Source organism: Lactuca saligna, chromosome 1 (genome assembly GCF_052625555.1).
Source record: "Lactuca saligna cultivar CGN05327 chromosome 1, ASM5262555v1, whole genome shotgun sequence".
In the NCBI taxonomy this organism is placed as follows: Eukaryota; Viridiplantae; Streptophyta; class Magnoliopsida; order Asterales; family Asteraceae; genus Lactuca; species Lactuca saligna.
The window spans coordinates 76,143,950-76,216,038 of NC_136417.1; the positions used below are offsets into that span (position 1 = coordinate 76,143,950).

The following is a 72,089-nucleotide window of genomic DNA, read 5'->3' on the forward strand; positions in this document are numbered from 1 at the left end:
TATGGACTTAGACATTAATCCAATAGTCTCCCACTTGGATAAGTCTAAAACTATTATTGCGTATGATTTCAGGAACCAACTGGCAATCGTAGCTCTCAAAAGCTTCTGTCGAACTCTGACCTTGTAGATGAGCTCTGACCTTTGTTAATGACTTGTCCATTAGATAAGGGATCATATATTCCTCCATTCTAGATATCATATGGACTGAGACATGGATTATAATCATTCTCTCTGTCCATTTGTTATTTCCCGATTTCCGATTTATGACGACTGACTAATTGAACAAATCAAATCAGTCCTGGCCCGGCCGAGCACTTCCATTTGTCATCATCAGATCATCGAGGGGCCCACAGATATCGCTTTTATCCCGAAGGTAAAAGGAATGGATAAACTTCGACTCATATGGCTTGTTCTACTACTTGTTGAATCATACACAAAGGCACGTTTTATAGCACCGAGTTACCAAATGCAGTTTCGTGCAATCAATGTACAACCAACTCATAGTAACAACTCATATCTCTAGGTTTGAAGAATATAAGATATTATCGTCTCATGATCACTCGTGATAAAATCCATGAAGTGATTCCAATGAGCGCGGGTTGAATCCAATACTCAGAACTTATGAGCACTCATGAGTGTTGTAGCCATTTGTCCAACAACTTAGACCTCTACAAGCCAATCCATGATAGTCTTAATTCATATCTGCTTCCAACATATGACCGACTGTGGATGGTTTGAATAACTTAGTCATTCCGGAAGAATAACCTAGTTTATTCGGGAAGTCAAAACATGCAAAGTGAAACACAATAATAATTGAATCCAATATGGTATCAAAACTTATGAACATAAATAAAACACATTTTATTTATCACCATATGATTACACATTATTCATTGTATACTGTTTCAGCTATCAACTTTATTCTTGAATTTAAAACAATAGTTGTCCCATGCTCCAAGCATGTACACTATGTTTTTCTAAACACTAGTCATGCCATACACCAAGTATGCATACTATGTTTGTCTATGATCTTTACTTTGTGAACTAGATCAATTGAACATAACTTCAATGATTCTCTTTTCACACTCCCAAATCCTTACTGCAAATGCAAGAATTCCAAATTCATGCCATTTACTGAAATCTGTTAGATTCTAAACTTATATGCATTGATCCTCTTGTAACGATTATGCACAAATTCACAAAGACTTGGCAACAATCATTACAGAGTATTCCAAAGGAGATCAACTCCTTGGAAACATCCTTCTTGCATTAAATTTCCTTAATCTTACACAGATTGAAAATTCTAACTTTGAAACATTTCCGGATTCATTTTGACTATCACTTCTGAACAAGAGTTACCTCCTTACAGATTATGTCAATATGGTCCTTCCAGAATTATCACTATACTTCCAATTGTCCTTGAGCAACCAATCTTTGGTAAACCTTAGATTGTCCTTGACAATTGTTTAATCCTTTTAGTCATATCCAGTTCTAAACCTTTTCCCTTCTTAATGCCCCAGGCATTTGGAAAATTTTAGAAAGGATGAATATAGCACATGTAATTGATCCTATATCCGAAGGATATGGGACACGATTCATGATGTCTCACATAAAGACTAAACCAGTCTTTTGCTATAACATTTCCATTTCTATTTGCCAAGTTCTCATAATTCAGATTATGAAAAGGGATGCCGTAATCATAATCGAATTTAAGAATGCAAATAATGGACCCATATACAGAATTTCCTTATGTTGAGCCATTCCAACATGAAATTCATATATATTTCCTTGACTAAATGATTAAAACCTCACGATCTAAGCTTATAGATTTGAGATGAAGTATAATTTCCTCTCCCTTAATTATAGCAAAACAACTTTTTCCTAATTGAAACCTTTTGTTTTTCTATAATTAACATTGCTAACTTGCAATCTTTATCATAATTATCATGCTCCCACTAACATCATGATTATTAGCATAACACTTATGCTCCCACTAGCTTTGACATGTACTCAAAAAACAGATGGACTTCTAGAAATCAATACTTTATTGACTTTCTTACCAAAGTTCAGATTTCTGATACTAGATTGTTTTGATAAGACTTTATCAAAAACATACACCTTCCCTTAGATAGCTCAGGGGTGTGTCAAAAAAATTTTAAGAACTATGAAAAGGGATGCCGTAATCATAGTCTTGATCGTTTTGACCTTTGCCATTTCTCACAAGTCCAAGTTAGTGTGCTGGTAAACCACACATGCTCCACTAACGACTTTGAGAATGTAAATATCACAATTGCTATCTAACTAAAATCTACTTAGTGAAAGTGTTTCCTCACCATCATTTTCATGAATCGGAGAGAAACCTTATGACACTTAGATTTAATGGTGTATGTGTTCTTATCCATGTGAATTGTCATAACCATAGTCACAAGACAAGGATAATGACAAACCCAAACTCATATGGACTGAACTCAATCTTAATTTCTTGCCACCTGGCAGCTCAAGGGCCTGCCATTGCTTCCAAGTTGTTGTGCAACCAATTGAGAACTCTAAGAACTCAACTTTAACTGGAATGGGCATAGACTATGTCAACACGATAGGTTATAAACCTCAAGTCGTGTGCTAGTGAAGAACTTTAGGTTTTATTCTTGATTAGTTCTTGAGACTTTCAAGACCTTTAAGACTCCCACTGTCCTCTTGACCTATAAGACTCCCTTGTCAAACATCCAAGAGATAGTGCGGATTCTAATCAAGACGAACACTTCACACAATTAGCCTAAGTTGGTCTTTGTTTTATCCAAAACATCACAACTTACCAATTTCAAATGTACGAGAGTAGAAAACTTTTACTCTTACATTTTACAAGTGTTTTAAACCTTCTTTTATGTCACTCAATGTCACAATCTTGGAGTATGACTCTAAGAATTGTTTTGGAACGAAGTATGACTCATCTCCTTGATCTGAACCAATCCAACAATTCATGACCTCTCTTCTTAGCCATAACAATGCACTAAGACGTCCTTAGAGTATGAATTTGTGATATGGTTTCTAAATCATTAAGATGATCATAAAACTGATACTAAAGTACTCTCCCATCTTTTCAGATTTGAGAAACTTTTATCCTTCTTCCTAATTTGATTCTTCTTATTCGTTCTGCCTTACATTGGAACCTTTTCCAATGTCTCAGAGTTACACTTAAGCTTGTAAGTATAATCATATTTACTGAGCTTTAGTAAACTATGACGAATAGCCTTATATCTTTTGTGGTGGACTTAATCAGTGCACAAGACTATGTACTCGATCCCTTAGTCCATTACTTGACTCACACATTCACGTGAACAAGTAATCAGTCTTAATTTTCCAATACTTGAAAGTTCTCATTCATCATGCTATAGAACTTGCATGATTCCAAGTCTTGGTCCAATTGAGACTTTGGATGATGAGAGTCTTTCCTTATTTGGTAAATTTAGACATTACCACAAATGAAGGAATCAATTTCATATTTCCACTCTTGCTATTAATGGAATCATATAAGCAACAATTTTTCCTCAAATTCCATTGTAAGGATATTTTAAAATAAATAAAACCAAAATTTTTCTTTTATTTTAAAACTATGCGGAAAAACTTATCCTTACAACCCATATGAAAAACTTGTTGTTATCTATTCCTTAGCAATATCTCATAACTCCTAAGAATTAGCTCAAGAATCCGATTTTTCAAACTACGCGATAGAAATCCATATATGCGATCAGATTCAGCATATTCTTTCTTTAAGTTCCTTTACTTTTCTTTGATTCTTAAAACATTACCATGTGATCCAGTCACATCATGTATCAGGAATCTCAAAATAGAAACTTAACAGAGTTAGATTAGTGGACTTTTACCTGAAGTAGAGCCAATCTTATTGACTTTAACATCCTTAGGTAAATTAGGCAGCTTCGCAACTAATGACCCTTACTTTGGCAATATAAACATATGGACCCTTTGATAATGGTACACGGGACTATCACAGACTTAGCTTTTCTCTTTACCATTTGTTCAACCGAGTTGACTATGGCCGATCCCTTTCCATTGGGAAGAGAATGCTTTTCTGGATTTCCTGTGTCACTATTGTCAATGTCCATCAAGTTTTTGAGGAAGTTGATCTTAACAAATAAATAAGATCATTAAGGGTCTTGTCATAGTCTGTTTCATAGGTGTTCCAAAAGAACTCACTATGTGACTTAGAAAGTGATTGAACCACCAACTTTCTCAAGACTTTGACACCAAACTCCCCCGACTTGTCAATATGTAACTACATCTCCAAGATGTGATCACACCAAGACCTTTACTTGCCAATAGGGCTCAAGTGATCTTAAACTTTTTAAGAACTTGTGGGGTAGGGAGAATAATTGGAGGAGGTGAAAGAAGTATGATTTCCATTGGAACATCATCTTCATTTAGGAAGGCTTGGTTCAAGAGATTTGGGAAGATCATAAATGTCTAAACCAGACATGTTTTGGGAGATATTCAAGATAGTTGATTTTAAAGTCCTTAATATGACACCCAATATGAAATATTAAGGCTAGGACCCAACAGACTATTTTATAACTTAGAAGAGGTATGTCGTAATCCAAGCTATAAAACAATTTGAAGGTAGGTGAATGACGATTCACCAATTTCCACCAAGATAAACGAAATGTATTATTAGGTTTTAATTGGTTTTGAAACTCCTAGATCTTTTGAGATTCATTGGACTGTTCAATGGCATGTTTCAATCTCGAGTGTGCCCTTCAGGTTTTGTGACTGGGATGCCGAGGATCACAAAACAAGGTGTGAAGTAACCATGCAAATTACTTGGTACCCTTAATAAATTACCCCTCAATCAATGTGCCGGTTAACCACACACGCTCCATCGATACTATGATAAATATTAAGTCACCCTTTACCTACCTTGTTAAGTCCAAGTTAGTGTGCCGGTTAACCACACACACTCCACTAACCGACTTAAACAAAGTGCAAAGTGTGATTTCATGGATTCGCACCTTATTCACATTTTCCTAAGTAACTAAGATTGGGAATTATTAAGAGTTTAGTTACTTAGTATTTATCATTAATACTTTTAATGAAGGGAGAATTATAGTCCTGTCAAACCCGTTCGGCTAACGACCCTCCACCAGTCAAGCAAGCGGTGGGTGAGAGTGGACACCCATTAAGTTGCCATTTTATAGGCAACAACCTTATACCCACCTTATAGACCGGCTTCGTGAATGAGGCGTACTAGCGGTAAGACTGACTTTACTCTTATACATATATATATATATATATATATATATATATATATATATATATATATATATATATATATATATATATATATATTATTAACTTATAATATTATAAAGTATAAGGGTTGAATTTTAACTTTTAAAATTCTAAGGGCTAACTTGGAATTAAAGTATTCATAAGAGAAAACTTTACAAATTCCAAAACTTGAGGGCAAGTTTTGAAACTATTCAAAACTAATTAATTCCATAACTTATGTGTTTAAAGTAGTTTTAATCCAAAAACTCTTCAAGTTCCATAACTTATGGAAGACTTTAAACTAATAAAAGAATTATCTTTTCTTTATTTTTATAACTTATGGAATTAATTAAGGTTACATTATTTTTTTTATTATTATATTTTTTTTTATTTAATGAAGAGACTCTTGGTCCTCCATAACCTGAGGACAAATTATGGAGTCATAACTCCAATTAATTAGAACTAGACTCTTCATTTTTGTAACCTTTGCCAACTTTATGAGTTTTATGAGTCTTTAATGTGACTCTTCATGTAACTTGAGGATAAGTTACACAAACACATTTTGTACTCAACTCTTAGATTAAAATGGATTGAAAACAACTATTTCAATTAACTTTTCTATTAATCTAAGCAACTCATAAGAACAAGATAATTCAAATCAAACTTTTTCATGTAATTAGTCTAACCTTTAAACTAATACAAAACATGAATCTATTGACAATTATCTTTGAAAATGGATTAGCATGAACATTACCACAACAAAAACAAGTTTATAAGTTCAAAAACAACTTAGGGTAATGTTCCTAGTCCATTTCTAGCCAAAAACCTCGAAAATATGTTGTCTGAGGTCCAACTCGTCGAGTGCATGAACACAACTCGGCGAGTTGGATGCATTTTGCCTTGGACTCGTCGAGTCCCTTCATGGACTCGGCGAGTCTGCTGGGTTGACAACATCAAAACTCGATTTTTCAGCTCCATTTGCAAGTATAACAAGAAAACAAGCCTAGGCTCTGATACCACTGTTGGGTTATGAGCATTCTAACACTCCTAAGTGTACATGCAACCCTAAATACCTTGGATCTATATTTTCTCTATTATACATGCAAATATGAATATCCAAGGTATTATCCTAAACTAGCATACACAACTATCAATATAACAAGATAGAATACATACCTCTTTGATGGAGCTTGTCTTCATGAAGCTTGAGTGCCTAGTGCCCCAAGTGTGACACCTCAAATGATTCACAATCATCAAAACACTTAGAATAACTTAGAGAGAATTCTACACTTCATGAAATCGGCTAGCCCTTTCTTACTCTCACTAGTGGCCGATTTTTCCTCAAGAATAAGATGTTTATATAGTTATACAATTAGGGTAAACCCTAATTGTCATGACTTTCCATTTCCTTGGATCCATGGGTTCAAATACACCATGGAGCATCCATGGAGCATCATATGGGTTTTGACCCAACTAGATAATCCATGAAGCATTAGCCCACTATACAAGTATAGATGATTTACACAATCAACCCATATATATTTAATTAGTCTTCTTTTGATCACTCAATTAATCCTAGATTAATTCTTGATCAATACTAATTAAATAATCTCATTATTCTTATTATTAATATACTAGAAATTATAATATATTAATAACCATAAGTGTCTTATTTCTCTCATTTAGTCTATCCAAGTGCATGATGGTATGCAACCCAAATGGACCATGCCGGGTCGGGTCAAGTCTTACCAATTATAGTTATGGACTTAGACATTAATCCAACAACAAAAAGCACTATCTTTACAGAGCACAAAAGCCTTCAACACATATTCGACCAGAAGGAGCTTAATATGAGACAACGACGGTGGGTCGAGCTACTCAATGACTACGAATGTGAAATTTGTTATCATCCCAGTAAAGCCAACGTTGTAGCTGGCGCCCTAAGTCAGAAAGAATACTCTAGTCGTAGAATCAAATCATTAAATATGACTATCCATTCACACTTGTCCACACAAATTAAAGAGGCTCACGTTGAAGCCTTGAAACTTGAAAATGTGGCGGGTGAATCTCTGAGAGGGATGGATAAGAACCTAGAAGTCAAGGGTGGCAGAGCCTTATATCTCATGGATTGGATCTGGACACCGAGGCATGCTGGTTTCAGAGACTTGGTCATGACTGAAGCGCATAACATTCAATATTCTGTCCATCTAGGTTTAGATAAGATGTATCTTGACCTCGAAAGGCTATACTGGTGGCCAAACATGAAAGCAAAGATTGCTACATTCGTGAGTAAATGTCTTACTTGCGCCAAGATTAAGGCCGGATACCAGAAACCCTTAGGTTTACTACCACAACGGGAGATACCAGAATGGAAGTGTGAGCGGATCACGATGAACTTCATAACCAAGTTTCCCAAGACAATGGGTGGTCTCGATACCATTTGGGTTATCGTAGACAGGTTAACAAAGTCCGCACACTTCCTGCCTATCAAAGAAACAGAAAAAATGGAGAAACTAATGAGAACCTACATTAGGGAGATCGTATGACTGCATGGTGTTCCCATATCCATTATCTATAATAGGGATAGTAGATTCACTTCAAGGTTCCGACAGTCGCTACAAGGTCCCCTAGGAACTAAGTTGGACACGAGTACATCCTACCATCTACAAACCGACGGACAAAGTGACAGAACTATTAAAACTTTGGAAGACATGTTGCGAGCCTGTGTGATGGACTTTGGGAAGGAATAGGATACTCATTTACCCGTTATCGAGTTTTCCTACAATAACAATTATCACACGAGCATAAAGGCTGATCTAATTGAATCCTTCTATGGATGAAAGTGCAGATCACCTCTGTGCTGGGTTGAGGTGGGTGACACACAGTTAGCTAAAGGACGAGTTCCTTACAGCACTCTCACATGTCCGGAGATCATACGGGAAACGACAGAGAAGATCGTTCAGATTCGTGAACGATTGAAAGCCTCTAGAGACCGACAGAAAAGCTTTGCAAACAAGAGAAGGAAACCTTTGGAATTCCAGGTTGGTGACCATGTTCTTTTGAAGGTCCCACCCTGGAAGGGCTTGATATGCTTCAGAAAGCATGGAAAACTAAATCCAAGATACGTAGGTCCTTTCAACATTATCGCTAAAATCGACCCTGTAGCTTACAAACTCAAACTACCTCACAAACTTAGTAACATACACCCAACTTTCCACGTCCCAAACTTGAAAAAGTGTCTTTCCGATATGACTCTTGTAATCCCACTTGAAGAGATCGAATTGAACGGAAATATTAACTTTGTGGAAAAACCCATTGAAATCATGGATAGGGTAATAAATCAAACAAAGAAAAGTCAAATACCAATAGTGAAGGTTCGCTGGAATGCCAAGTGAGGACCTGAATTCACTTGGGAGCGAGAAAATCAGATGCACCAGAAGTACCCGGATCTTTTCCCTAGTCCATAAACTCTTATCTTGTAAATAATTTCAGGATGAAATTCCCTCTAACCGGGGGATGATGTAACAACCCGATATTTTAAGTCAATATAATGACTTAAAGTCAAGTATTGTAACCTACTTTTGATATAATAAAGAATAGCGTCAAAAATAAAATGTTCAAAAATCTCAATTAGGATATATAAAGTGATAGATGTCATAACAAGGTTTTCAAAAATATATAGAACACTAAAATCCGAGTTATAATGAAGAAGTTATGACCAATCGAAGATCCGCAACACAACCGGTAAAAAGACAGACAAAAACGGACGTCGGATGAAGACGTTATGAATTTTTAACGGACTTTTCCAGTCCCAGCCTGTTAAAAATATAATATTAAAAACAAAGTCAAAATTAACTGACGGAATCTAAATGAAAGTTGTAGAGCATAATCTCACCTACACGTGGATATAAAGAACGTCAAAATCGAAACTCGTATGTGAGAGATATGAATTTATGAAGTTCGAGACACGAAACCCCACATTGTCAGGAAACTCACGACGTGAACCAGAAGCTCACGATGTGAGCTTATGACTGATGGGTGTTAGAGATGGGATATCGGATGTCGAGTGTATGGAAGGGATAAGATCAAAACTCACGACGTGAACCACCCCAAGTTCACGACGTGAACTCCAAAAATGCCCCCTATGGAAACCGAAGGTCTCGGGTTTATGCTGCTCAATTATACTCTCCTTTTTACTTTTACTATGTTTTAAGCATCCCGAGACTACCCTGACACCCCGGTTACGAGTTCGAGCCCCGACGGTAACCCGAAGTCCTGAAGTTCTCGAGAAACTTGCTTATTTCCAGTCGAAGTGTTGCCCAAGTTAAACATCGTCTTCATCAAACCTTCACTCTTACCATGTGAGTTCATACCCCTAAACTTATCTTTTAATGATTTTAAATGCTTAAACTGGGAGGGGGGGGGGGGGAATACAATTAGAAAACATTATAGTTATATAATCAATCACATGTGATTATTAACTATCAAACCAGTGATGTTATTTTATACTTCATGTTGTGTTATCAAACAAACTATTTTAAATATAAACTAACATCAACTCATCGAAACTTAGTCTGCAAAACATCGCACAATACCATTTGCCCTCTCAGGATAAAATATGTTTATATATATATATATATATATCAAAATATGTTTTATTTATATGCTTGTATACAATATCATAACAAGGTAACCATTTCACTGTAACTTGGTTCATTTCGAAAATACAAATCATTATTATGCCTTTATCAACCTAGTAAAAAGGATGATCATTTCGGATACAAACACATTCATTTCAAAAATATGTGACTTAATTGAGAATATGTGAGTTATTCGTCTTCCTCGTACCTATCAAGGTATACAAGAAATCCCTCTTTAATAACCAGTGTCTCCGTCCGATGAACGTGATAAGTGTGTATAGATCTATACGGGTCTGATGATCCTGCACCCTAGCTGTTAGCTACAGCCCGACTGGCAGGTTAAGGGTGACAAGTGTCATAACATTTCAACGCCTGAAGAACATTGCTACAAGCAAATCCATCATAGCACGGTTACGAAAACTCCTAGGATAGACAATTATTATGGTATTATGTGTGAACGGTAAAAGTAACATTTCAATTATTTTTACGTGAAAATACAAGCTTCCTATAGTTTTGTTCCTAATAAAACTATACATCATCATTTTAAGCATGATATATTTGCTTACAAGTAAAGTCTTGGGAATTTAAGATTGCTTCTCACTTTTAGGAAAATATAGGATTTTCCTGGTTCAATACATCCATTTCATACAAACAACGATTCATAACTCATTTGATAAGAAAATATCGGATTTTTTGGAAAACAAACGTGAACATTCGAATGTCATACCAATTTGACGTTTCCGAACGTCGTGTTTTACTAGTCAATCAAGCATGGTTATAATCATATCACATTTGACCTTAATTAAACAACTGGTTTAAGGTAGTTAGTACAATGGTAGTTACTATATACAATGCTACAATACATCTTTATTTTCCCATTACATTCACATTGTGATCTTCTCACATAAACAAAAATGTAAACTATATTTTGGTAATGATAGTCATACTTGGAAAAAACACTCACTTTTAGAAACAAACAACATGCAGAACATTCGGGTCTTGGTAGAAGGCTACATTTCATGATAAGTAGAAAATATAGGATTTTCTAGGAGATACAAACATTTACAACAAACATTTACAAATACTTTCATCAAACATATACCAACATTTGACACTAAAATACTTAGAACTCACCAGCTTAAATGCTAATCCTCTCTTTCAAAATAACTTGTATTCCCAAGTCACCAGTAGACAGGTACACTGGACCAGGTTTTGAGAAGACGAAGCATGTCCAAGACTCATCTTTTAGTTTGATATTCATATTTTTGGTGTCTTACAAATACATTCAGAACACAATTGTATTAACTATATTATTAATACAATGGATGATGTTGTTGCTTGTTTTACTATTATGCATCATTATGATATTGAACATGACGTCCTCCGCCCCTGAACGTTTCCGCCGTTCTGGTTTGGGGGTGTCACACAAAAAGTCATTAAACCTTAACAGAAAATTTAAAATCACGTAATTCGTTTTTCACTTCATGAGTATTAAAACTCACGTCGGGAGTTTGGTTCGAAGATAGTTCGTCGTGGGCTCAAAATCGAACCATTTTTAGGGAAAAGTAACTCCAATTGACACATAGGGTTTTGTCTTATAGTCAATCTAAACATAAATTAGGAACATGCAAGTTGAATTTCACACAAAATCGGGGGTAATTTCAAATATGAACATAAACCCTAACTCCTAAATCTATAAAGTTAGTAAAAAAACAGAGTTAAGAACATGAAGTGCTTACCTTTTGTAAAGATTACGTAAGAGAGAAGATGTTTTGTAAATGAAACACCCGAAATCGAAGTGGGTGGGGGGGGGGGGGACCAAAGTGTGAGTTCACATTGTAGATTAAGAAGTAAAAAATGTTTAAAACGTTCATCTGAATTGTTTAAAGCTGTGGTCCCATATTCTCTAAAGTTCTCGTCATAGACTTTAGGGATCACATCGTGAGTTTCTATATGGGCTAAATAATCGAGTTAATTCGATTAAACACGAAGTGGACTTTGGACCACGACGTGTTATCATGGTTTATTTGTCAAAAATTCCATTTTTTCTTAAAACTCCATTAAAATTTTACCACTCAATATTTAGGAACCCCACACTTGATTTTTACTGTTTTCTAAAATAATTTATATGAATTGATGATTAATATCATAAAAGTCAACTAAAAATGCAAATATAAAAAATGCAAACAACGAAAAAATTTGCAAACCGAGCTCAGGTTGCCTCCCGAGAAGCGCTTCTTTTTGTTGGAGTCATGAGCCAGACTCCTTGCCGCCTCATGTTGTATTTTCAAGAGTTTCCATCATCTTTTTCACCTTTTGATCCTTATATCTTTTTCTAGTAAGCCAGCACTCTCCTAAGATAAGCTTTTTTAGAATTCTCATTTTTACCCTTAGCATCACCCTCTTCAAGCTTTCTTTTCACTCCCTTATTCACCACAAGTTTATGTCCAACTTTTCTTCACTCTTTAGCTCCATAGATTCAACCTTCTTGTCCAAAGTTAGTTGTTTTTCTTCTGAAGAAACCTCTTCCTCATCACTCGATACTACGTCTTCTTCACTCTCCTTACTCACCCAAGATGTTGGAGTTTTGTACGCAAATACTTTAAAAACTTTTGGAATGGATGCTCTTGGCTTCGTACGTTTAACTTGTTGAATTGAGTGAATTTCATCTTCCATTAGCTTTTCTAATTCCTCAAGTTCATTCTCTTCATCTATGTTGAAAACTTCACCTTGAGCATTATTATTTTGAAAACCATCTGCCACTCCAAATGTAACTTCTTCATCTCCAACTCTCAACGTAAGTTTAGATTCTCGAATGTCTACCAAGGATCTAGCAGGATTTAGTTAAGGTCGACCAAGAATTATTGGGAAATTGGTATCTTCATTCATATCCAAAACAAAAAATAAATTGCAAAAACAAATTTGCCAATTTTGACCAATATGCCCTTAACTATGCCTCGAGGATGAGTTACTGAACGATTAGCATGTGAATTGTCATTCTTGTAGCCTTCAAATCTGGAAGATTTAACTTTTGATAGAACGAGTAAGGCATTAAATTTATGCTTTCTCCAGAATCGGCTAAAGCATAAGCCTTCATGTTATTTCCAAATTCACATGGAAGAGTGAGGCGTCCAGGATCTCCCATATTCTTTGGTAATTCTCCCATTATCACTCTATAACTCTGCTCACCAAGAATCACATTGGAATTCTTCTCTAAATGATAGCGAGTATCGAGTAAGTCTTGCAAAAATTTGCATATTCAAGAACTTGGGACAATGATTCAACAACATGAGTGTTTATTGGAATACCCTTTACTGGCTTCATAAATTTCAAATGTTCCTGCTCCAGTGGATGGTTCTTAGCTCGAGAAGGAAACGAAAGCGGAGGGCAATAAACTCGAGTATCAAAAAAATATTCTAATTAGACTCAACCCACATCGTGTGCTTAGGATTCTCACATCGTGAGTTTGATGTTTCAGCAATATATTTTTCTTCGATCTTTGACTTCTTCGGTTGTAATCTGGGTTGATGTGGCTCGACTTCAAGGGCTTCAAGGAATTTATAGATGGTGTCTTCTTCAGTTTTGATCACCATTACTTGCGGTTGAGGCTTTTTGTCTGGAATTTTTGGAGAAAGTCACTTATTAGCCATGATGGTTATTTGTCCAAGTTGACCTTTGATGTTTTGAATTGATGCTTCATGATTTCTTAGCAAAGCGTGCTGGTCCGTCATAAGATTTTGATGGTCTCTTATCACCGTATCGGTCTCATCATGTAATTTCTCCGAAGCCTCCAGGAATCTAATTAACATGGACTCTAGATAATCTTTGTTTTTAGGTGGCAGTTTCTCTTTTTGATAGAAGCCTCATCCAGTTTTCCTAAAGTTTTCTTCTTTTGTTTTCTATATTCATCATATAACAACCACTCTTTCTTTGGCTTACTCCAATATTCATCGTATTTGTCTCCACTAGAGTATCAAACTTGAACCTTTTTATTCTCGTTCTCATCCAAGTGGAAATATTTGGTTAAATATGGACCATTGAATCTTTCACAACCAACTGGAATAGCATGTATTGATTGGTCCATCTTTGTCATCCTTCAGTCCATAGTGTTCATCATAGCTAAAACAACAACCATATCTTCAGAGGTGCCACTCCCAATTCCTTTCGCCCCATCATGTCTAGGATTGTGATATTCACGCGAATGCTTGGAAAACTCTTCAATTAATTACTTAATCTCACCAGGATTTTTCTTTGTTAACGGTTGTTGAGAGTCAAAGAGTTGCCTTGTCATCACGTTTACCCCATCATATAAGATTGATAATTCTTGTTGCTCATTCAAATCATTTTGGGGACAATTTCTTATTAATCATTTGTAGCGTTCCCATGCCTCGTAGAGTGACTCACCTGGTTGTTGCTCGAAATTTGCAATAGCTTTCTTGTGTTTAGCAATGTTTGAAGCTGGAAAAAATGTTCTAGGAATTGTTCATGCATTTGCGCCCAAGCAGTAATTGCACCGGGTTGTAATGCCTTTAGCCAATATTTAGTGGCTCCCTTAAAAGTAATGGGAAGCATTCTTAGAAGCACTGTCTCTCTTGGAACATTCGGGATGTTGAAGTAATCAACTATGTCATTGACTTCATCAAAATGCTTGTAAACATCCTCATGATCTTTCCCAGAAAATGGGACTTCCTTAAGCACAGAAAGGATATGTCCCTTCAACTCGAATGTTGCGGTGGCAGAAATTGCAGGTTGCACGAGGCCGGGACCGGTGTCCTCATGGATTCTTTTCTTATATGCCTCCACGGACATGTTGGCAATGTTTTCCATCTCGTATTTTGGCTTGTCTTCGGGTTTGCTTTCTTCTTTATTGGCTTCTGATTCGGAATTAGATTCGTGATGGTTAGGATTTTGCTCAAAGATTTCTAACTTGCTTTCTCTCTTCACTGAATTGCTTGATTCTCCTATGTTCTTTCCCTTCTTCTTTCCAAAAACTGATTTAAGGTCCTTGAAAGGCTACTTCTTTGGTGGGTTTGTTTCTCCTACATTTTTACCCGTCTTTTTGTGAAGGGTTGACTTTGGGGTCCAACTTGACTCACCGTACGACTGTAATTTCCCTCTTCGGATGACTCTTCATTCAGTTCGGGATGCTCAATAGGTACCGTAGGTTCATCTTGATTCCGTTGAAGAAAACGTATTGTCTCTTCCATTTAACGATCTAATATCATCTGGATCATTACTTGTACCCCATCCATAATGATTGGCTCGGGTACGGCTGCTACATCTGGTGCACGCTCAATCACTTGTGGCTCAAGATGCGGGTTACCGCTTCCCAATCCGCTTCGAGTTCTCACCATGTTGATTTATACACCGATTCAGATGTTCGGTGTCCAGTGACGAGAATTTAGATAGGAAAGATTTTATTTACGATCGACGTGTAAATATCTCTATTACTCCAAAACGTTACATGCCAGTTCTAATACCGTAGTTAAACGTTTAGAAATCTAAACACATAAAGTTTCCAGATCCGGTCGGCAATAGACCATAGACCCGAGCATACATTTAGCATCATAAATCATTTAGCACATAAAAGCATGTTAGGCATTTTCCCTGAATAAGCTAGTGCTTGTGTCTATTCAGGTGTATTACCTAAGACACACTCCTCACAATCATTGCTTAGCATTCTAAGTTTAAGTCTAGAAATAAATCCATATTCCTAGTTTGCTTAAATTAATGCTCTGATACCAACTGTGACATCCCCATTTTCATGGCCAGAAAAAGACCGATTTTGTTTATGCTTTATAAAAAAATCAGAGTGCCCCTTTTAATAAAAATGTTGCAGAATTTGTTCCCAGTAAAACATGATAAATATGTTATCAAAGCAATTCCGTAGAAAAATATTTTTATTCATTTTAAAACATTTGGGATTTCATCCTTAATACAGAAACATAAGCAGAAACAGAACTTACATTCATTATCACTAGTGATTTATATCTCCTTAATCTCTCAGTGTAATGTGACTTCATATCAACACCTATGATATATATATATATATATATATATATATATATATATATATATATATATAAACTAAGTGGGTCAGATTGGAAAACCGAGTGAGTACATAGGGGTTTCAACCCACAATAATATAATTATTATGTTTAATCATCAAACAGTTAACATAATTACCCATCCCCATTATATTCTTTAGTCTTAAGGATCTACCCTAAGAATCAACTATTTCTCATTCATTCATTCCTAAGGATTATCCTAAGGAATAGGTACGAAGTCCATCGTTGTTAACGACACAAATGTCAAGCATAGTTGCTAGTTCTATCACTTAGGTGCAACTGCCAGAATTGTGACATTCTCTATGAGGCACAGCTGCCAATATTGTCCTTCGAGCACAACTGCTAAGGTTATTTAGTTTATTGATAGTATCATTTTCAAGAGTCCACTCACAATACATGTCAATGGGTTTTTAGAGTACGCCGGTGAACACATCGTTCAGAACAACTACAGGTTGCGAGCATGCTAGTGTTCCATTGGACTGTCTAGAATAGTCCATGATTATCATCCGTACTTTGCTAGATGACGTGGCCAACATTTGGGAACAAGGCATCTCAGATCGTCTATCTCTCACCCTTAACTCATGGTCTATATCACCTCTCAACTCATCATCCAACTCATATTTAATCTACCCATGTTTTATCCAACATATTATGTAGATATAAATATATATTTATATATATACAATTTAAATCGTATAAAACTTGTATAAAATCGTTCATCCAGCATAGATAGCAAGTATACAGATAATATGCACACATACCACATAGTTTATATAAAATACTTCATATCTATGTGCAAGATGAAAGGGACCATGCACTGTCACACCCCAAAACCAAAAACGGCGAAAACGTTCTTGGGCGGAGGATGTCATGTAAAGTATCACAATAGTGCAAAGTAGTAAACAAGCAACAACATCATCCATTGCATTAATAGTAGAATTTTAATACATGTGTGTTCTTACATAGAATAAAACACCATAACAAATAATCAAAATAAAAGACGAATCTTGACTGCTCCGTCTTCTCAAAACCTGGTCATCGTACCTATCTACTAGTGACCTAAGAATACAAGTTAGTTTGAAAGCCTAGATCAGCATAAAGCTGGTGAGTTCATAAGTATTTTAGTGTCATTGATTTATAAAGTTGTGAAGAAAAGACTTGTAAATGTTCATTGAAAAAGTTTGTATAAGTATGAAAACCCTAGAAAATCCCATGTTTCCTATTAGTATAAAAAGTAGTTTTCTACCAAGACCCGATTGTTTTGAAGGTTTGCTTCTCTGTAAAAATGAAGGTTTTTCCAATGTACAACTATTATTATCAAAATATAGTCTACCTCATCGTTCATGTGAATGTGTCACAAAATAAAGGTAATAAGGAAAATTATATATTCATTGAAATTGTATCAAAATATATTCTACCTCATCATTTATGTGAACGTGTCACAAAATAAAGGTAATAAGGAAAATTGTATAATTTTTGAAATCGTATCCATTTGTCTAAGATAAACACGGCGTGGTAAATCGTCGAACAATACAACCGAGAACATCCAAAGATGAACAGATCCTGATGTAGCTAGCAGCCAGATGTAGGATGGTCAGTCCCATAGTATGTAGTGTATGTATGTACTAGACTAGTGTATGTCTTCCCTGATTCACATCATAGTATGTTCTCTAGAATAGTATATATTGTGTAAGAGTGTCTCTTCATATAGTGTGTAATAGTGTCTCTTCATAAAGTGTGTATTAGTGTCTCTTCATATAGTGTGTATTAGTGTATCTTTATATAGTGTGTATTAGTGTCTCTTCATATAGTGTGTAGTATATTCGTATAGACTCATGAATAAACTGACTATTGTGTATTACCTTGTACTAGTAATAGTAAGTAGTATACCTCTAAACTATACCTATTACAGTTTACTAGTAATGTATGTATATGAATGAATGAAAGTATGCCTTTGCTACTCAAAGGTACTGAACTGACTGATAGAACTTTTATGTCTACATATGTATATATAATATGTAACTAATATTTAGACGACATTCAGATAAATAACTGATACCCTAAGGCCACATCCAAACAAGAAAAAGGAATTAAAGCGAGTTAGTAGTCCTAAGTCCATTAAACATTTCTTACATAACTATACATATATAGGCATGCATTTGACAATATAGAAGTTTAAAAGAAGTTTTGTAAAACATTTGAAGAGTTTAATAATAAAATCAATGACTTGATGTCAATTTATAAAACAATTTAAAAGCAGTTTGATGACATAAACAGTTTAATGTATAAGAAATCCTTTGTTTGAAACACAATTTGAAATACACGAAAACCTTTGTTTGAAACATAGTTATACCAGAATTTGAAAGGAAAGATTTAGTGTAGAAAACAAGTTTGATAAAGATTTTAACATGTAAGAGCGTTTGAGAAAATGTTTTGAAGTACTTTGCTTGGTAAAACAGCTAAAAGTGTAGTAAGTCCACAGTTTGATAGTTATTAATCACATTTAATTGATATAATAACTATAATGATTCAGCTTGTATCCCCCTCCCCCCCCCTATAAAAGCATTTAAAAAGATTTAAAAGGTTGATTAAGGGGTATGAACTCACCTGTAGTGAGTGGATTGGATGGAAGTGTTGGACAATGTGCTAGGTGTCAAGTGAAGACTTGAACACACACAATGATCCTAATAACATATAAAGACATATATATGTAAATAATTAGTGATTATAACACTAATTAAGCAAATATAAAAACCCTAGAACATGGAAAACACTTGGATTTAAGTCTTATAAGAACTTAGGATTGCATCTAAGGGTTGTAAGACATTGCTATTGAGTTTACGGCCCAAGGACCACTCTCCATGGAGTTTACGGCCTAGGGTTTACGGTCATAAACCCATGGAAAACTCCCCTAATTCGTATATTAAGGTCCTTAGCTCAATTGTGAATGGTTCTAGCTCAAGTCCCAAGCCTTAGAAGGAAGTTAGGGCATCTATGCACCCTCTTATAGAGTTTACGACCTTGGGAGGTATCTTGGCCGTAAACTCCATTCCATTGAAGATTACTTGATGTTTCTAAGATTTAAAAAAGATCAATCTAGTATAACACAAGCCAGGACAAGAGTACTTACAATATAGAAGCTTGTTTGGGTGTTTAAGGTCCAAGAACACTAGTGTGTGTTCTTGGTGTTTTGTAGAACACTTGAAGATCTATCGAAAAGAAGAGATTTCATGGATGAAATCATGTGTATTCACTAGATATGGAAGGATATAAAGTTGAAAATGGAAAGCCTACTTACTAGATTGAAGTTTAGAAGCAAAACTCTCAAGATCCTAGAGAGAGAATCTGTTTTCTTGCGCTTGGAATGGTCGAAATGAAGTAAAAATGACTAAGTGTCATATATATATACTAGGGGTTTACGGCTACCTTGAGTTTACGACCGTAAACTCCAAGGTATTGGCCGTAAACTCCTCTCTTGAGGGCTTAAGGCTTGTTTGACAGTTTCTAAGTTCAACTAACACACTTATTCACTCAATCCTTTGATGTATTATAGCTCAAAATGCTCAAACGGACTCTAAACTGTGCTAAAAGTTAGCAGGAGTAAGTTTGACTTTCATTGAATTGCCTGACTATAGGGTTTATACAAATGGAAATTTCGGGTTGTCACATGCACTCACTTGAAAAGGCGGTGACTCGATACTCGGATGGCACTTCTGTTACTTTAAACAGCTCCTTTGACAGAACCTAGTACCATTAGCACTAGAGTTTAGTCTAATGTTCGATGAGACTAATTAATAGTATAACTATTATTACTATTATATAAGCATTAACACAATACTTTTCACCCACTATGTACAGACATGAGCCAGACATGGAACACCAGAGGGCGGGATCATTTTGGCATATAACACTTCTGAAATCCATCAACCCAAGTGGCCCTCCAAACTAGATTCCCCATCGGGAGTAGTTAAAAAGATATTATAACGACACTTATATAACTCATAATAATAGCCCAAATATTTATTATAAGTTCCTAATAACATTACTTATTTAAATAAAAACTATATTTAAAATAACGTAGGCATATCTTACCTATGAGGGGGTTTGACTAGAAGCCGGGTTCTGCAGGGGAAGAACTTCCGAACCGAAAGCTCTTCTTCTCGGAGTCTTCGAGCGCTCCTGGGCTTTCTTCTAGCGCTAGGGGAGTTATGGGAGGTTTAGAGAGAGTGTAGAGAGAAGAAAGAATGGGAGAGGTGTGAAGGAAATAAGGGTAGGAGAGGTTCTATTTACAGGGTGAAATCTGGTTGAACTTGGTGCCACATGTCACTATCTAGTGGCAAGACTTGGGGAGAAAGCAATGTCCAAGATTGTGCCACGTCTCCCATTTTTGCACACCACACTCCCAACTTCTAAAATCCGTAACTTTATCATACGAGCTCCATTTTTGACGCTCTTTATATCCAGCGTAGGTAAAAATATGATCTACAACTTTTAATTCGACTTCGTTGGCTAATTCTCGACCGATCTTAAATTTAACAGTAAGAGGAGATTATACTGTTAAATGACCGCGGAAAATTCATAACTCTTTCATATAGACTCCATTTTCGTCTGTCTTTTTATCGTTGACTTCCTATTAATGAGATCTTCAACTCTCATTTAGGTCGCGTAGCCTAAAAACGGCTCAATCTAAAATTCGAGTTTCGGGCTATATACTGCTATGTCAAATCTTAGAAAATTCATAACTTCCTCATACAATGTCAGATTCGGGCGTTCTTCTTATGCATGCTATCGGTTTAACGTATACTACAACTTTTTTTTTTTAAATCACTAAGGCCAAAAAGTCCTCTATCATAAATTCAATATTTACGTCTCCTGATGTCGTGTCGGTTTTGCCGTAAAACTTCGACGGGCCATAACTTCTTCGTTATAACTCAGATTTCGGCGTTCTTTAAATGTACGGAACCCTTGTAACATATACTACCACTTGGTTAAGATTAATCCTTTTAAATAATATTCTATCAATAAATCATTTTTGATGTTTATTGTCCCTTAATTGACTAGCCCGAATCTGTGGGCGTTATAAAACACAAGCATTTAACCAACAAGTGTAATCCATAACTAAATGAACTAATCGATGAGTTCAAGTTTCATCTTGCTAAACAGAAGTTGCTAGATTCAGCTACTCATGGATGAATTCAAACACACAAACTTAATAAATAAGAAGATGATTAAATGTATCAACTTAAGGTAAAAGTTATGATCTTCAATCACTCTTTCCTTAGATGTTAACACTCAAATTTCTCTGACTTGTACTCCTCTAGAAATCGTCTTCTAACCATCCAATCTCTAGAAGTCCTTTTAAATGTTTAAGCACCAAGGATTTATATAGATTTTGAAAATTACCCTACTCACGTCGTGAGACAAGGCTTCTCACGTCGTGAGCTCAGTCATAATTCGTATCGAACATGGATTCTGGCCACCAGATGTTTATCTTCTAGACTGTTGCCACTCACATCGTGAGGTATCATTCCTCACATCGTGAGGCCGTCTTTTGGCTGAAAAATTCATTTTTTAACCTCCAATCTTCCTAAGTTCGAATCCTTGTCACTTTTAGTCCTTTTTCTTCATGATTGCTCATTTTGGCTGCACATTACAATTAAATCTTATAAGTAGCATATATCTTTGCAAATAATAAAATTATTAATAAAAATGTAATAAAATATTGCCTAAAATATGTATAAATATGGGAATATCAAATACCCCACACTTATATTTTGCTTGGCCTCAAGCAAAACTAATTAATTTTAAATTTAACTCTCATTACCAATATCACATAAGATAATCCATTTTGAACTCAACCATTATACCAAGATCTCAATGCACATATTTATGTCTAAAACCATAATAACTTCCAAATCCTAAATACCCACAATACTTATGAACCTTCACCGCTTAGTTTATACGACACTCGTTTTTACAGCCCTCCAAATCAATCTTCATAAATCTTTCTTAACCTTAAGGTATTTTAAGCTACCCAAGCATACATAATCTAGACAATTTACAAATTTTGATACCACAATGGATCTCTTTGGAATTCTTCACTTCTTTGAATAATTGATCTTTGATTTATTTGAATTCACCACCTTCTTGTATGATTTTGGTATCCTCAACTTTTTGGATCTTCATAATTTTAATCTTCATAATTTTCATACTTGATAGCTCTAAAATTCTTAGATTTTTTTTTTGTAATTTCACTTTTTTTTTATATCTCTCTTTTTTTACTCAAATCCTACATGTTTAAGCATGGGAGTTTGACTTCAACCTTTATTTATTAGAGGTATTAGCCTAAGTGCAATGACTACATAAGACCTCCTGGATAGATTTTTAGGTTGCAAAACATATTTGCCATATAAACTACCAGATTACCTTTCATATATCATGGCTTTTTACTAAAACTTGGGAAGACTAAAATATACTATAACATATGTTGGCTCAATTAAAAATTTGAGCTCGCATTGGATCATCCCAGATAACCCTAGCAACTGAAGTTTAAACTATTACTAGATTTTAACTTTTAGATTATTATTTCAAATCTATTTCAAAATTTTAAATTTTAAAGTTTTCTAAAATTTTCTAGCAATTTACTTATTCGACCCCCTACCCCACACTTATTACATACAATGCCTTCAGTGTATACATAAAATAATTTAAAAGCAATAAAAGGGAGAAAAAGGAATAGACTCCCCTAAGATAGCAGCGGTAAGATAGAATTTTGAACGTGTTTTAAAACTTGAACATCTTGAATATGGACATTTTCAAATATGGAGAATGGAACTTGGATCTCCAGAGATATGTGAATGTGCTAGCAAAATGTGAATCCAAGACTTGAATCTTCAATAACCTCCTAGTTGGATTACCCCTGGCCCACGACCTCCTCGTTGGAATGCCCCAGTCTATTGACTAATAACACAAAGTAGTATAGTCTCAACTCCACATACTATGTCGACGTATACACAACAAAGAACATATATCTAGTAACAAGAAATCATTTAACTAGTCAATTATACTAACAGACGGATCTACAAATCTCTACCGCATAGCAACATCCAATATATCATGATACATAAATGAGCCTGTATTGGTGCCTTCAACCCACTAGAACAATAAGGAAAACTCATCTCTTAATCTGAAATGTCGTTAAACAGGACACAACTCTGAATGTCAGCTCTACAGATCAGATATCTACCAAATAGTGACCAATCTTAGACACAACTCAAAATACCCAAAATATCCTTAGGTCAACTTGGTCAAAATATGGTTAAAGTCGAAGTCAACTAAATTTGGTCGGCACGTCGTGGCCATCCTTGGCCACGCGGTGGCCATTAAATGACCAAACAGACGAGTCTCAGCCCAGCTGGCATGCCATGGAGACCTAGGCCATGCCGTGGGCACTAGGTTCCCAATAACTTAATGGATTAAGTCGATTTCCTTGATCTTAAGGGGCTATAAAGTCTAGTTCTGGTCCATTATAAGGTCCAAGTGGATAAAGTTTCCAACTTTATCCCCTTACACTTTCTAAGGGATAGAAATCCCATTTCTAGATCTAAATAGGACAAAAACATAACTTGGCTTAGCCTATTAAGCACTTTATCTTGAACACTACTAGATCCCCATTTCTAGAATGTTTCTAGCATCAATAACAACATAAAAATTCTTACTTTATAAACATGCATGTCCAATGTATGTCTTGGACTCTAATACATCAAAATGAGGGTTTTTGGCCAAATCTTCCATGCATGATGCCAAAATCAATATTACTCCATATCCAAAGCATCAAAGGTCCAAAATGACCTAGAGATTCATAAAGTTGCAAACTTTATGAGATCTCACCACACAATAATCAAGGACATGACGATTAAGACATAGAAACCTATATATATGCATAATAAACCAAAAAGCTTGGAACTTGGGGACATACAAGAGTCTAGAAGATGCACAATAAAATGGTGAGAAGAGTTGCTTGTTGAATCTAAGTCTAGAAGCCAACTCCTTCTTCTTCTAATCCCCAAAAATCAACACAAAAATCTTAGAGAGCGAAAATGGAGGTTAGAGTTTCCTTGGAGGCTAAGAGAGTGTAATGGAGGTTGAGGGTGAGCAACCCTAGCCATCAAATTCCCTTAAATAGGATGCAAACCCCGAATATTAGGGTTTCTCATTAAACAATTGCCATGCCATGGCGGTCATTTAAAATCCGTAATACATCAGTCATCGCCACGTCGTGGGATGCCTTCACTACAAAGTGGTACCACCTAAAATCAAAAATACATTACATTGAAATACCTCCAAGAACCTGGATGTTACACAATTGCTAATTTTTGGTGAAAATGGATAAGTAATTAGTGGGTTTCGCTAGTTTAGTAATTTTCTCATAAAAATAAGAAAATGTATTATATTAAAAATAATTATAAATGAGGAATATTTATTGTTATATATACTTTCAAAGGTAAATAATAACTTATTTGCTTAAATTTAGAAAAAAAAACATCATTTTCCAGATTTGAAGTTTAGTCCCTAAATTCAAAAAAAAAATCACAGATGGTCCATATGCTTTCAAAAATTTTGATGTTTCGTCCTTATTCCTCACTCCATCTTTTGTCAGTTAAGTGAAGGCTATATCCGTTATTTCACTAACCAAAGGACCATTTATGAGGTTTTCTCTTATTTAAAAAAATGTTATTTAATAAGAAAGGGTCCCAACCGTCTCTCTCTCTCTCTCTCTCTCTTTCTCTTTCTCTCTCTCTCTATCTCTCCCTGTCTCTCTCCTTTACTCTAAATCTCTCTCTATCCCACTAACTTTATCTTCTTCATTTAAACCTAAAAAAGCTTCTACCTTTATGCGACATCCCCAAATTCACAGACATTTTAAAAATTTTATTCATGCTTATTAGAAAATCAGAGTATCCTTTTTAAAGAATAATATGGAGGAATTTGTTTCCAGAAAACATGATAAATTTATTATCAAAGCATTTCCGAAGAAATATGTAGTTTGTTTATATTAAAACTTTGGGGTATCATTGTCAATGCATAACCAAAAGCATAAACAGACCTTACATTCATTTACATATCCTTTAATCTCTCAGTGTAATGTGTCTTCGTATCGATACCTATGATACAAATAAACTGAGTGGGTCAGGTTGGGAAACCTGGTGAGTACATAGGGTTTTCAACCCACAATAATAAAGTTATTATGTTTCATCATCAAACAATTAACCTAATTACCCATCCCCATTATCTTCTTTTAATCTTCCTTAAAGTTTTATCCTAAGAGTCATCTCCTACATTGTATTTACTTCTCATCGCCTTACATCATATTTCCTTGTATGCTTATTCCTAAGGACTATTCCTAAGGATCATCGCCTACATCGCATAGATAGTACTGATTAAGGGATTACTCCCCCAATACGTGTCCAGTAAGGGTTAGGGTATCATCACATGAATACGTAGTTACAATATTGCATGAACTCAAAATTCAAAGTAAGAGTTAGAGTATCATCACATGAATAAGTAGTTAGAACATCGCCAGAAATCATAATTCATCACCTACAGGTTTTGAGCATGCTGGTGTTTCCACATGATTGTCTAGAATAGTCTGTGGTCGCTATCTATACTATGGTAGATGACTACATTACCACATTGCAAAATCGTGGGTCAAGGTTATGGCATCTCCTCACATCTCACATCACCTATTTATCATCAACTTTGTATCATCACCTTTATTTCATCACCAGTCGCTACCCTATATATATATATATATATATATATATATATATATATATATATATATATATATATATAAGTATAAAAGTACATATACTGTTTAAATCACATAAACATGTATAAATCATTCATCTACCATAGATATTAGGAACACAGATAATATGCACACATAGCACGTAAATTTTGTATTAAATAATTCATATCTATGTGTAAGATGAAAGTAACTATGCACTCACTTGTTAAAGTGATGACTCGAAATTCAGACAGCGCTTCGCTTCTAACAATCGTCTTTTCCTTCGATGGAACCTAGTATTATTACAACCATATTTTAGTCTAATATTTATTGCGAGTAATTATGAGTCTAGTCTTATGAGAGATACTATTTTATAAGTGTTAAACAATACTTTTCAACCACTATTTACAGACAGGGACCAAACATGAAACAACAGAGGGTAGGACCATTTTGGCATTTAAGCTGTTCTAAAATCCAACATTCTTATGCAGCCCTTTAAACTAGATTCCCCGTACCTCGAGCAGTTAGAAAGTATTATAATAACACTTTGTATATTTCATAATACATAGCACATATATAGTTTATAGGTTCATAATAAATATAATGAACTTAAAAATAAGTTATACTTATAGTAGGGTAAGCATAACTCACTTACAATGGAGTTTAGCTAGGAGCCAGCTCTATGGGGGCAGAACTTCTGAGCAAAAAGCTCTTCTTCTCGGAGCCTTCTGGCACTCTTGGACTCGCCTCTAACACTTACGAAGTGCTAGACTGCTAAGGAAGGGGAGGAATAGGTTTGGAGTATTGAGAGAGAAAGAAGGGTTAAGGTGTGAAGAAAATGGATGATTTGTGCCTCTATTTATAGGCTGTTCGGGGGCGATTCACATTGTGAAATTAAAATTCATGTTGTGACCTTGCGTAGGCACCAAGGCTTTTCTTGGTGCTGACACGTGGCGCCGGATGCAGTTATAGCAACACATTAAAAAAAATCATAACTTTTTCATACGAGCTCCATTTTTGATGTTATTTAAATCCACACATAGCTATTGACAACTTTACAACTTTACTTTTGACCCTATTGGCTAATTCTTGATCGATTTTAAATTTAAGAGTCTGAGAAGATTACACTGTTAACGATCCTTTAAATTTCATAACTTCTACATACGGACTCCATTTTCGACTATCTTTTATCATTTAACTCCTATTAATGCGATCTTTAATTATCATTTAGATCATCTTGGCTAAAAGTTAACCGATCCAAAAATCGATTTCTAAGTTGTATAATGTTATGCCAAATTTTAGAAAAATCATAACTTCCTCATATGAAGTCATATTTTTACTTTCTTTTTATGTATATTCTTAGTTTAACGTATACTACGATTTTCATTTAGATCGCTAAGGATAAAAAGTAATTTATCAAAAATTCATTTTTTACGTTACGCGGTGTCGTGCCTGTTTAGCTGAAAACTTCGATGGGTCATAATTTCTTCGTTATAACTTGGATTTCAACGTTTTTTATATGTACAGAAACGAACACCTTTTGCATATACTATAACTTGGTTGATATTATTTATTCTAAATAATCTTCTATCAAAAGGTCATTTTTTACGCTTATTTACTAGCCCAAATCTACGGGCGTTACACTTTCCAAATTAGGGATGATGAATCAAAGGGAAAAAAACCCAAATCTGCATCACCCCTCTGATTTGGTATCGGTATGCGGGTTGCTAATTAATTCCTCCAAGAAAGAAGTTAATGGATTGACCAATTTGAACTTGGGGAAGAAGCAGATGGCATGCATCAGGAAAAAAATGAGCTACATGATGAATCTCTTCATCTTCAACCATCAAAAACCAATAGTGAAATTCCCATCTGATCTGAAATTCGTATTACCCATCTTCTGTTCGTATTACCGGTCCTAGCTCTCAGTCGATTAAAAACATAGCGTTTTTCCCCATCAAACTGTATATATATATATATATATATATATATATATATAGAGAGAGAGAGAGAGATAGAAAGAGAGGGAGGGAGAGATAAAATAGATATGCTCATCCCCTCATCTATTTTGCAATCAATGCAGACCCTGGTGGCGTGTTGCGTTCTGTTATTCCCACTCTCTCAATCAATTAAAAAGTCTAAAAAAATGAATCAAGAACAAGGTAATGGAGGTGGTTATATGAAGAGGATGATGTAAGAGTTGATGCCTAGTGGTGTAGGGTTTGTAGAGATGGTGGAGATTGATACATTAGGGTAATGGATGTGATGGTTTTTATAACAATAATATATAATCCAACAACAAATATATAATTATAATGAAAACGAAGTAAAAAAAATGAATTACAAGAATCACAATTCAGAAAACATACTTGAATGTAGAATGAATACATAATGCAATCACGAAATTTGAAGAAGATTGAGGCCTGCAAGCAGTCTCCTAAGACATAAATTTTTAGGGTATGGATCTGTCTAGAGGATATAACAATATATTCAAGATCTAATTTTGAATATGTTGAATCAATTTCAATGTATCCAGGATCATGTAAAGAAAAATGAGATTTGAGAGTGTGGGAATGATGTTAGTAGTTGGTAACCGCCAACCGAATTTATAGGTTTTTCCAAATTGGTAGTTGCTAACTGCCAACCGAATTTAACTGCCTAAAATTGCCATGATGGATAACTTCAATATAGTTGTTCATAAAAAAGTAGATACGAAAATGAAATTAAAAATAATTTTCAGAATTATATAAATATTATCTAACTAATCAGAAGAACTCAAGACCCCCAACGCGTATGGCCAATCTTTTGACCATTTATATATATATATATATATATATATATATATATATATATATATATATATATATATATATATACACACACACACACACTAGTTATAAGAAAATAAGAAAAATAATAATTTATTATATGTGAAATATTTTTTATCTTTTAAATTTAAATAAAGAAAAGAAACTAATGAGTTTTAATTTTGAGAATTTTGAAACTAAAAGATAAGTTTATTAGTGAAATTCATATTCATTAATTACTACATGTATTGCAATTATTACATAAAAATACTTGTTTATAGCACGTAGAAACCACGGTTATAAAATTAAACTTTCATTGTAAAAAACTTAAAATTATTAATTAGTTATTTTAAATAAATTATTTCAATTAAATTATTAATTAAGAGATCCTTTTTTAGTTAAATAAAATTTTAATCGTTGATTTAAATAATAATGAAATTATAACACCTTACAATTTATATTAATTTTATTTTAATTTTTATTCTAAATTTATTTTAATTTAATTTAATTAGAGTGATAAATTTAAATTTTAAAATGAGAATCAATATGTTGAAAAGTAGCATGACATTAATTATGAGACCTAATAGAGTGATACTTGTCCAAAGAAGAAAAACCTATTCTTTTATTAGAATAGGGATTATGTGGAATTTAATAAAATAGAAAAACTTATAAAATAACATGTGGAAAAAAAATTAATTCAAAATAACCACAAAGTAACATATGACAAATTCAATGAGAGTGTGACAAGTGACAGACCCCAAGCACTAGCCCAATACCACACATTTAGCCCAAGAAGCTTTATCCAATCCTTTAAACCAACTTGTTAAATAAGCTAGATCAAGCATTTTAAAGCATCTAAAGGTTTTTTCTCCTTCTTATGTGGGACAAGTCCCACGGTTATTTTCTCACTAACAAAGTTCCAACAATGGTTGACGTATAGATGGAGATGGGGTCTGCAAATATTTGGGTTTGTAAACTCAGAACCAAATCTTTGATTGCATGGTGTATATGTATATGTATGTATGTGTGTGTTTTTACCACCATATTGTTTAAACTTTTTCTTTGCTAAAGTTTTGTCATAATTGTCCATTATTTACAAATGAATGAGAAATCCAAAGGAAAAGTAATCTACGAATGAAATTTTTGGATAAAGATTTCATACGTTTTTAGTTTACAAATGAGTTCGTGTTCCAAAGGTGTTTATATGTTTATATTTTCTTGAAGGTTCTTTACCAGATTTGTGTGTGTGTGAGAGAGAGAGAGAGGGAGAAAGAGAGAGAGAGAGAGTGATCATTTTCATATTAAATTTCATCTTAAAAAAATAAAAATAAAAAAACACCTCATAAATGGTCCCTGAGGTAGTGACATGATGGAAATGCGCTTCACTTAACGGCCAAAAGTTGACCGAGTTAGCAAAAAGGACCAAACATCAAAAGTTTTAAAAATACAGGGACCATCTGTGAAATTTTTTGAACTTAGGGACCAAACTTAAGATCTAAATAATTATAGGGTCCAAAAATGGTGTTTTTTCTTGAATTTATAAATAACTTAATTTCATTTGAAGTAAACTAAATAAAATTTACATTTATTAGAGATTGGTACTCAATTTCTTATTACTAATTATACATATTTGATAATGTGACAAATAATGTGGTGCACATTGAAATATCTATTATTTTTAATGATCTGATTTCTTTGTTTTTATAAAATAAGAGATAATTATAATAATAATTTACCTACAATAACAGTAACAATAGTATTAATGTCAATAATCTTATATTATAATGAGTTATTGTCACAAATAATAATATTTTTAAACCAACGTATTATAAGTAGAATTATATATATATATATATATATATATATATATATATATATATATATATATATATATATATATATATATATATATATATATATATATATATATGCTTTCAAACTTTATAATTATTTATATATCCTTCTTAACATATTAAACTCTCATTTATATCCACTCTTATTATTTAATAAGATATAAATCAATTTATTATCAAAAAGTTATTTAAAAATCGAAATTGCATATAAAGTTACCAAAATACCCTTTCTAAATAAAAGATTTAAATCATGATAAAATTTGATTAATCTTGCAGTGACAATTCCCTTATCATATATCGACTATGTGACTCCCTAATCATACGTCAACCTGAGTCTTCTTCATCGCATCTTCTTCGTTCACGTCTTTGTCATCACGTCTTCTTCATTGTAGTGGACAAATCAAGTCCTTTTTTTTTATCACATGTATACCCTTTTACTGATTTAATTAATTGGTTGTATGTTTGATTAATTTTCGCATATTATTACCTGTAATCTCGTTTTTCTTCTCCTCATCTTATAATCGTAGCATGTAATTTGTAATCTGTTTTTTATTCAATTAATTTTAATGGATGATGACATTGATGCACCAACATGGAATATAAGTGTTCACTCCCTGATAATTGAGTAAGTTTTTACAAGCAAGACAAATGATACTTTGTGTGGCCCTTCAATTCCATTAATTTTTTTTTCATTATGTTTGTCAGCTAAGTAATATAGAAATTCAAGTTTAAACTGAAGTATGGAGGCTTCTTTTGGTTAGCCAGGAACTCATGTAGGAAAGTATATTGTCTTGGATCTAGAAAATCTCTCCATATAGACACACGTTCGTATGACATAAATCATCTAGTTGAAGAGGTGAAAAAACATTATCCATCACAAAGTGATTGTTTTGTCAATAGTATTTGTTGACAAACATACAAAAGAGCAATGTTTTATTGAACTTGATAATGATGGGAGCTTCATGGCGATGCTTAGAATGTATAATGAGGAAAAAGAAGTATCAATTTATGCAACAAGCGAAAAATTATGGTATAACCCTAAAATGTTTGGTTGTCAAGATCAAGTTATTGATGAATCTGATGATGAAATCGAGACATACTCGATTTCCCTAAGTCAAGGAAACTATCATAGTCTTCGTAGTTTCGATAATGAATACAAGCTTCTAAATTATGGTGAAACTTATGCATATAGTAAGATAAATCAATTTATGAAAGAAAATTCTAAATTCCCAAGTGTAATTGTTTTTAGAAGAGCATTAAACCATTATGCACTAACAAATAAATTTGAGTATGTCATTGAGAAAAATGATCTAACAAGACTTACATCATATTGTGGAGATAAAAAGTACAAGTGGAGAATTCATGCTTCTCTTACACATGATGGTGTTACTTTTGAAGTAAGTATGAAATTTGAGAAATACTACATTTGTCGAAATTGTTATTATGTTAACATAATTATATATTTTTATGCAATTTGGTAGGTTAAGAAATTTGTAGATACCCATTCTTGTACCCGAAGCAAAAAGTGTAGTAATAAACATGCCACTCAAGGATTAATTGTTGATGTTGTAACCAACAAGTTGAAATTTGAAGGCGATGTCTCTCCCACCGACCTAAAAAAGTGGCTTATGCATACCTACAATGTTGAAGTACCATATATGAGAGTCTTTACAAGAATAGAACAAGCTTATACCGATATGTATGGCAAGTGGGATGAATCATATGAAAATTTATATAATTTCAAACATGAACTTAAAAAAAGAAACCTAGGAAGTGTCGTGGATATTTATTTACAAACAATGGGTGACAAGAAACATTTCCCAAGCTTTTTATATCATTAACAACATGCTCCAAGTAGCTTCTTGCTGGTTGTCGTTCTTACATTGGGCTTGATGCTTGTCAATTGAAAGGGAAATTTAATGGTGTGTTAGCCGTTGCCACAAGTATAAATGGTAACAATGGTATGTATCTAGTAGCTTATGGCATGCTTGAGTCAGATAATACAAAATCAGGTACTTAGTTTCTTAAGTCACTAGAAAAAGTGATTGGTACACCTAATGTTCTTGTTATCTCCTATGACATGCAAAAAGGGTTGGAAGTAGCTATTAAAGTGGTTTCTCCTAATATTGTGCATCGAGAATGCATAAGACATTTATGTAGTTACTTCAAAAAACATTTTCGAGGTGACTTTTACATAAGCAAGCTATGGGATGCTGCAAATACCTACTATGTTAGTAAGCATGATAGCTTGTTAAATGAAATTGCTACTGTATGTGAAGAGGCAATTTCATATCTGAATGCGAACCATAAAAATATATGGAGTAGAAGCAAGTTTGACACACTTTCTAAGTGTGATTACATTACCGGTAATATTTCAGAAAATTTTAACTCTTGGGTAGGTGACATACGTCGTTATAAACCAGTGCTTGAGCTCCTTGATGTAATTAGAGAAAAGCTTATGCATTGATTTGACAAGAAAAGGAGTAAGGTGAAAAAATGGATAGAACCACTAGTTCCAAAAGAAAAGAACTATCTCAAAACAATCACTAAAGCCAATTAAGAAACTATATATATATATATATATATATATATATATATATATATATATATATATATATATATATATATATATATTGCATTAAACATATATATTTTTCCTCATATTAGTTTGTTCTTGTTGTACTTTGTCATGTAGAATTTGGGTGAATTTCAAGTTTGTTGAGGCAGTGATCATAAAATGGAAGTGAACCACAAAGGAAATCATTGGAATGTTATATTGGGTGAGAAAAAATGTAGTTGTCCAAAATGGAAAGTTACAGGCCTTCCACATGTGCATGCGGTTGCTTTTATTAATTTCACAAGGGAGCCTAGTTGGGACGAATATGTTGATACATATTTCACAGTCGACGAATTTAAAGAAGCATTTGCTTTAGAAGTTGGTCCAATGCCCGGAAAAGATCAATGGGTGCATATAGAGAAAGTCGATAAGATATACCCACCAATTATAAAACGGCCGCCTTGACAACCTAAAAAGAATAGAATTGTACCACATGATGAGTCCAAGAAAAGTCACAGATGTCTGCATTGTGGTATGTATGGATACCATCAAAAGGACTTGAAAAGATCCCATATGTCAAGGTTTTGATAAAGCATCCTCTAGCAATAGGAAAGAACCCAAAATATCATGAGATTTTGTGATGAGTTTGTTTACATTTAGTACTTCAATTCTTTTTGCAAGGATTGCTTATTTTTTAATGGTGATGTTTAGTTGGATTTGTTATGGGAAAACCGTTAAAATTTTGAACAAATATGTGTATTTATTTTGGGACCATTTTTGTAATTATATTTTTTTCCTATAGGGACCTTTTCTGTAAAAACGTTATGTTACTTGACTACATCTGTCAAATATATCTTCCACAGGGATAAAATATGTAAATATTTTCTTGCCAAATGGACTGTTTTGTGCCGTTATTATGCTATAGGGACTGTTTCTATAATGTATTTCAGCAATAGGGACGATTTTTACAATGTGTTTTCTGTGATAGGGGCTATTTCTATGTTAAAAGGACCATTTTGTAAAGATATTATGCAATAGGGACTATTTCTGTAATGTATTTAAGCAATACGGACAATTTCTACAATGTATTTAAGCAATAGGGACTAATTTCAATACAATATGTGTTTCTCCCTTGAATCAAAATATGTCCCAGCCCGCATAACAAAACATAAAGATAAAAAAGATATATATATATATATATATATATATATATATATATATATATATATATATATATATATATATATATATATATATATATATGATAGCTAAATGGGTTAAACACAAGAAACAACAACATCCTTTGATTTAATTGTGAATTATGGCATCTTATTTTCATTTCATTATGAGTTATTCTCAATTGTTTCAATTTAACGTGCCACTTCAAATATGGAACCCATGGTATCTTTATTGAATTATTGTTCCTCAGTTACATCTTCACATTGAAATTTATCTCCCTTGAAAAATGTGTGTTTGTTTTGGACCTCTAGTGCTTTACCTTTAATTCCATCCTTGGATAATAGACTTCCTTGTTCTTTGATAAATGGTTTTCTTTTTATGAAAGAGCTCTGAGTTATTCGAATTAACAAAGGTCTTCCTTTATTGAGGAGCTAGTGTGGTGCCATGTATAGAAAACAAAGAAGAAGACATTGCTACAAGTAGATATCACCACCTGAACATAAATTGTGACCATTAAAATGCTTTATCTCCTGATATCATACTAAACAATATATCTATAGTTGCAGTAATGAACACTAACAGTCAATTCGGAAAAAAACTATTGTAGTTGTGAATGATTCAAAATCAGAAACATGCTCCAATATGTAATTAATCTTAAAGACTAATTCAAAGAGGATACATTTCTAAGGGAAGTGATTCGTACACAACAATTTTTTACCGTACACAACAATTTATGCATTATAAAGTTGTACAATACAACACTTTAAAGCACAAATTGTTGTGTGCGGAGAAAAAGTGTTGTGTACAAATCAGTTCCCCATTTCTAAGGGTTTTGGCGGAAAAACAAGATGATAGATGAGATGGTTTCAACTTTTAACTTTTGACCGGTTGACGTTTTGACTTTTGGATGGGTCAGAGGGAAATACACATGTGTTAACCTTATAGAGGTACCCCCTCTCATGGGCTTGAGGATGGGGGTTTCACGGTGGGGCAGGCTTCTTTAAAAGTTGTTGTAGGCAAAGTCACTATACATGAGAAATTGTGCATGGAAAATCAACACGTATTCATACCATTTGCATTTGATACGTTTGGCTTTCTCGCACCAAATGCGATGGAGCTTCTCAATAGAGTACAACGGATCATGTATATCAATATTGTAACCCTTAGATCTATGGATGTAGTCTTCATAATAATTAGCTTTACCTACAAAAAGGCTTAACAATGTAGCATGTTGCCCGTTTTCCATCTCACTTGTTTTACGATTATATTTAAATTAATGGAAACTTCAATTTACTAAAAAAAAACTTTCAATTCCATCAACAAGAGAATTTTAAACAATTGCTTTCAGGGTGCTTAGAGTGATGCTTAGAGGATTATCGGATGTTATAATTGAATTGCATCTACATTCCAGAAATTCTATTCGAATTGCATCTACTTTCCAGAAATTCTATTCAAATACAACCATTAAAATTATCAGATTCAGACACTTAATTTATTAATAGCGATTTAGAGTGGCTTCACTACAAGGAAAAATGCCATTACCAGCGATAAAAGTTGCCGGTAAAAGTCCCAAAAGTCGCCGGTAATACTAATAGCGGCGACTTGTCGCCGGTACTGAATCATCAGTACTGCCTCGTCACTATTGATTAGTTTGTTACCGCTAATGATAAAAGTCGCCACTAAAGAGTAATAGTGTCGCCGGTAAAGTCCCATGTCGCCAGTAATAGTGTTGCCGCTAAAGAGTACATTTTTTATAGTGCTTCCACCTACAAACAACAATGTTCCGTGAGTTTTCATGTTTGGTCTTTCTACCAATGTGTGACTCATTCTCACATCTCTTTTTGCTAAATTTATTCTCAAATACCCTTCTTTGAGTATTGATATTTTATTCACATATACTCCATTTTTGATATATATTATATCGTTTCGAAGTTCTGGTAAAGAAGAATACAAACTCACTTAGAGTTAGTTGTATATACAACATATGTATATATTTATATAAGTCCAAAGTTAGTAAAAATATAAATATTTATACTTAATTTTCCAACAATATTATATATATATATATATATATATATATATATATATATATATATATATATATATATATATATATATATATATATATATATATATATATATATTCAATAATAATAATAATAATAATAATAATAATAATAATATTTTTTGTTGTGATAATTTGATAAAAAAAAAAAAAAAAAAAAAAAAAAAAAAAAAAAAAAAAAAAAAGATATACACACGATCAGTGGAGCCACCTTTAAATATTTAATACGTCCCCTAGAAGTGAAGTCAGGCTACACCGGAGCGCTCTCATGATCGAGCACGGAAGCACCCAACGTCAACCATTCCACAGGTTCTTTGACTGTTGGCTCGGCGAGCTAAGTACCACCCTTGAGCAGCTCGTCTCCGCCGCCAACCACCACAAAGACGATGATGATATCGAAGACGGCTCAGACTTATACTCGCTGATTGGTAAAGCTGTAGGGCACTACGAGGAGTACTACAAGGCTAAATCAGATGGAGCAAAAGGAGATGTGCTTTCGATGTATACACCCACATGGCTGACAAAGCTGGAAGACGCTTTTTTGTGGATCGCCGGATGGCGGCCGACGATGGCTATCCACCTGCTGTACTCCATGTCCGGAATCCAGCTTGAGGCCAGGCTCAGTGATCAAATTCCGTTATTTAGCTGCGGGGATTTAGGAGACTTGACTTCGAATCAGATGTTCCGAATCGACGAGTTACAGAAGAAAACCATCCGTGAAGAGAGAGCTGTAACTGAGAAAATGGCGACTTTACAGGAGTCCTCGGCAGACACGGACATGGTGGATTTATCCAACGCGGTGTCGGAGAGGAACAGGAAGAAGAAATTCGATGGACGGAGGGAGTTTGATGGAATAGTGGAATCAGTGATAGAGGAGAAAAAGAATGAAGTGGAGAAGGTGTTACACATGGCAGATGTTCTGAGAATGGAGACATTGAAGTCCATAGTGGAGATACTGACGCCGTTACAGGCGGTGTACTTTCTAATCGCTGCCGCGGAGCTTCACCTCCGGCTACACGAATGGGGCCAGAAGATGGACGCGGCTTAGTTACCTTCAGTCGTTTTCTTTTTTGTCGTCTTTAATTGTTTGATCAAATCATAAAATGTAAGAGTCTGAAATCAGATCGTAGTTGACAAATAAAACCTTCTTTACTTTAATCACTCCTCTTTTTAATCGTTGTTATTGTACACATAAATTCCTTTACGATATACTAATAATGAAACAATAATAATCCTACACATTTATAATATGAACGAAATGCGAACTAAAGATATATTATGAACCAAATATCAAACTCCAACTCCGAACCTCAACAGCTTCCGGCCATACGGACATACGGTTCGTACTCACTTCCCACTTTAACCCAAAATAGGTTTCGATGCTTGTAGCGATCGAAATACGGGCTAATTTAAATAAACATTTTCGAAATACAATTTCCAAATTTAAGAGATTTTACTTTGTGTAAATTGTTCTCAACCAATTTTGAGCAAGTTTAATAGTGTGAGGTTGTTATAATCAATACAAATCTAATGCCAAGTTTAAGTCTTTACATAACCAAATGATCTTTCAGATGTTTTTATGCTTCTCCATCTTCAATGTTACTAATAATCCGCTGCTAACCTGAACAATTTCAAGGTAGTGATTTAGGTTTGAGAAGCCTAACGAGTAAATATCCCGGTTAGATATTATATGGAAATTATATAAATGAACATCCATTTATATGCAAATGTACAAAATCTTACGTCATCAAAATTCAGCAAAATCATTAAAACTCGGTTTAAAGAAAAAACATTTCCTAAGTCATAGTACATTGTTAATATTATAACAACACTCAACAAAACTTTTGTAACGTCCCAAAATCCAGAATAAAATTTTCATTTTTTAAAATTGAATAAACACCCATTTTTATAAAGCTACATTCAATACAAATCAATTAATCATAAACCATAATTCAAAATCAAAGTTACAAGGAAGACAATGCAGAATCTCGAATCATAAAATTGTTGATGTGTTTGTACAATCCTGCATTCGCAATCAGATAAAGACAATGAAAACATTTAATCCACAACTGTAAGCACAAAGTTTAGTGAGTTCCCCAAAATATCACATATAACACAACATAATAATCAGCTATGAGTTATCAGCAATCTTGGGACTATCAACATTATTGAGGACTATCAGCAGTTCTAAATATCACATACAACACAACGATATTGTTTGGTTTTGACATCATCAAATAGAGGGAGATTATTGGGTCATTTATTTTTATAGATTTGATGATGCAAAATATATACATTATAGTTTTAGTTTATCTGTTAATTGTAGACACTCAGTCTTGTCTAAGCAAGTGTAAATAATACACTTAGACAAGATGATATGTCAGAGTTTTTTTAGTTAATTAATCAAAAGATTTGTTGATGGAAGTTCATATGTCAAAGACTGAAGATCATCCACTAATGAGCAAAAGACCCTGAAGACTCTATCAGCACCAATAACACGAAGACACCATTCACTGAAGACTGATCAGTATGTCCATACGTTGAAGGTCTTACACTGATGACACAATGATAAGGTGATACACTGATGATACACGTTGATGGTTATACTCTATTGAAGCTACTCTCAATGAAGTTGAAGCTGATCAGTCCGTGACTTCCTGACGTTGATGATGATGCCTCTGATTAACATATTATGTGCTGGTGCTGCTATCCAAATATGGACAAGATTAGATTTACTTGGTGAAGAAGTATTCTAAAGATCTGATCTGATCCATTCCTTATATACAAAATCTATATTTATCATTGAAGAATCAATCCCATCAAATCAGGTATTTGATATATTTAGAAGATCCGGTGTATCTACAGAATTATCTATTTCCTATGGTAGCCATTGCCTTCATATCAAGACTAATGAGTCGTTTGTCTTCATCAATATAACTTGACTTCGGCTTCTACTTCATCCCACCAGAGGGCGCATTATCAACTATAGTTTGATACATGGGGATGTGTGGACCAAGATTGGTAATGCCAAGCATGTCATACTCCATGGTTTCAAGAACAACCATGGCTTTTGCATTCCACATGGAAACGTTATTTTCATCAAAAAATGGAATTTTGTTTGCTATAGAGGATTTTAGATTGTATTGGGATGAAGTAGACATGATAACTTGAATGTAGCAGAGAAACTACTCTGATACCACTTGAAGGTTCGTAGATTGGATACAAACAAGTAAAACAATAATAACAATTAACACAAAGTTATCAAACGGACGATTTCACTAAGAAATCATTCTCACAATGAGAATCAACACAAAGTGGCTATTAGCATTACAATGAGAGCAACCTAATAACTAGAATATATACTTGAACTTTAAACAAGAAATCACAACATTTAAGGGATTGATTCTAATTTAAATATATAAACTGGTCCTAATCACTAAGATTTCAAAAAAGTTAGCTATCAACTATAATTACTTTAATTACATAACATAAATAAAAGTATCAGTATAAAAGACTACAAACTGATGTTGAGGCTTCTAAGTACTTGTGTTGGTGTTGGTGGACATCCTGTATTGGTACTTACATCATCATATTATAAGGTTCGGCCTTACAGTATGCTGGAGTGATATGTTATATTAGTATATCTGTATGATTATGTGTGTTTGCTGGTTATTGTTTATTTTTTCATATGTCGACATATTTCGTTTGGGTTGAGGCGATGCTACTTTATGCTATAGGTTAAGATATCCGGGCGGTCTAGGTGTACGTTAGGCCTTGAGAGGCGGTCTAGTCACACTGTAGGATCAAGGGAGTGGTCCATCTACTGTACGCCTTGCGAGGTAGTCGAGTAAACTGTAGGCTTAGTAGAGCGATCCAAGCATCCTGTACGCCTTGCGAGGCGGTCCAGGCAGACTGAAGGCTCATGTGTGCAAGCATTGTATATGTATTGTTGTGTGAGGTATTTTGAGGGAACTTACTAAGATTTTTCTTAAATTTGTGGATTTAATGTTTCAGGTACTTCAGATGATTAGGGAATTGCGAAGGCGTTGTTGTACACATTATCCTGTTGATTTATGTTTTGGGAGATGATATTGATACTCCGACTTTTATGGTTCTATTTTCAATGAATGATTGATTACTTATGGTTTTTATGAAAATGTATTTTTAAAATAATTTTCTTTACTATGGTTTTCGGGAGGTTACATTATTCATTACGATGGTTCAAACAACCAATAATCTAAACTTTAAGCCTTAAATGGACTAATAATGTATCTTTCTCACTTAATCCATTAAGTCCAAGTCTCAAAACCTTAAATCTAAATCAACATGATGTTTAGATGGATAAAGTTTCCAACTTTATCGATAACGATGGCATAAAATTTCAAAATCTAAACTTTAATATACCAAATTTACCTAAAGGATCAAGATAACTTGCATGACTTAAAAGGAAGGCAAAAGATCATGACTTTTATAATTAATAAAGTTCATGAATCATTCTAAACCGATTAAAAGATGTGGGTGTCCGCTCAAATGCAAAATCACCAATAAAATGGACCAAAGTGCCAAAAACCACAAATGACAAGATCTAAAGAAATACATGTAAGTCCCTAATCTGCTTATGTATCAATCAGATCCGTTTGTGGTGCGGAATCCTAATCAAACGGATGATGTCAAATCAAAATAGAAGATAAGGAGAAGAAGATGATGATGAATCTTGTATTTGTTGATTTGAATGAAGATCCGGATACAAGATTCACACATACTAACACACACACACACTCTCTCTTTTTTCTCTCTCTAGAACACCTTCAACTACACACATATAAGCTCCTCTATTCTCATCTGTTCATCCAATCTACTTCTCACCCCTTACACCTATATTTATACATGAGAAACATGGGCTTGGTGAACATGGTCCGTGAATGGGTTTACGGTCGTAAACCTGTTCACGGCCGTAAAAACAACCGTAAACACCAAGCTGTTTACGGTCCAAGACACAAAATACATTTTCCTAGAAAAATAAAGTATAAACCATATTTTTGACCTAACAATCTCCCCCTTGGTTTATAACTTTCTTTTATTAATTGACCCAACATGCTCCCTTAAAAAGGTAGCTGACTTTTCTTGATAATCTTCATTGGGAGCTTGGCTTCAGCATTTATCTTCAGTCTCTACATAGCATCAAGATGAACATATGAAGCTTCAATGAATGACTTCATCTTGAGCAGTTTGGATTTTCTTCAGAAATTTGACTTTGAACGCACATTGGGTGAGGAGGCTTGATGTACTGATACTTGAAAGATTGCGCTTTCAGCTTGAGAATCTTCAAAGAGAACATCAGAGAGAACAAATCTTCTGGATCACTTTAGCAGGTACAATGATAGCAGCAGACTGATTGAGGAGGCTTCAATGCAATCAGTCACATAATCTTCAATTTCTGCTTCACCTTGCTTCTGGGGTAGACAAATTGAATGTTGAAACAATAATCTTCATTTCTTGCTCCTTCGAATGAGAATTCTTCGATGATCATAGATGAAGCCTTGGCTCAGAAAATCTTCGATTCAGTCTCCATGAGTCTTATCTATACCTGAAATCACTTTTCAAGACAAAACAAAACTAAGGGAAAACTTAGCACACACAAAAAAATATATTTTTGGATTTTTCATATTTTCTGAAAAAGAAATAAAACAGAAATAACACTATTTTTGGATTTTAATTTTCTGATTTTTTTATTTTTGAATTTTTTGAATTTTGTTTGATTTTTGATTTTTTTTTAATTCTCCCCGTAAATTTTTGCATAGAGGAAAACTATGAACAAATTTAAGAAAAACAAAAATAGAAGCTAAATTTAAGACTATTTTGGGATCAAAGTTGTCAGGCAATCCAATATCGTTTATCTGCACACACCTTCATGTACATGTTTAGATCTGGTGAATCACCGGTATTGTGATCCACTTAAACACAAAGGATGTTGACAAACTGGACATGTTATAAGTGACAAGACAATGATATCTATATTCTTAAATGAACATTTAGTTGACAACGACCAAGGTTATTGTTGTCCACTTAAATTAAGTAGCGAGATCTACAAACAACCTATTAAATGGTTCAATTTTAGATGAACTAGAACGTGTTTCCCACTTCCCGACATACCCTGGTAATCACGAACTTCCAAAGAACTCCTTACTTTAGGTTAGTATTCAATCATTAAGAAAGAATTCAGATATAGAAATGCATATGTTATGTGTTAGGTCGGATATATTTCAATCACGTAGAGGGGACAACATATGACTAACATAGATAAGGGTTAAAGAGATAGTAGAGTGCATATGCTGTGTCCCAGGTCGGATCTTCCGATCACACAGAGGGGACAACATATGGCTAACAGATAGAAAGAATTTCATAGATATGGATATGCATAGAGATAGATTTGCATATGTTGCATTCCAGGTTGGATATATTCCAATGACGCAAAGGAAGAAACATATGACTGACAGATAGAAAGCAAGAAAATAATTTCCTACACACCTATTTTATCAGAACCCCCATTCATCCCATCAATACCAGAATTAAGGACATGAGTCCATACATCAAGGAAATGTTAAGCCACAGTTCCAGATGCGTATTAATTTAGTGTATCCTGTGGGTTCCCGTGTTTATCTCATTGCTCAATCCACTCGAACATTGTATGGTCAGTCCAAACAATACTAACTAAATCCACACTGTCAAATCCTTCGTGCCTACCAGCACATTGAATGTAGAGTCTAGACAATTCAGATTCTGTCCTTTACACATGTTTTAGACTGCCCGTTATCAGTTTCTTGATATTACTTCCCAATAATAACTACTAACGAAAAGCTATTAAGAAAATGAAAATTTGTCTTTTAAAATGAATCAGAGTAAGATAAACTCAGGAGTATAGAAAAGAAAATGCAAACCGTAATTCACCGATTGAATTTGCATCCAGAAGGTCTAAGAATGGCACATATAATCTCAAAACAGATCCGAAAATTCTTTATGTCATTAAGCACTAACCCCATGTGATCCCTTCCTTTCTTCCCTTCTTTGCTTTTCCTCAAAGGACACATACTCTCGAACAAAGTTCTGAGTGTTGTACGGTTGAGCGATGTCCCTTATCATATGCGAGGAGCAGCCACTACCAACAAACCGAAGTCTGATGATATGCCTCCATACTTGCTCCGACACTGAGCGGGATCAGTTGATCTTTGGAACCCAGTCCTTTTTGAAACTGGGTTGACCTTTTTCATCCTTGCACGGAACTCTGTCCCATGATATATCCTGTTTATCACAAACAAAAGATGAAGAAACATTAGATTCATTAGGTGATTTGGGAGATTGAACCTTTGGAACCTATCTGTAGTTGGGTTTGAACCATTTATTTTTTGATCCGATGGGTGGCTCAGTACTTGCTTTTGAACTTAAAGTCGATTGCCGAGATGACTTTGACCTAGCCGGTCTTGGTTTCGCTGGAGCATCTTTTGGATTGGACTTCTTGGCCGACATACCCTTATTGCCTTTGGGATTCGGATTGTTGGCCTTGTGGGTTTGATTCTTGGCCTTCTACGTGTTCCAGTCACCATTGTCTGAACGTGACCTTGAGGAGTTTCTTTTGGAAAATCTCCCTCTTGTCGTGTTCTGCCAACCTTGTGCATAGAAGGGAACGTATGCGCGATTATGAAAATTTCTGGCAATGTTTCCAGGTGTTCCACAGTGAAAACAAGTCTTTTTCTTCACAGTGAAGTTGTTTCTTCCTACCCCTGGTGGCGTATCCTTGCCTCGTTTCTTGTTGTTCCCACATGCACACTTGCAACAGGCACTCTGATGTGTGTGAAACAAACTAGTTTTAATCCTACTAACTTAGACAAAAAATAAACACACGAAAGGCAGTGTACCTATCGATTAGTAATATAGTTCAAACAAGTAGGGTATCGAACACAGGGAACGGTAAACAATTAAAATAAATGCTAATATTATCTAAATAAAACAAGTAAAAAAAGAGTTTTCTCTAGTTTTGCAAGACTAGAAACTTAAATACTTTACTAACACGCAAACTAAGCAACTAACAGCTAAGAAAACAAAGATCAACTAAATTCAATGATTAAAAAGGCCTTCCGTTTAGGTTCGAATCATTTGTTCACATGGATGATTTTATGATAAATATATCGGATTAATTCTTCATTGGTTACTGACTAAAGTGATTAGATTCACATTTGCTATAGCTAATCCTTAGAAAACATATTAATTCAAGCAATGGCCAGTTGTCTAAATTAATGAATTTCCTAGTTTGTTGATTCGGGTTTATAAAGACTTGTAATTAGCTAATCAAATTGGTGATTGAATTAACCTTTTGTTGATGGTGTATCACACAAGCTCACACATTAACTTACCTATCTTCAAGTTAATTCTAGTTTCACATTTGTTATTCCTAGACATACAACTATGTGGTCACGTAAATCATATGAAATTAGCAACTAAGAGATGTTCATAAAACTTAATTACTGATTTATTAACAGAAGAATAGTTATTGTTAACACATAAGGTTCTTTAACAAGCTTAATAAAACATAATCACCAATTAAAATTAATCCTAATCAAATAATCAATCCATGTTCACAAATTCATCTACCTAAACAGAAGTTATGAGTTTTTAGCTCATGATTACAGCAGAAACAAGCACAAAAACGAAATCAATTGGTAAAAACAAAGTTCAAACAAGAGATTAAGTAAGAGTAAACTTTATTTTGACTTGATTCTCCTTAAAATTGAATGTAGGGTTGATTCCTTTGCTTCCCACGCTCTAACAGCACCTTTAGTCGACAATTGGCCTCCAAGGGTTCATCTATATCCTAGGGTATCGATCTGAAAGTCCCTTTATATAGATTTTTACAAAACAGGGGCTACTCGGCGAGTCCAGTGACCTACTCGGCGAGTCCATCACTTAAAACCCGTGTGCGGCAAGTCATCGCGTCCAGAATCGCGAAACTTCTGACCAACTCGGCGAGTAATCGACCCTACTCGCCAAGTACGTTTCGAATTAGCATTTTCTGAAAACACGAAAGTTGTCCGAAATTGTGTCTACTTTTCAGAACATTTTGAATCTCGTCAATCGGAGTTACGGTTGATGAGATATGGCAAAAACACTGACAAGGGGTCAAGCTGTCCAACAACATCCTTCTTTCTTCAAAATCCAATATCCAAGCCTCCAATCGCTAGTTTCACTTCCTTTTCCTTCCGAGCATGTCATTATTGCTGAAAAATGAAATTCTAAACTAATTAAGAACCTTTTTTTTATTAAATGAGATAAAATCAACATAAAGTATTAAGATAATGCATGAAGTTTATAACTAAATATGCCCATATCAAAATACCCCACACTTGACTTTTGCTTGCCCCCAAGCAAAACTGAATTTTAGTATACTAATATTACATAAGACAATCCCAATCAAACCCAACCATTATGCCAAGACCACAACGCATGCATTTGTGTCTAAAATTTTCCTAATAACCCCCCATACTCCAAATACTCACAATCCTCATAAACATTCGCCCACTTTTTCCGAACAATGCTCATTTTATGCATCCCTCCGAATCCATCCTCAAAAAACCTCTTAACCTCAAGGTATTTTTGGTTGAGCAACCCAAGCATACATAATCTAGACAATTACAATTTATGATACCACTATGTAGCTCTTTTAGAATTCTTCACTTCTTTGACATTTGATCTTTGATTTCTTTGAATTCACTACCTTTGTTGTTTGATTTTTGGTATCTTTAACTTTTTAAATTCTTCAGAATTTTTGATCTTCTAATTTCATACTTAACTTTGATGCTCCAAAAATTCTTCAAACTTTTCTTGTAATTCTCTCTCTCTTTTTTTTTTAACATGTAACTCACTTTTTTTTTTCACTCAACACCCTACATGCTTAAGCAGGGGCGCTCAACTTCAACCTTTATTGGTTAACGATAATAATTTTCCTGGATACATTTCTGGTACACGATGCTAAACATATTGCATCCTTCAAACTAAGCGAGGTCGTGTTTTTGTCCCATGATTTCACTAGAATAGGGAAGCCACAAATGCACTAGAACGTATATAAGCTCAACTAAACATTTGGGATTTCATGCAATCATCAAATATAATACTAGCATGATCCCTAATTGCTTTACCAAAATTTTCTAAATTAATCCTAGCAAATTTTATTCAAAACTTTCAAAATTTAATTAAAATTTCAAGATTTTCGAATTTTAACTAAAATTTTTCAAAATTTAATTAAAATTTCAAGATTTTCGAATTTTAACTAAAATTTTAACTAATTTAACTAACCCCCTACCCCACACTTAATTTATGCAATGTCTTCATTGCATATCATGCATGATAAAGAACAATAAAAATAAGGAGAGAATTGGAACAAATTCCCCTGAGATAGTAGTGGCGAGGTTGATATCTATTCTCTTCAACTCCATCTTCAATTGACTTTAGACATGGGAACAGCTCATCCATGTCTTGGGTGTCAAAATCTCGTGTGGTACAGTCTTTATAAAAGCTCCAAACATAAGGGAAAAACTCTTGGAAATGCTCGGAAAATGATCTTCAAAGAATAAAACCAATGCCCATATCAAATGTCATCAAATCTTCAGCTCAAAAGTAAGAAGAATGAGCGACTCGTCGAGTAAGTATGTAGACTCACTGAGTTGAAGCGTAAATGGCAGAGGAATCGTGAATTTTCACATGGACTCGGTGAGTCCATAAGATGCACTCGGCGAGTAGACCGCTGTGCGACAAAATTTTTATTCTGCCTAAGTCCGTTTCTGATGTATGGAGGTTATATAAACTACTAATTTCCCTTATTTTTCTTTAGGAAATAAAAACTTTATAACCCTTGTATCAATTGGACTCATAGCTTGACTCAAAACTTCGTTTCCTCTCTCGCCTAGACTCGATTTCTCGCTTTTTCAGCCTTGACTCTAGACCCTCACATGCATCCTTACACTCAAACTGAAAAGATCAAAAACAAAAACCAAGTAATAGAAAAACGAAAACAAACATCAAAATTAAAATCCTAAATTACCTTAATAAACTAGAAGTTTAAAAAGAAAAACAAAAGCAAACTCTAATGACGGGTTGCCTCCTGCAAGCGCTTCTTTTTGTGCGAGTCTTAAGCTGGACTCCCAACTTAATAAACTTCCAATAAAATCAATATCAATCCATCCGTTGCATTAAATATTTTCTTTGGTGGACCAATTTGTAAAATTTGGCTCTTTACTTCTAAAATTAGCCAAACGAGCTTGAATTCATAAAACCCAAGAATATTGACAAGGGTTGGAACCGGTTGGATACTAATAATAAATGGATCGTGATTTACAACTTTCTCCAAAGTTGGAATCGTCACCCCATGCTTCGAAACACAAACCGAAAGAACAGGGGACCATGTTGTGGTAATGGTCAAACCACGAGTTGGTTCCTGCAATTCAACTTGTTTTTGCTCTTCATCCGAACTCTCTGCTAGCAACCTTTCCAACTCCTCCAAATCTCTTTCTGGATTAAATTCTTCATCTTGTAACTCTAGCTCTTGTAACTCAGATTGTTCTTGTGTGTTGGGCAAGATGTTATCTAACCATCTATCAAATTTCTTCAAATCTTCATCCCATCCACACTCCTCATCTTCTTGCTCAATTTTCTGTACTACTTCCTCAAGAAAAGCATCAAAAGCATCGAGATTTGGAAAATACATAATAAATAAAAATAAAAATAAAAATAAACTAAATAAAAAAATTAATCAACAAATAAAAAAAAATAATAACAATTAGCAAATAAAATTAACTATTTAGAACCGTTCCCCGGCAACGGCGCCAAAAACTTGATGTGTGTACAACCAACTAGTTTTAATCCTACTAACTTAGACAAAAAATAAACACACGAAAGGCAGTGTACCTATCGATTAGTAATATAGTTCAAGCAAGTAGGGTATCGAACATAGGGAACGGTAAACAATTAAAATAACTGCTAATATTATCTAAATAAAACAAGTAAAAAAAAGAGTTTTCTCTAGTTTTGCAAGACTAGAAACTTAAATACTTTACTAACATGCAAACTAAGCAACTAACAGCTAAGAAAACAAAGATCAACTAAATTCAATGATTAAAAAGGCCTTCTGTTTAGGTTTGAATCATTTGTTCACATGGATGATTTTATGGTAAATATATCGGATTAATTCTTCATTGGTTACCGACTAAAGTGATTAGATTTACATTTGCTATAGCTAATCCTTAGAAAACATATTAATTCAAGCAATGGCCAGTTGTCTAAATTAATGAATTTCCTAGTTTGTTGATTCGGGTTTATAAAGACTTGTAATTAGCTAATCAAATTGGTGATTCAATTAACCTCTTGTTGATGGTGTATCACACAAGCTCACACATTAACTTACCTATCTTCAAGTTAATTCTAGTTTCACATTCGTTATTCCTATACATACAACTATGTGGTCACGTAAATCATATGAAATTAGCAACTAAGAGATGTTCATAAAACTTAATTATTGATTTATTAACAGAAGAATAGTTATTGTTAACACATAAGGTTCTTTAACAAGCTTAATAAAACATAATCACCAATTAAAATTAATCCTAATCAAATAATCAATCCATGTTCACAAATTCATCTACCTAAACAAAATTTATGAGTTTTTAGCTCATGATTACAGTAGAAACAAGCACAAAAACGAAATCAATTGGTAAAAACATAGTTCAAACAAGAGATTAGGTTAGAGTAAACTTGATTTTGACTTGATTCTCCTTAAAATTGAATGTAGGGTTGATTCTCTTGCTTCCCACGCTCCAACAGCACCTTTAGTCGACAATTGGCCTCCAAGGGTTCATCTATATCCTAGGGTATCGATCTGAAAGTCCCTTTATATAGATTTTTACAAAACAGGGGCTACTCGGCGAGTCCATCACTTATGAAACTTCTGACCAACTCGGCGAGTAATCGACCCTACTCGCCGAGTACGTTTCGAATTAGCATTTTCTTAAAACACGAAAGTCGTCCGAAATTGTGTCTACTTTTCAGAACATTTTGAATCTCGTCAATCGGAGTTACGGTTGATGAGATATGGCAAAAACACTGACAAGGGGTCAAGCTGTCCAGCAACATCCTTCTTTCTTCAAAATCCAATATCCAAGCCTCCAATCGCTAGTTTCGCTTCCTTTTCCTTCCGAGCATGTCATTATTGCTGAAAAATGAAATTCTAAACTAATTAAGCACCTTTTTTTCATTAAATGAGATAAAATCAACATAAAGTATTAAGATAATGCATGAAGTTTATAACTAAATATGCCCATATCACACTCTGTTGCGCTGGAATTGGAGGCCTGTATTTCTAAATGTCAGGTTTGCTAGGAGTAACAGAATTTGAAGTAACAGATTCTATGTTCAAAGAGTCATTGGTTTGTTCAGTAGTATTCTCCTTGTTCTCATCTTTTGCTACTTTACGTGCACATGAAGTAGAAACATTAGTATTTTCAACCGGAATACCTCCTGACACAAATCTAGATGTTTTGCCATATTGAAGAAGTGCCTCCCTGTCAATTTCTTCGTGTATCATAGGGATGGATGTGTAGTAATGATTGAAAGGTGGAGGAACACTATCATATCCTAGACCCTTGTTTTGATTATCTTTGAATTTTAATTGGGTTTCAAATAAGGACTCGACTGTCTGACTTAATGCAGTATAATTTTTGCAACTAACATCTGTTTTTCCACACCTAATCTTCAAAGTGTCAAGTTCTTCAGTTACAACAACAAGTTGTCTCTTAATATGGTCATAATTTTCACACTTGTTGTTATACTCTTCCTGAAGCTTCCAAAAGTCTTTGGTTTTTGCTTCTAATTCAGCCTTCAGGGGTTTCTGTCATTTCCTAAGTTGATATCCTTCATATTTTAGGTCCTCGATTTCCCTTTTTAGCAAATCATTATGTTCACGAAGAATTTTAATCGCATCTTCACAAGATGGAGTACATGAAACTTCATTGACCGAGATGTTTGTAGAACTCATTGTTTTTTCACATTTTAAAGCGTCAAGCTCTTCAATTACATCAGCAATACTAACACGATTGAGATATTTTGTCTTCTTGATGACAGTTACGTTCATATCCCATGATTTCGGAAGTGAATTCAGTAGCTTCTTGTTTATCTCAGATTTGTTCAAGAAGATCCCAGCTATATTCATCTCAATAGTGAGTGTGGTAAATTGCTGCAACAGAGCTTCCAGGGTTTCTCCGGGAATGTAGTTAAACATGTTGAAATTTTGTCTTAACATATCCTAACGATTCTCTTTTATGTCTTCAATTCCCTTGTTAACCTCAAAAGCCATTAAAAGCACAACTCGAAGCTAAAATAAAACTTAAACGTCAAACTAAAATTTAAAAATGCCCTTTGACTATAAACCTCAAAAGTCAACCTTAAAAGTCAAATTTAAAAATCAAACCGAAAAGCTAAATTTGAAAATTTTAAAAATCAAAGTTTAAAGTCAAAGGTCAAACATGAAAGTCAAAGTAAAAATTTTAAGAAAAAAATCAAAAAATCAAAAAATAAAAAAACTATATTTTATTTTATTTTATTTTTTAAAATTTTATTTTTTATTATTTTATTTATTTATTATTATTATTATTATTATTATTATTATTATTATTTATATTTTGGATGAAAAAAGAATTTAAAACTAAAAGAAATTAAATTTTGGGTTAAAAATGTAAAAAAATACGAAAGAAGGTGCGACAGGGAGTTTAAGAATTAAATTTCTAAGTGTTCTTCCATCTAGCAAGCTAGATTAGCTGGTAAGATGTGTGAAGAAATGAATCTGACGTCCTGAGTTCGAACCCCCGCACCCCCCATATCTATTTCTTTTTTTTTTATTGAAGCGCTGATGCGAGCCGACTTCCCAAGCCGTTCACTGAGCCGCGATACCGATCCGAGGCCGCAATCGTCCGAGCCGCAAACACCGAGCCACTCCAAGCCGCACACCGCTGTCGTTATCCGTCGGGCGCAAACTCTGGCAACCGCAAACCGGCGACCGTAAATTCTTCGCAGAGTTCTTGAAAAACAACTTTTTTCACCTCCTTTTGCTCCAAAACTCGATCAAAAACTCGTTTATATCAAAAACGCGAAGAACAACCCCCTCCCCTCCCAATTTTCAGAGATCTATCCAAAAACGCAAGAATCTTTCGAAAATCAGATCAAATCAGCTCCAGATCTGACAAAATTGACTGATACAATCTTTGCTCGGATACCAATTATAAGTCCCTGATCTGCTTATGTATCAATCAGATCCGTTTGATGGTGCGGAATCCCAATCAAACGGATGATTTCAGATCAAACTAGAAGAGATAGAGAAGAAGAAATGATGAATCTTGTATGTATTGATATGAATGAAGATCCGGATACAAGATTCACACACACTAACACACACTCTCTTTTCTTTCTCTCTAGAATACCTTCAAATAAACACACATAAGCTCCTCTATTCTCTTCTGTTCATCCAATCTACTTCTCACCACTTACACCTATATTTATACATGAGATACATGGGCTTGGTGAACATTGGCCGTGAATGGGTTTACGGTCGTAAACCTGTTCACGGTCGTAAACACGTATATGACCATAAACACCAAGCTGTTTACGGTCCAAGACACAAAAATACATTTTCCTAGAAAAGTAAAGTATAAACCATATTTTTGACCCAACACTACAGAGAAATATATGAACTTTATACTCACAATAGTTTCTAAATGGAGTGACTTTGGTAGATCCATACTTGAAAAAACCTTCCTTGAAACCAAAAGAACAATCTTGATCTTCAAGCTTCATCAAATCACCACCAAAAGCACCAAAAATAGTTTCAAGGAGAGAAAAGCTGAAACGACCCAAAAATACGACCAAAAAATTTCGTTTTTCATTATAACCAAAACCATAATCTGAGTGTCATATCATAAAACCATACGTGATGTATCCCAAACATAATAAAAACACTGTGCGAAAAACTGTATCATACTATGTCAAATGAAAACAAACTAAATCAATTCCCAGGATAAAAGCTAAAGTTGTGGTGTGTGCGATGCTATCACCCCGAGCTCTTCCCTTTGCTTGCGGAAGTACCTGAAACCAAAACTGAAACTGTAAGCACGAAGCTTAGTGAGCTCCCCCAAGCTACCACATACCATACAATATATAAATAAGCACATACTGGGCCTTTCCCACTGCATCAGACCGAAGTCTGGAACTAGCTGCATCGGACCGAAGTTCGGAACTGACTGGGACCTTGTCCCCTGCATCGGACCGAAGTCCGGAACTAACTGCATCGGACCGAAGTCCGGAACTGACTGGGACCTTGTCCCCTGCATCGGACCGAAGTCCGGGACTAACTGCATCGGACCGAAGTCCGGAACTAACTGCATCGGACCGAAGTCCGGAACTGACTGGGCATAGCATAGCATAGCAAAACATATTTCAAATAGCATAACACACATGATCATAAACTCATATACTGCATACTACGTTAGGCCGTAGCCCATAACACTTAACACATAAATCATGTCTGAGCCACGAAGGCATCAAACAAACTAACAACTGCATCGGACCAAAGTCCGGAAACTACTGCTACTAAACGGGCCGGCATTGTGGCCTTAGACCCGTTCCTACTGGAAGGAAACTCACCTCGTAAAATGGCTGCTGAGTGTATGACTCTGGAATCTAACTGTTGCTGCTCCGGTATCTCCCCGGCTCAAAGAGCTCTTGCTTTCCCTTGAATCTCTGCTCTACACTCCTTCTCCTTGCTCCTTTCTTCTTCTCCTTCTTCAAGCCTTCACAAATGCATAAAAAAAATCACTCACAACACTCAAGAACGAAATTAGGGTTTTCGCACAACTTCTCAGGGTGAAGGAGGCGAGAATGAGGGCCATAAGGTGGCTTAAATAGTGGGCAACCCGGGGATTTAGGGTTTCTCCCAGACGGACAGACTCACCGAGTCCGGAATATGGACTCGCCGAGTCTCCAGCTAACACGTGCTCGAAATCCCGACCCTACTCGGCGAGTCAGGCTATGAACTCGCCGAGTCCCTCTTGCAAAACTTCAACACAAATACCAAGGAATTAACATACCGGAAACGGGTCGTTACAATTCTCCCCCACTTATCTCAGACTTCGTCCTCGAAGTCTGCTACGGCTGAATCTGCAAATATCTCTGGGTAGTGTGCTCTCATTTCCTCCTCAGCCTCCCACGTCCACTCAGACCCCTTCCGGTGCTGCCACTGTACCTTCACTAACTGAATTACCTTGTTCCTCAAGGTCTTGGTCTTCCGGTCCAGAATCGCGACCGGCCTCTCAATATAATTCAGGCTGCTATCAACCTGAATATCCTCTAGGGGAACGACTGCTGACTCATCCACCAAACACTTCCTCAACTGAGACACATGGAAGGTGTTGTGGATCTGACTACGCTCCTCAGGAAGATCTAACCGATAAGCAACCCGACCCACCCGGGCCAAAACCCTGAAAGGACCAATAAATCTGGGGCCCAATTTGCCCCTCTTCCGGAACCTGATGACACCCTTCCAAGGTGAGACCTTCAGAAGGAGCATATCTCCCACCTGGAACTCCAAGTCCAAACGCCTCCTGTCGGCGTAGCTCTTCTGCCGACTCTGCGCAGTCTGCAGCCTACTGCGGACCTGCTGGATCAACTCAGTCATCTTGAGCACCACTTCTGTGCTCCCGATGACTCGCTGACCGACCTCGCCCCAACAAATCGGGGTCCTACACTTCCTCCCATACAGCATCTCAAAAGGAGGTCGATCAATGCTCGCATGATAACTGTTGTTATACGAGAATTCCGCTAACGGAAGATACGTATCCCAACTACCACCAAAATCTAGAACACATGCCGTAAGCATGTCCTCAAGAGTCTGAATCGTCCTCTCGCTCTGCCCGTCAGTCTGAGGGTGGAAAGCGGTGCTGAAATGGAGACGAGTACCCATCTCGTCGTGGAACCGCTTCCAGAATCTGGATGTGAAACGGACATCTCGGTCTGACACCACCGATACTGGCACCCCATGGCGTGCCACAATCTCTCGCACATAGATATCGGCTAACTTTTCCGCCGATATACTCTCCTGGATCGGAATAAAATGGGCACTCTTCGTCAACCGATCCACTACTACCCATATCGAATCCACTCCACGTGCGGTCCTGGGGAGCTTGGTGACAAAATCCATGGTGATGTCCTCCCACTTCCACACGGGAATGTCTAACGGCTGCATCTTGCCGTGAGGTCTCTGGTGCTCCGCCTTGACCTTCCGGCAGGTCAAGCATCTCTCAACATACCAAGCGATGTCCCGCTTCATGCAGGGCCACCAATAATCCGGTCGAAGATCTCGATACATTTTCGTCGCCCCTAGGTGGATAGAAAATCGAGACTTATGAGCCTCGTCCATCAATACCTGCCGTACTCCACCCCAGTACGGTACCCACACCCTCCCGTGAAGCGTCAGCAAACCCCGACTGTCATAATCAAACGAAGCTACTCGGCCCACTATCCTCTCACACTTCTACCTCTCCTCCTTGAGACCCTCCATCTGAGCCTCCTTGATCCGCTCCAACAACGGAGTGATCACTGTCATCCTCATACACAGATCTCTGATAGGGGATGCCGAAACTTTGCAGCTTAGGGTGTCGGCCACCATGTTGGCCTTCCATGGATGATAAAGGATCTCACAATCATAATCCTTCAGCACGTCCAACCACCTCCTCTGCCTCATGTTCAGACTCGGCTGATCCATAAGATACCGCAAACTCTTGTGATCCGTGTAAATAGTACAACGGACCCCATAAAGGTAATGCCTCCAAATCTTGAGGGCAAACACAACTGCCCCCAGCTCCAAATCGTGGGTAGGATAATTAGCCTCGTGAGGCTTCAACTGTCTCGAGGCATAAGCCACCACATGGCCTCGCTGCATCAATACTGCCCCCATACCTATGATCGAAGCATCACAATAGACTATGAAGTCCTCTACTCCCTCTGGCAAGGTAAGGATCGGAGCCTCGCACAATTTCTGTCTGAGAGTCTCGAACGCCGCCTGCTGCTCAGGCCCCCAACGAAATACCACCGACTTTTTGGTTAGTTGGGTGAGCGGCACTGCTATCTTGGAGAAGTCCTGAATAAATCTCCGATAATACCCTGCCAACCCTAGGAAGCTCCGAATCTCAGATGGAGACTTCGGGACCTCCCACTGCATCACGGCCTCTATCTTGGCCGGATCTACCAAAATACCCTTCTGGTTGACGAGATGACCAAGAAACTGCACCTCGCGCAACCAAAACTCACACTTGGAGAACTTTGCGAAAAGTCTCTCCCTCCTCAAAGCCTCCAGCACCTCCCGTAGGTGCTCCTCATGCTGCCCCTGTGTCTTGGAATATACCAAGATATCATCTATGAATACTATCACTGACCGATCCAGCATCGGCCTGCACACGCGGTTCATGAGATCCATGAACGCGGCTGGGGCATTGGTGAGCCCAAATGGCATCACCACGAACTCATAATGACCATACCGGGTCCTGAAAGCAATCTTCTGTACATCCTCATCTCTAACCCGCATCTGATGATAACCGGAGCGTAGATCGATCTTGGAGAACCAAGACGCTCCCTGAAGCTGATCAAACAAATCATCTATCCTCGGAAGTGGGTAATGGTTCTTCACCATTACCTTATTCAACTCCCGATAATCAATGCACATACGATGCGACCCATCCTTCTTCCTCACAAACAGGATCGGCACTCCCCAAGGCGAACTGCTCGGCCGAATGAAACCCTTGTCTAACAGCTCCTGCAGCTGTGTAGACAACTCCTGCATCTTAGGGGGAGCTAGTCGATACGGTGCTTTAGCTATCGCAGCCGCACCAGGAATTAGGTCGATCCTGAACTCAACCTGTCTCTCAGGAGGTATCCCCGGCAAATCCTCGGGAAACACATCCGGGTAGTCTCGAACAATAGGAACATCATCAACTGTCATCTTGCCCTTCTCCCGGGCATCCAAGACGTAAACTACACAACCGGCGCAACCCTGCTGAACATAGCGCCTCGCCCTTGCGACGGAACAAAAGATCGGTCCTCGTTGTGGGCTCTCACCCTGAATTACTAACTCTCCCCCACTGGGAGTGCGAGCCCTCACTAGCTGAAGCTCACAATCAATCACTGCCCCATTGGGGCTTAGCCAATCCATGCCCACAATAACCTTATTACCACGTAGGGGAATAGGTACCAGATCCACTGAAAACTGCTCATCAAATATCTAAAGGGAACACCCTTTATGCACTCTGTCGACCCTCACGGTCCTATCATCTGCTATCTCAACCTCTAATGGACAATCCAGCTCCCCAGGAGCTCTACTAAATCTCTTGCTAAGCGCAAGCGACACGAATGATTGAGTAGCCCCCGAATCGAACAATACCAAAGCAGAAATGCCGTTCACAGAGAACGACCCTAAATAAAACATACCCACATAAGTAATACTCAAACGATAATAAATAGTAAATAAGAGATGAAGGGAAGATACATACCCGTCACCACATCAGGAGTCGCTCGCGCCTCCTCTGCTGTCATCTGAAACGCCCTACTCTTCGCCACTGGCGCATCAGCTCGGCCCTGCCGACCATCTATAATCCTCAAGGTGGCAGGGGCAGGTGCAGCCACCTTCCCTGCTGCGGCTAAGCTTGGACACTGGGACTTTTTATGCCCCCTCTGATTGCACTGAAAGCATATCAGATCTGATGCTGCAACGGCAGGAGCAGGGGCCGTACAATCCCTACTCAAATGCCTAATCCGACCGCACTTGTAGCAGCCGGAACTCCCTGCCTTGCACGCCCCCTCGTGCAATCTCCCACATTTGTCACATCGACCGTGGCTCTGCTGACTCCTAGACCTGTGATCTGAAACCTTGGGCTTTTTGCCTAAACTGCCTGAACCCGAAACCGCCTCCGGTTTCCTCTTCTTCTCCATCTCGAGATCAATCTCCTTCTCCCGAGCTCTAGCTATCATGTCATCCAGCGTTTTGCAACTGGACCGGCTCACAAACATGCGGATATCACTCCGCAACATCTCATGATAACGGGCCTTCTTCATCTCCTCATCGGCTGCATACTGAGGAACAAGAAGAGCCCTCTCCCTGAACTTGGCGGTGATTTCCGCCACTGTCTCTGTAGTCTGGGTAAGGTCCTGAAACTCCCTAGCTAACTGCTGCACCTTAATGACCGGTGCAAACTCCGCCCTGAACCTGGTAGAGAAATCAGTCCAGGTCATGGCGTCCAATGCTGCATCATCCCCGATGACATGTCCGACCTCCTCCCACCAATCCCGTGCCCTGTCCTTCAGAAGACAGGATGCCAATCTGACTTTGTCCCCCTCGGGACACCTGCTAGTGCGGAAAGCGTTGGCCACATCCGCCAACCATCTGGTACTCACTATGGGGTCCCATGCCCCATGATAGTCTGGAGCTCTGCATGCCCTAAACTCCCTGAACGTAAGTGTGCGCGACCCCATCATGGCCGCCATCTCGGCACGGAAAATACCCCATCTCTCATCCATCAGCTCTAAAATACCCTCCTTGATCGAACCGAAGATCACAGGAGTCTGCTCCAGTATGATGCGGGTAACCTCAGAAGAAAGGAACTCTCTGGTCTGCTCATCCATCTGCCCGACCTCCGGGCCTGATCCTGATCCTGATCCCCCTCCGGCATCTGAGCTGCCGACTACTGGTCTCGAACGCAAAACTACCATTCTGAAACATATCATAACAACATCAGAACACTGAAATATCTCAAGGGATCATGATACTACTATTAGCTTCCTGGTCTTGCCTTGGCCTTCCTTGATTCGAGTACGGATCCTCTGCTTTCAGTAGTACGGGCCCATACTACCTTCCACATCTATCCGTACTTTCCTCAATAACTGCCTTGACTCCACCAAGTCACTTCTACTACTGCTGCTCTCTGCTACTCTCATCCTAGGCTTGTCCTAGGGAAACCTCAGGCTCAACACAACTGGTCCTCAGCTGCTGAAGGTTTCCTTATAATTCCAATTAGCCACCACCTAAACACCATCACATGTGATGAGGATCAGATAATCTTTCAAGTAAAAGACCCGTCCTTATAATGGTTGGACTCAAACAAGAGTTGCGCAATCGGGCTAGTTCCAGCACTCTGGGATTATTCAACCCTGATCACATGTGGTGTGACGTGTTCACCTAATGGCTAACTCCCATCACTCAGAACCCCACAAAGCACGAAGCAAGCAGCATTCGGATAAGGGAAACAGACTTAGGCAAAACTATTCTCATAACAAGAAACTGTACTAGCATAGGATGCTAAGCTCATACTATCAGGCATAACCTAAACAGGCTATCCTACTGCTGTCTACTTCATACTAGCATGCAATACTCATAAAGCTGTAACACATAAAGCAGGCACATAAGACATTCTCCTAGATCCTTAGTCCTATACTAGCATGCTGTTCTACTGAAACTGAAACTGAACAAATAACTTGTATGGGTAATTTGGGAGTACTTACTTGAGCTAGGCTGATCGCATGCACACACCTCTATCTCGTTAAAAATTTCTTTCTTTCTAAGTGCTCTCAAAATTCTTTTTAAAAGACGTTTTCTTTTAAAAATAAAAATCTTTTTATTTCCCCTTAGTTTGAGTTCAGATACACCCGGAAGTGTATCTGAATCCCCTAAACCAGGGCTCTGATACCAACTTTAAACGACCCAAAAATTTCGTTTTTCATTATAACCAAAACCATAATCTGAGTGTCATATCATAAAACCATATGTGATGTATCCCAAACATAATAAAAACACTGTGCGGAAAACTGTATCATACTATGTCAAATCAAAACAAACTAAATCAATTCTCAGGATAAAAGCTAAAGCTGTGGTGTGTGCGATGCTATCACCCCGAGCTCTTCCCTTTGCTTGCGGAAGTACCTGAAACCAAAACTGAAACTATAAGCACGAAGCTTAGTGAGCTCCCCCAAGCTACCACATACCATACAATATATAAATAAGCACATACTGGGCCTTGCCCACTGCATCATACCGAAGTCTGGAACTAGCTGCATCAGACCGAAGTCCGGAACTGACTGGGACCTTGTCCCCTGCATCGGACCCAAGTCCGGAACTAACTGCATCGGACCGAAGTCCGGGACTAACTGCATCGGACCGAAGTCCGGGACTAACTGCATCGGACCAAAGTCCGGGACTAACTGCATCGGACCAAAGTCCGGAACTAACTGCATTGGACCGAAGTCCGGAACTGACTGGCCATAGCATAGCATAGCAAAACATATTTCAAATAGCATAACACACATGATCATAAACTCATATACTGCATATTACGTCAGGCCGTAGCCCATAACACTTAACACATAAATCCTGTCTGAGCCACGAAGGCATCAAACAAACTAACAACTACATCGGACCAAAGTCCGGAAACTACTGCTACTAAACGGGCCGGCATTGTGGCCTTAGACCCGTTCCTACTGGAAGGAAACTCACCTCGTAAACTGGCTGTTGAGTGTATGACTCTGGAATCTAACTGCTGCTGCTCCGGTATCTCCCCGGCTCAAAGAGCTCTTGCTTTCCCTTGAATCTCTGCTCTACACTCCTTCTCCTTGCTCTTTTCTTCTTCTCCTTCTTCAAGCCTTCACAAATGCATAAAAAAAATCACTCACAACACTCAAGAACAAAATTAGGGTTTTCTCACAGCTTCTCAGGGTGAAGGAGGCGAGAATGAGGGCCATAAGGTGGCTTAAATAGTGGGCAACCCGGGGATTTAGGGTTTCTCCCAGACGGACAGACTCGCCGAGTCCGGAATATGGACTCGCCGAGTCTCCAGCTAACACGTGCTCGAAATCCCGACCCTACTCGGCGAGTCAGGCTATGAACTCGCCGAGTCCCTCTTGCAAAACTTCAACACAAATACCAAGGAATTAACATACCGGAAACGGGTCGTTACAAAAGGAGCTGAGATCATGAATAGGGAGACTAGGGTTGCTCTCAAAGAGCTCTAGATATGATGGAGGCTGAGAAAATGCCTCAAAACATGAATCATTTTCTTTGAATACGTTGCAAACCCTAAAAAATCATAAGCTTTGGCTTGCCTAGCTTCCGTTCTGTGGTGATTACCATGCCATGGAGACCTGCAAACGCAAATCCATTCCAGCTTCAAACAATCATAACTTCTTTGTTTCAACTACATGTTTGGCGATCTTTATCTGCATGCAAAAATATTCATGAGCCCTATATAAGAAACATATTGAAACTGGATGTTACAATTCTCCCCCACTTAAACTAGATTTTATCCTCAAAATCCGTTTTGGTTAGAATTTTTGAAAAAAATACCAACACATTCAATACACTCACTCCAACCACCTCATAAAATTGAGGCATCCACAAAGAAAACTTAGGGGACCACTCGGAACCCACCAACGCCAATAAACAATCCAATCACTAGAAAATGTTTAACTACAATAACAAACCAACTCCATCCACTGCCATACCGAGAACCTTTTGGTCTAAACTCCAAAAACAATACCTAAAAGCTAATGATCATCCATTAAACATACCTATCCCTAGTCCCTGATTAGGAACACCACCAATCATATAGATTGAACACTCCAAAACATCCTGATCGTGAATTTAAACGAATCCCAAACCAAAAATCATGACCAAATGACCTTAATTACACACTTGACTTCCTTACAAGTCATCACTAACCAAATGCTCCGATAAGCGTAACCATGGTCAATACAAAATCTTGTGTGCCATCCAAACTCCCAAACAACTCAGGTGTACAACCATATGCCAAATCATCCAAGAAACATATAATGAACTATATCAATGGAACTTAACTCATGCGAAACTTCTCATAAAATGAACACATATGCACTAAAAATAATCCCAATAATGAAGTATTAATATACAACCATGGATTTTCCAACAAGTTACATTCTACAAAAGCACGAACCAAAACTTTTCCGCTACTATGCTATTAGTAGTATTTCCATACTACTCAAATACCCAACTATGCCAAAGACCAAAAAAACAAGCATACAGGTCTCCATGACATGACTGTCGGCCCAACTCTTGTAAGTGAAATTCAGGATGGTTCATCACACATCGTGACACCATCCAACCATCGGAATGACAGGCTCACGGTTCTGCATTGTTTTTGTTGTATTCCAACCATAAAAACGAAGACTCCCGACCAGCACCTAGTGGGCATGTAAGCATACGACGATCATCCCATCGACCTATGGAAACCTAATCAACATCCCACTCAACACTTACCAAAAACTATAGGAGCAATAACATTCTATAACATGTAACCGTTCCATAGTCCATGCTACCACCAACACATCATCAGACGAAAACATGATCATACTCCATCGGATAATAAGATAGACAGATGAACACTTGCTCCAACTTGAAAACATAACATTTAACACTCCCCACACACCCTTCACAATAAGGATGACTTGGAGAGATGATGAAATCGGCCAGGTTCTCTTAGAATACCATTAGGGGACGAAATCCTTAGGCTTGGAGGGTTTATATAGTTGGGGCTATTAGGGTTTTCAGGTGAAAACCTTAATTTTCTTGCTTAGACCTTATGTAGTCCTATAGAAGCCTTGGACGAATTTTATAAGGACTCCTATAGATTTCATCCATTCCTCCCACAGGAGTCCATCGGCCTAACTTTGCAATTATTAATGATTTGCAAAACCATTCCCTCCATTATGAATCAGTTTCTTTAATCTCAAAATTAATATTAAATTAATTTCTGATTAATTACTAATTAATAATATGATTTCCAAATAATATATAATCTTATAATATATGAATAAAATCATTCTGAGTATCAGTTTATTATTCATATAATAAATCATACTCTCTCTCTCTCTCTCTCTCCACTACTCATCCTATCAAGTTGCATGAGTGAAGGCAACCCAAAAGTACCATGCTACATATAAAATCAAGTACATACCAATTATAGTTATGGGTTTAGACACGTAATCCAACAATTATAACCCTAATTGATTAAAAAAAAACTCACGTTGACATCCTAATGTAGAGAAAAGAAGGGGCAGGAATTATGGTTAAAATGTGTGTGTTGATGCAAGACAAATCCATTAAATAGAGAGTTTTAGCAAGAAGTTGGGAGAGGATAACCTTCATGATGTTAATCAACTCAAATTTTCGCTGATCAATCCCTAATTTCTCGTTCTCATAATTACAAAGGATGTCTATTCAAGGTAAACACTCGCTGATTTCTCATTTATGTAGGTAAAATGTGTATGTATCTGCTAGATTATCATTGTATTATGTGAGTAGAATTAAAAAAAAAAAAAGCACAAATGCATAAAAAATGCTAACACGTGGTAAATTCCCTCAGCAGATGACATGTGGAATGTAAAACTACTCTTTTATTATGTAGGATTGATTCTTGGTAACTAAGATGTCGTTTGTTTTTTCGAAGCGAAAATGTATGAAGTCTGCTGACCACCTCTACAAGCCTCTATAACAAAAAAGGGGGACCGAACAGCTGCAAAATGTACTAAAAAGTTTGTTGTTTTTTAACATATGCAGACTACTACAATAAGTTAAAGTAAGGTATGAAGAGGTTTGAAGCAAAGGGTCAAGTAATGCGCAACGTAGCACACGCACAACAGTTTTTAAGTCAGAAGTATTCTAAATAACAATTGTGAAGGGCCAAGTGTTGCACATGTACTGCGCGACGCAATAATAAGTGGTCAAAAGTGGTTTTTTAGAAAAAAAAACAAACAGCACCTAAGTCTTTTTCTCAATATTGTTAACATTTGTTTCGATTTGACCGAATCTTCGTTCATGTTTTCACCACCTGAATTGAATCATATATAAGAAGAAAAGATAGAATAACGAATTGATTTAGCATTGTTCACGTTCTGATCAAGATCTTACTTCGAATCTTGCAGAAGATGTTAGTCATATATATTCACCCACAAGAGTAGGAATGCTAAGTTTTATTGGGTTAGGTGCATACAAAATGTCTCATTTGTATGCACTAATTTGTAATGGTCTTTTGCCAGTTAATTCAATAATACTCTGTTTTTCAAAAACAATTATCTTCAGATTTTCATTTGATTATAAATACTTAAATAATTTAATTATTAATTTATCATAAATTTACAACAGAATAACTTATTTTGTAAATGATCAATAAATTAAATTTTATAAGTTTATTTGTATTATATAGGAAATTTTAGATGAAATTATTTTGATAGATAATTTTCCTAGAAAATCCACATTTTTCTATTTATGGGGGAACTCGATGAAACCAACTATCAAAACACCAGATATAGCACAGAATTTTAGATAGAAAGAATTTTTGCTTCAACGTTATGGGTCAGGTGGATTGTTTACTGCTTTCGAGGCAGTTCACGCAATTTTTCACTAGATTTGGCAAATTGGCAATACCATACAAACGTGGTATAAGATGTGGATGACAAGAATAACAAAACTTTTGAATGGCACTTGTGAGATGACGTATAATACGACGTAAACATATTTGTATTATCTAGCTTTGCATGTTACGTCTACAATACATTCATAGGCAATACATCTATATATTTTCGTAGTTTTGTCGGTTTTTTTGGTTGTAGATAAAGTTTTTATTGTTGGAGATAAAGATAGGAGGAAGTGGCGTGAAAATATGTTATTATGCTATTTTTATATTAATTTTTATTAGAGTAAATTATTAAAATGGTTGGGTTTGATCAATATTATACGTTTGGTCCATAATTTTTTTTTTTTGCACATGAATCGTTCTTGTGGTTTGATTTTATTGCGTTTTTCGTCCCTTACATACATAAAGTTAGGGACTCAACGTGCAATTTTGATCAAACCATAGGGACGAAAAACACAATAAAATAAATCATAGAGACGACTTGAGTGCAAAAAAAAGTTAGGAACCAAATATGCAATTTGATCAAATCATACAGACGATTTTAGTAATTTACTCTTTTTTATTATAAAAGTGTGGTTTCTAGTCGTACCCAAAGAGTGGTGTGACACTCATTCTTATTTATTTTTTACCGCTTTAAAACCCTAGATAGAAAACGTCGACCTTGTTCCTCGTTAACTTCAATCCCACCGATGTAGAGGGGTGGGATGGCCATAGGAGTTCCTGCTCGTACACACTCCTCGTATACAATCAACATTATCAATACCCAAATCCCATGATTGCTCCAACCTCCAGGAATTAAGTGAAGTTGTGGCGCCAAAACCAGAAGAGAGTAAGTCAAGAGCTGCTAAATAGCCCATTGCTTCCCCCACCGAGATCGACGATGACTGCTTCGTTGTCCTCCTTTCTTCAAATCAACTCCGCACCAGAGGCGATCGTTGATTCGTGTGTTGATTTCTTACCTACATTCGTTCCTTATAACTCGATTAATCTAGGATCGAAACCCCTCAGCTTATTTATGCCTCCGATTCTTTCTAGCCTCCTTATCACTGCGATCGTTGATTTATGTGTTGATTTCTCACCTATAATCTTAATGTGTGTGTGTCTATATATATATATATATATATATATATATATATATATATATATATATATATATATATATATATATATATATATATATATATATATATATAAACCACACATAAAACAGAGGCGAATAAATCGGTTGATCATACGAAGCTCTTGAGGTTGTGGTTTTTTTAATGGATGTTTTTTGTTGTTGTTTGGATTGTTAAAAGAATACATCTTGAATTAAAAAAAAAGATGGTAAAATCGGAAGAAAGTTGAGTGAAATTAGATAAAAATAAAAATATTAAAAAAAAAGATGGGTTGTATATAGGTAATATATAAGTAAAATAAAATAAAAATTATGTTTGTACCTTTTGACCGTTCAAACTATCATTTTATGGCTAGCCAATAAGAAAACATGATAGAAAACGGGAGAGGTGGAACTTGCCACACCCAAAATCGCATAAGAGGACGGTGTTCTCCTACGGTGCATCGAAACCGTATGCCACTCATCCCGGTCTAATGCTACATGAATTGTGGAGTGGAAAAGCTAAGCATATTCCGGTTGGCCTTGACAAACGCCGCACCTTGGCATGTCGACTGCCGAGTTCGGTGGGTTACCTTGGTAGAAGGTTGTCGATGAGCGGGAATGTAGTTTTTGTTTTCCTTTTATTTATTTATTTATTTATTTATTTTACAATTCAATCAAAATTTTCTTTTTCAAAAAATACCTTACTTTAAAAAAACACACCATTTTAAAAATATAACTGTTCTTTTTTCAAAATTTTAAATTTTAAACCTTAAATCATCTACTATAAATATCATCATCATTATTCATTCATTACCACATTCAAACCTTCTTAATTCTACTCTTCAAACCTTTTTATTTTTCTTCTTCAAAACTTTATCACAAAAAATAGCTCGTATTTTGTCCACGGATAAAGAGATCTTACTCGCATGTTCTTGGATTGATGTAGCTAAATAGCCAATCACCATCAACATCACTATGTCTTATGGCGTAGCCACATAGAGGCAAAGGTGCGACTTTGCCCACCTCACAAAAATTGAAGTGTATCTCTCTCTCTCTCTCTCTCTCTCTCTCTCCCTCTCTCTCTCTCTCTCTCTATATATATATATATATATATATATATATATATATATATATATATATATATTAAATAAAAGGAACTAATTCATCCCATCCAAAACTTCAGATCACATATCTCGGTCATACTTTGTAAAATTATTTGGTCTAACCTAATTCAAAACTTTAGAGCCGATATCTCGTTTATACTTTGTAAATTATTTGGCCTACCATAAAATAAAATATCGGCTACGCCACTGAATTGTCTACCTTTTGGATGAGAGCCAGCGAAAGATATCATCGTGAAGCTGGTCAACCACGGAGTAAATATCAACTTTTCTCCAAATGAGGAAATAAAAACGAAGATGCAATACAGTTTCACATTGTGTTGCTTATGATTAGGCGTGAAGCAGTAAATCGTGAAACTGAAGGAAATGTGTTGGTCAACGCTCTTGAAGCTTTCTGTGAAGAAACTAAAAACCCTTTTTGGTTTGTTGAGTTTTGGCAATTTGTTTGGCGGTCCGACAAATAACGTCAGCATTGTGAACGAACTAGTGTTGTCTTTTAATTTCCCGTGTGTTGTGTGTTTTAAATTCTTGTTTTCTTAATTTAAACTTTTATATTTTGTAATTTCTTTGTTTTTTTGGTGTTGTAGTTTCTTTTCTAGTTTAATTAACATTTAGTTTTTATAAGAATAATTTGTTAAAAATGATTATTTTTTATTAATTAGTTTTACAAAAAAAAAAAAAAAAAAAAAAAAAAAAAAAAAAAAAAAAAAACTATGGCAAGCGTGGCAACTCATGCCATCGAAATTGTAACGTCTCAAAATTACAAAGAGATTTTTAAATTTTAAAATATAATAACCATTTAAAAACTTTGTTTAAAAAACCATTAAGTAACATCCATTTGATTAAAATCGTACAATATCAGTGTTAAGTTTACAAAACTGTGGAAACGAACATCTTCGATGCGTGTGTATAGTCCCATCGAGCTCTTCTTGCGAACGAACTGCAAAATGTTAATCTACAACTGTAAGCACAAAAATTACTTATACCATAAATTATATCATACATACAATTCATCCATACAAGATCGTGGCTCTAGCTTCGAGCAATCAAATCTCCTATCCACATACATATATCATGGGTAATGGGACCAAACATAGGAAGTATACAGGCCCAACCCTATCTCCATTTCTAGGGACCGAACCCTAATCTTACATTCAATTGTTGTGATCCAACCACAGTCTTTCCTATCAGTGTCCTGATTCAACCATAGTTTTTCATATCAGTGTTATGATCAAACCACAATCTTCCTTATCCTTTCATAAAGTCATAGGTAGTCATATGTGTCGGGACTAAATTTGCTCCAACATTGCTTTGGTTACATGTATTAGGAAGTTTTTTTTTCTTTGTTCGGTATTTTGGTTGTATTTGGTTTGAGTCGACATCGTCTGATCTGCTTTTGAGGATTGTATTTATGGTTTCAAGTTGATGATTTGGTCTAGGTATGTTTAATATAATGATATGTTCAAGAACGGTATTTTATTTTATCTAGTCTTTAGTTTGTAAAAGACCATTTAGTCATCATATGCCTTTTATATATATATATATATATATATATATATATAAAAGTTTATAACCCGTGGTAACCACGGTTATAAAATTAAATTAAACATTCATAATAAAATTTAATAATATTAATCAATTATTTTAAATAAATAAGTTTAAATAAATTATTAATTATTAATTATTAGATATATCAAATTTTTTAAAGTTATTATAACTTCAAAATTAACAAAAAATTAAAAAAATATAAATTTGAATTTTGAAGTGAGTTGTTTTATATATCTACATAACAAATGAAATGAGGGTGTTGTATGGGAATGACACTTGGCAAAGGAAAATTAAAACTATTCTATTATTAGAATAATAATATATTTTAATTTAACGGATTAAAATATACGTTGTTATCCATATGACCGGTTGTGAAAACTTTTAAACCACCAAGGACATGATTGAAAGCAAAAAAACATTAAAGACTAAAATCCAAAAAAACAAATGGACCATTATTTTGTCTTTAATAAAAAATAAAAGAAAATTTGAAATAAAAAAATTTGAAAAAAGACATATTGATTTGAAACATTTGTTTAAATGCAAGGGGAATGACACCTTTTGAACGGATAGTCGATGATGCATGGACTGATACGCCACTTCAAATTCAAGAAATGATCCTTTGATATTACACAATTTACGAGGTGTTTAAAAGAGAGAAAAAATTGTCGGAATAACAAGATCCAATAAAAATTATGTGATATAGTCCCCGGTGTAATTTTCTCTTTTTTCCTTTTCGTCCCCGGTGTAATTTTCTCATTTTTCCTTTTCCTCATATGACCGGCACCATATGTTATACCAGCAGGTAACACCATGTTGCTTATCCAACGTGACCAACTTCTCCCTTACCTTATCCACGTCCTGCCATTACCATTATTGTATATATATACACGAAAAATTACAAACCCGTGGAGGGTAATGGTATTTCTTTTACCATAATCTAAAATATAATACCCTAATGAAAATACATGGATTTTCATTGTCACAGCATGAGTAAGAGAATTTTGCAAGATTGTTGTAGACGTTCATAGTTAAATTTTGTGGCTTGTGGCTAAGCAGCACCCGTGAAGGGTAATTTGGGTATTTTAAAACATTAAGGTAGAATCTTATGATTTTTATAGTGTTTGTATATTCAAACATATAACATACTAAAATATAAAAGTTTACATCAATAGGCAACAAGTTGTGTCGTTAACTCTCTCTGAAACTGGTTTTTTTTTTCCTTAGTGTGGTGGATATGTTTATTGATAAACCCTTCTTTAGTTTCATTGATTTTTTTTCCATCAAACTTTTAACTATAATTATATCCGATCTTTCTCTTACTACAATTATAAACATAATTTTATTGTATATATTTAATATTATCATGATGCACTAACTTTATATATGTTTCATAATACAATGACAATATTCATGTAATTGTTGATTCTAGTTCAAAAGATAAAACAAAGTTCTCTATCATTATTAGAGGCTTACACTCTTTCAGTTCAAATTAAACAATAATGTGGTTATGCTATTACCACAATAAAAACATAAAAACATAACTGGAGATAGAGTAAAGCCAAAAAGATGCCAAATATGACACAAAATAAAGTAGAATAACTATAGGAAAGAAAAGTTAATGAATCTTAGCTTTTTAATTATGGTTCCTAGTGTTAATAAACTGTGTCCTACAAGATAATTTAACCAATGCTAAAGTCATTGCATAAATTTCAGTCCTTACATTGATAACATAAATAAAAGGTGTGTGACTGACTATCCAATTAAAAAAAATCCAAATGTGTAAGTAATTTAAAATTTGTGGTTGATTGCATACCACATCTTTCCCCTGTACATCCTTCCATTCTCTAAACTTTGTGAACTTTTTGCTTGTTCTGGTGATTATTGATATGAGGTCTTAACCGCAACACTTAGATTGCAAACGGATAGGTGAATCTGATAATAAATATGCAAATCCATCAATATATAAATAACAAGATAAGAGTTCACAACATACCAACTTAAGGTGATCTGTGGACTATGGCCCTGATCTTTATGGATCTTCTTTGATTATATATTGTGAAATTCGATACACAAATAAATATGCATTCTAGTACATTCCATGACAACATTATAGTGGTGAACACCGCACACAATATTATACACATAAATCAATTGAAATAATGTCAAATACATAGAAAGCATCTACGATATCAGTCTACAATTACAATGGTGTACTTAACAGGAAATTATAATTAACTCCATAGGTGGCAAGATGGGGTTTTAACTAAAACAGACAAGCAGGAGATGAAAGGCATGAGTGAAGCATGCAGTGGGTTTTCAAAGGCTGAATTGTGATTTGCTAGTATTCCATACCCATGTTTGACCACTAAAACAACCAAATTTGTCACAAATAAATTTTAGTTACCAATAGACATTAGTTCCTAAAAAATAACATTTTGTCCAAGCATCTTCCCAACACGAACATCAAATTAGCCTATGCATTTGAAGTTGCTTATTTGGTTTACTAATATTATAAAAGGTATATAGTTAAAAAGTGAGTAGAAAAGAATTTCATACTTTTTTCATATTCTTATTTCATTTTATTGAATTATGCAAGCATTGAAGATTTTTTCAAACAAAAAAGATTTGAGCCATAGGGTGGATTTGTCGAACATGATGATGAACCTACAAATTATGAGTTAGAAAATCAGAATTTGATGAAAATATCTATAAGAAATTGGAAATTTGAAGCGAACCACTAAATTTTTTCAAAACAGAGGTCAATATTCCCTTGTAAATTAGTGGTTTTGAGGGTTCTTCAAGTGAAAACTAATTACAAAGAGGCACAAAATCCAGAAGCTTTTTTTAAACTGTAGAATAAATTCCCGATTATGTTCAAACAAAAAATGAATTGACGACTGTCAATCGGTGAAGAAAACGTAAAAAATCAAATAAATCAAAAATTGGCATAATCAAACTCACCTTTTTGGATGACTGTTGATTGTTGAAGACAAAACATTAGGGTACCCACCACTGTCAATTGTTGATGTAGGAGGAGGGAGACGAATAAATCACTAATCGAACAAATTAAACTGGATGAAGAATTGTGATTAGGAAAAGAGAATCGGTAGATGAATGCAGACGGTATATATGTTTGTTGGCGAATTAAGGGGAGTCCAAGATGAAACAGTGTCTTCAAGAGAGGCGACGGTACCCATGGATCCAATGGATCTACATCTATATCAAATCCGGCCAAATGCACTCCTTCAAGATCCGTGGCGTCATTTAGAAGGTAGGATACGTGGCGTCAAAAGAACCTTGTAGTTATAATTTAGGAGGCACGAGATAAATAAGGTTTTTATATATAATAATGAAATGATATATATATATATATATATATATATATATATATATATATATATATATATATATATATACACATACAGAGAGAGAGAGAGAGATCATCATGTTATCTTTGTGGTGGTATTCCCGATAACATCCCATTCTGAATAGCCTTATGACTATGTTGTTACGAGAGTTATCACATGTTAATTTTAAAGGTAATGTGTAATTCTTAAGTAATATTTTTTTTTATTTAAGAAAAATTCATTTATACTACTATAAGATTTTGTGTCTAATAGATTGGCCGGTGCTCATTAATTAGTGATGTTATTAAAAATAGAAAGCTATTCATTACAAATGATTACGGACCGTAAATAACAACGAAACAAAATGGTTACATAAGCCAACTAACTCTAAAGTGTTTTGTGAAAAGCTAATAGTCGCTATATCGGACAATAAATCCGTCATTAGTTTATCGCTAAGTCTCACTAATTTCGCCGATCTTGGTCTTTAGCAACGGATTTGCAACAAAAAATTTCATTGTTGATTTCTACATTTCTACTACATAAAAAAACTTTATGTCCCCTTCATGACATGTGTAACACCTTGGTCCTAGTACATAATTTAAAATTAAGCATTTTGCATTTTGGCCTGGGACTCGGCGAGTTGGTGGCCCAACTCGTCGAGTAGAAGCGAATTGGACCCGGAAGTCAAGTGGCTGACTCGGCGAGTTAGAAGTCGGAGTTGGCGAGTCTGTGTTGTCTGGACAAAAACCTTAATATGAGGGTTTGCACCCTATATAAACACATTAACTCGGTCTCCGTTGTCCCTAACACTCCCCTAAAGCTACATAGCGAAACCCTAGTCGTATATATGTGTGTTAAGGCCATTTTGGTGCTTTTGTTGACTTGCGAAGCTTAGAAGGAAGAAGAGGAGCTTGAGTATCTGACTTGGAGCTTGTAGATCCAGAAATCTCATTCCATTTTCTGCTTAATCAAGGTAAAATGCTCATACTTTGGTCTTTCATTTGGTTGCTCATCTTTAGAATGTGGATCTTGGATGCATTTAGGGTTTTCAAGCCATTTTCGGATTTAAGGAGTGTTATGTGGACTTTAGCTTAAGATCTGGGCCTCAAGAGGGGTCTCATGGCATAAAGGTGCCAACTTTAGGGCCATGAGAGCCCGATGCACAT

General features: G+C 35.7%; 2 protein-coding genes and 1 non-coding gene across 3 annotated transcripts; all 3 read left to right on the top strand.

Moving 5' to 3' along the window:
- Nucleotides 1-14,257: 14,257 nt before the first annotated feature.
- LOC145028008 (small nucleolar RNA R71) lies at nt 14,258-14,364 on the top strand. The gene has a single exon (XR_013675767.1). It is a non-coding gene; the product is annotated as a small nucleolar RNA R71 (small nucleolar RNA).
- Nucleotides 14,365-31,400: 17,036 nt separating this feature from the next.
- LOC145008622 (uncharacterized) lies at nt 31,401-32,905 on the top strand. Its single transcript, XM_078967207.1, has 4 exons — nt 31,401-31,835; nt 31,920-32,087; nt 32,297-32,450; nt 32,529-32,905. Exons 1-4 carry the CDS (start codon nt 31,401-31,403, stop codon nt 32,903-32,905), a joined length of 1,134 nt encoding a protein of 377 aa, XP_078823333.1.
- Nucleotides 32,906-36,473: 3,568 nt separating this feature from the next.
- LOC144999651 (protein DOG1-like 3) lies at nt 36,474-37,397 on the top strand. The gene has a single exon (XM_078958777.1). The coding sequence runs from the start codon at nt 36,508-36,510 to the stop codon at nt 37,285-37,287; it is 780 nt and encodes a 259-aa protein (XP_078814903.1). The 5' UTR covers nt 36,474-36,507; the 3' UTR covers nt 37,288-37,397.
- Nucleotides 37,398-72,089: the final 34,692 nt, after the last annotated feature.

Coding starts and splice junctions, on each gene's coding strand:
- LOC145008622 (XM_078967207.1), top strand. CDS start 31,401: ATGGCGATGCTTAGAATGTATAATGAGGAAAAAGAAGTATCAATTTAT. Junction 31,836..31,919: donor ATGATGGTGTTACTTTTGAA/GTAAGTATGAAA, acceptor GCAATTTGGTAG/GTTAAGAAATTTGTAGATAC. Junction 32,088..32,296: donor TGCATACCTACAATGTTGAA/GTACCATATATG, acceptor TGCTCCAAGTAG/CTTCTTGCTGGTTGTCGTTC.
- LOC144999651 (XM_078958777.1), top strand. CDS start 36,508: ATGATCGAGCACGGAAGCACCCAACGTCAACCATTCCACAGGTTCTTT.